General features: G+C 35.0%; 6 protein-coding genes and 1 pseudogene across 7 annotated transcripts in view; 2 read left to right on the top strand and 5 right to left on the bottom strand.

Moving 5' to 3' along the window:
- The window catches only part of LOC143542010 (pleiotropic drug resistance protein 2-like), a 6,667-nt gene extending 581 nt beyond the window's left edge, over positions 1–6,086 (bottom strand). Inside the window, exons 1-14 of the mRNA XM_077034685.1 lie at positions 5,478–6,086; positions 5,307–5,395; positions 4,843–5,218; positions 3,758–4,749; positions 3,446–3,606; positions 3,192–3,295; positions 2,872–3,037; positions 2,613–2,785; positions 2,176–2,508; positions 1,815–2,105; positions 1,636–1,719; positions 1,420–1,553; positions 990–1,217; positions 408–834 (exon numbers count right to left, since the gene is read on the bottom strand). Coding sequence (XP_076890800.1) covers positions 408–834; positions 990–1,217; positions 1,420–1,553; positions 1,636–1,719; positions 1,815–2,105; positions 2,176–2,508; positions 2,613–2,785; positions 2,872–3,037; positions 3,192–3,295; positions 3,446–3,606; positions 3,758–4,749; positions 4,843–5,218; positions 5,307–5,395; positions 5,478–6,029 — 4,110 coding nt within the window. The 5' untranslated portion in view covers positions 6,030–6,086. The remainder of the gene's footprint in view (positions 1–407; positions 835–989; positions 1,218–1,419; positions 1,554–1,635; positions 1,720–1,814; positions 2,106–2,175; positions 2,509–2,612; positions 2,786–2,871; positions 3,038–3,191; positions 3,296–3,445; positions 3,607–3,757; positions 4,750–4,842; positions 5,219–5,306; positions 5,396–5,477) is intronic.
- Positions 6,087–7,233: 1,147 nt separating this feature from the next.
- LOC143542009 (uncharacterized) lies at positions 7,234–10,475 on the bottom strand. The gene is made up of 3 exons (XM_077034684.1): positions 8,705–10,475; positions 7,766–7,883; positions 7,234–7,589 (listed from the first exon to the last, which is right to left on the bottom strand). The coding sequence occupies exons 1-3, from the start codon at positions 10,184–10,186 to the stop codon at positions 7,345–7,347; spliced, it is 1,845 nt and encodes a 614-aa protein (XP_076890799.1). The 5' UTR covers positions 10,187–10,475; the 3' UTR covers positions 7,234–7,344.
- Positions 10,476–32,981: 22,506 nt separating this feature from the next.
- LOC143542008 (uncharacterized) lies at positions 32,982–38,049 on the top strand. Its single transcript, XM_077034683.1, has 4 exons — positions 32,982–33,272; positions 34,084–34,747; positions 36,709–37,066; positions 37,859–38,049. The coding sequence occupies exons 1-4, from the start codon at positions 33,014–33,016 to the stop codon at positions 37,907–37,909; spliced, it is 1,332 nt and encodes a 443-aa protein (XP_076890798.1). The 5' UTR covers positions 32,982–33,013; the 3' UTR covers positions 37,910–38,049.
- A 2,383-nt stretch (positions 38,050–40,432) lies between these two features.
- LOC143542034 (uncharacterized) lies at positions 40,433–41,649 on the top strand (annotated as a pseudogene).
- Positions 41,650–43,506: 1,857 nt separating this feature from the next.
- On the bottom strand, positions 43,507–45,059 carry LOC143542006 (uncharacterized). Its single transcript, XM_077034679.1, has one exon. It carries the CDS (start codon positions 45,005–45,007, stop codon positions 43,592–43,594), a length of 1,416 nt encoding a protein of 471 aa, XP_076890794.1. The 5' UTR covers positions 45,008–45,059; the 3' UTR covers positions 43,507–43,591.
- Positions 45,060–48,000: 2,941 nt separating this feature from the next.
- LOC143542005 (uncharacterized) lies at positions 48,001–50,182 on the bottom strand. Its single transcript, XM_077034678.1, has one exon. It carries the CDS (start codon positions 49,849–49,851, stop codon positions 48,124–48,126), a length of 1,728 nt encoding a protein of 575 aa, XP_076890793.1. The 5' UTR covers positions 49,852–50,182; the 3' UTR covers positions 48,001–48,123.
- A 2,334-nt stretch (positions 50,183–52,516) lies between these two features.
- On the bottom strand, positions 52,517–59,576 carry LOC143542007 (choline/ethanolaminephosphotransferase 1-like). Of its 2 annotated transcripts, XM_077034682.1 has the most exons (19): positions 59,513–59,576; positions 58,803–58,961; positions 58,166–58,175; positions 58,030–58,080; positions 57,855–57,932; positions 57,680–57,755; positions 57,571–57,593; positions 56,903–57,003; positions 56,725–56,819; positions 56,549–56,617; positions 55,277–55,346; positions 54,498–54,561; positions 54,369–54,409; positions 54,054–54,138; positions 53,587–53,649; positions 53,364–53,422; positions 53,196–53,248; positions 52,902–52,974; positions 52,517–52,818 (listed from the first exon to the last, which is right to left on the bottom strand). In XM_077034682.1, exons 2-19 carry the CDS (start codon positions 58,937–58,939, stop codon positions 52,797–52,799), a joined length of 1,170 nt encoding a protein of 389 aa, XP_076890797.1. In that variant the 5' UTR covers positions 58,940–58,961; positions 59,513–59,576; the 3' UTR covers positions 52,517–52,796. The 2 variants fall into 2 exon arrangements, with proteins under 2 accessions (XP_076890797.1, XP_076890796.1); XM_077034681.1 differs by lacking the exons at positions 58,803–58,961; positions 59,513–59,576 and having other exon boundaries at positions 58,166–58,196.
- Positions 59,577–72,089: the final 12,513 nt, after the last annotated feature.

Raw genomic sequence — 72,089 nt, 5'->3', positions numbered from 1 at the left:
TTAAAAAACGACACTAAGGCGACATTTTTAGGCAAAAAAGCGACCTAAGGCGAAGTTGAGGCACTCGTCTTTTGTACAAAAGTGGTTTTTAAGCTTTCAAATGTTGTACAATATGCTTTTTAGGTTGTATGTATAGGTAATTTATATATTAAGTCATATTCAATGGTTAAATATAGCTAGCTACATTATGGGTCGGGATGCTAAAAACCCATGATATATACATATATAAAAATTATATATAAGTATGTTCGCCTCGTGTACAAAAAGCTCTAGCTTTTACGCCTGACACTTTACGCTTCTGTTTTAAACCCCGTCGCTTTTCTTCGCCTCTCGCTTTTCAAAACCAGGAACAAACTAGTTATATTATTTCTTAAACTTATAAAATAAAATGAAATAAATTTACTTACTCCTCTTGGGATGAGAAAACCAGAGAACAAGTTCCAAAAACTGAGGAAAAACGACATGACAATCGCAGCGATTTGGTAACTTGGTGTAAGAGCAACAAGCATCATTCCATACAAGGTGAAGTAAACAAAGCACATGAAGACATAATAGTAGAACCATAAAAACTTGCCCATCTGCCACTCGAATCCGATCATATAATAAAGCAGAAGACTGTAAAGAAATGTTTGAATCCCGACATATATGGTTTCCACCAAAGCTTGAGCAAACGCATATGGTAATGCTGAATACATTCCTGCTGCTTTTTCACGATAGAAAACCGTTCGTTCAATTGCTACGACGGATTGAACTGCGGATGTGTTTGTTCCACCGAGGAACAAAACAGCAGCGTACATGGCTCCCATCAGATTAGATAGATCTTGTTGCTTTGACCTGTGTGAAAAGCAATAGTTTTATTATTTCTTATGCATTTCAAAATTCATGTCTTTTGTCAAATATTTGTCTAAATCTTCAATAATTGTAACAGGTTAAGAAGGTAGACCGAAGTTAATTTGGCTTACCAAATATTAATAAAAGTAGAGACTTACATTTTGGTTCCTTTGTTCCAGAAGATGATCCCGAAAATAAGACCAATGACTGTCGTCATAAAGAACCGGACAGCATTGTACTGAGGGTTTCTCCAATACGACTTATGTTGTTTCCAGAAACATGCCTTGAACTGCTCGAAAGACGGTTGTGAATACTGTGTTGCAAAGTGAAGATCTTGAGAATCTGGTGGCGGTGTGCTCAGTTCTTTGATAAGCTCCTCATTTTTCCTGATAATCATTCATCAAAATACAAAGACAATGTTAGATGAGCTTATTATCTATTATAGTTACTATTGTTTTAGTTTGTTGATAATTATATCTCTTGTCTTAATAATATACAGAAAATACTACTACCAATACAGTTTTTCAGTTTTAATCAAATTATTCCAACAGGATAAAAAAAGTACAAATCTTGAAAGTGTTTTGGTACCGATAGAGATCAGAATTTGCGTAAATTTCAGCAAAATCAACTCCTAATTGAGCTTCAACTGCGGTAGAACTGACTTCCAGCATCCATGTTGCTGGATTGTATCCTTCTTTGATCTTGGAAACTCCCTTAATGGACTGTAAACAAGTAAAAACAAGTAAGATTGATAGTTTGATATCGAATTCAAGTCAAAAAGATCAAGAAAAGATATATCCTGACTTCAAAATATTCAACAAGAAGGTGGGAATATCGCCCGAGAGGTCCAGCGTATATGGCTTGCCCTCCTCGTTTCATCAAGAATAGCTGCAAAAAGTTAGATTTTCTAAAGTTTTAAGCATGCCCGAGTGATTAAGAATGTTAAAATGCTAATTCACCAAAAAAAATGGTACGAATCGTACTTCATCAAAAGCTTCAAAAATGTCTATACTCGGTTGATGAATGGTGCACACGACAGTTCGACTTGTGTCCACTGTGTTCCTAACAGCTCTCATCACTATAGCCGCGGCTCTAGCGTCTAGACCAGAGGTTGGTTCGTCCATGAATATGATTGACGGGTTAGCCACGAGCTCGACGGCTATGGTGACCCTCTTTCTTTGCTCGGTTGATAAACCGTCAACTCCAGGAAGTCCCACAAGAGCGTTTCTGATCGGACCCAACTCCACGAGTTCCATCACTTCCTCCACAAACATCTAAGTTTTCAACCCGAAAAACATTAGTAATTCAGTTATTAGGTAGTATAAATAACAACTTTGTACACACCTTTCTTGTAGCTTTATCGACGTCTGAAGCTAAACGAAGCCAAGCTGAATACAAGAGAGCTTCATAAACGGTAACATGAGGAGAATGAATGTCGTTTTGTTCACAATAGCCGCTAACACGAGCAAAACTCTCTTGGTTCTTCGGGTAACCAGATATGCTAATACTTCCCTCTATATATCCCCCGGTTTTTCTTCCAGCCAACACATCCATCAACGTTGTTTTTCCAGCACCACTTACCCCGACTAACGCTGTCAAAACCCCTGGCCGGAACGCACCACTCACATCTCGTAAAAGCTGCAGTCGATCCTCCCCCACGCCTTGGCTTTTCATTTCCTAACAAATTTTTAAAACCATGTTAGCGGAGCTTATTATCTTTCAAATTGATTATTGTAACTAGGACTTCAAAATGAAAACCAAACGTATCATACGCTACTTACAGCAGGCATATCGACATAATAGTTAACATGATCAAACACCAAAGATAATGGCTTAAACGGCAACACCATTCCCTTTTTGTTTAACGTGTTAGGCTCGGGCTCGCTTGCCATTTTCTCCAACTTCTTGTTCTTTTCGTTGTTATCGTCTACAACTGATTTAGAATCCACCATGGCTGCATTTCAAGTTTTGAAATAAGATTATCATATGCATATAGATTCAAGAATGAAGATTTGATTGGTGTTACAAAACTCTACTTACGGGTCAAATATGTAAGCGCTAGCATAAAGCAAAGGTTGAAGACTAGAGAGAATCCGAAGAGTGCAAGAACACAAATCCAGTACCAATGGCCTTCCGTAAACATTCCTCTAGCCTTTAGAAGTTCTTTCCCAACCGTGGATTCGTGATACATTTTGTCAAAACTTGGCTGCACAACATCGTTGAACAAATAAATATTCGAACGAGGGTAACTAGGAGCGGTTGGACTGAAAAACTAATAACAAGCTAAAGCGTGGTCGGCTTTAGTTATTAGATTTTAACTTGTTTAAGGTATTGTAACAAATTGATCTATTTAAACTTACCGCACTCCATCTTTTATCAAGAAACTCAACAAGCACGATTGCGTTTTGTCCATATGACATGGGAGAAAGGTAATATGCCCATTTCATCCATGGTTGAAGGTCATCTAACACAAAAAAATGTGCACTTGTAAGTACAAAACCAATTTACTACTAGAAATACTACTATGCAAATGCATTATGCGGTTCTTACAGTTTTCAACATATTATTGGTTCTGAAATAAGCGTTCCTCTATATAAATATACAAACTACTAACCTTTGGCAATAATGAAACCACCGAGAACAAAAACCAACAACAATGTGAACGTGCCGAGCGTGTTGGCAACGACTTGTGTTCTTCCTAGTGCCGCAATGAAACGGAATAGACCTAATGCCATTTGATGTATACCCAAGTATGCCAAAAATTGCCGGAAGAAACTGAAATGTTTATAATAAGTTAATAACACCACTAACATGCAAAATATAGATTCTTGATGTTGACAAGAAAAGGTCAAAGCAGAATAATTGTAGGTTGACTCTAAAGGTCAACTGACCTAAAAAAGTCAAACTAGAAAGAAGAATAGCATACCAACTAGCAGAAGGAGCAAACCCAACAGTGCAATAAGTCAACACAATCCAAATTCCAGACTCCAAAAGTGAAAGTGGTAGTCTCAAAAGCCAAATTGGAAGAGCAAAAGCCCAAGCAGGATAGAACAATGAATCCCTTTGTTTATAGAAAACCGGTAACCGAAAAATGGTCAAGGCAAGCTCAGCCATCCCATTAAACATAACATTAATCAGACTGAAAAACAGCGCGCCATAGTACTTTCCTCCGTCATCTAGATCACCATACTTCATTGTGGTCCGAAAGAACACGGTGAAAGTAAACAAAGCCATGATTGTAATTTGTGTAGTTTTGAATATGTACACAAAAGCATTTCTCTTCATTAGTAGCCATTCTCTAGATAAACATGCCTTAAAGAGTTCTTTGTTACTTATCCCATATTTATTGGTCACCAAAGCAGCAGGATGAGCTTTAGATTTCTCATAAGGAACATGAAGAATGCCCGCAATCTTTCGGCCTGTATGGTAGTTTTGAAAATGATGAACAAAATCGTCTACCGACACGTATCGGTAAGCTATGCTTTTGTTGAACCAATATTGTTCTTGATCTTTCTTAGATGTGACTTCTTGAAGGAAGTCCGCGACACCTTTTCTTTCAGGGCATTTGAACCCCACGTGTTCAAAGAACCCGAGAACTTCTGTTCTCGGGCCCTGGAAGACCACCTGGCCTTCAGAAAGGAGGACTATGTCATCAAAGAGTTCAAAAGTCTCTGGTGCCGGTTGAAGAAGTGATATTATCATTGTAATATCCGTTATGTGCACCATTTGTCTCATGTACTTGATTATTTGAAACGTTGTTGAGCTGTCTAGACCAGTTGAGATCTCGTCCATGAGGAAAACCTTTGCGGGTCCCACGAGCATTTCTCCCGTTGTTACACGCTTTTTCTGGCCCCCAGATATACCCCTTCTCATATCATCCCCCACCACTGTGTCCGAACATATGTCTAGCCCGAGTAGCTATGGTACCATAATGATAACACTCGTTAGTACTCGGTATTATTATTTAGTTGAAATAATGGTATATAAAAACAAACAAACAAACAAACGTACCCTGAGGACATACTCAGTGATTAAACTAGATTTTTGTCCTGAAACCGCGATAGCTTTCATGAATGCATCAAGTTCGGGATCTGGTTTGATGCCTTCAGCCTTTTCCCGTCTTGACAATTCCGCTAACATCTCATAGCGTGTTCCAACCCCTGAGCAACGTGCCGAGAAGTCCAAAGTCTCTCTCACGGTCAACTCACCGTGGTGTAGATCATGTTGACTAATATAAGCACAAGTTCTTTGAGGGACGAACTCGTTCATTTCGTGGCCACAATACATTACCTTACCCGTGACCCTTAGATCATTTTCGAGCTTTCCCGCTAGTGCTTTCAACAATGTGGTCTTCCCCGAGCCCGGAGGTCCCAAAAGTAGAGTCATCCTAGAAGAACACGCGTGTTTTCAATTTTTAAAAAGCAAGTTAACCCGATCCGAAGCTAGAATTATTATAATTTACAAGATTTTATTACCTAGAAGGCGACACGATCCCGGATACTTGATGAAGGATGTTGATAACCCATTTCTTCGATGGGAAAAGCCTCAAGAAGCCAAGAACGTTCTAAAAACACAATAAAAATGGGTTGGTTTGACCTGAAACACTGTTTGCGCTTTTTTATATATATATAACTAGAAAACCTTACCTCAATTGAATTGATAGTAGAGTTGAACAAGGTTGGAAGTGCTCTACTTCCAACAAACACATCACCTTCAATAGACAAATTCTCATATCGTATTTCGATCCTTGGAATATCGATTCCGACCCTATCAATACGTTCTCGAAGCCGTTCAAGAAGGCGCTCGTTATCATCATCGATCGCTTTTTGCATATTCTTCATTAAATTTTGTCTCTCTTCGGGTCCAAGGTTTGAAATATCAATCTCTTCGCGAACAACTTTCCCGTCATCCAAAATGTTGGTTAAGAATCCTTTTCTTAACCTGTCATATGTGGGTAGCCGTTCGATGGCTGCCCACATGAGTTCATCTTCGTCGTCTTCTCTCCCACTTTTTTGGAAAACGTCTCCACCCGGGGTTGTGAACACTTCCCGGATACTAGAGGTTCCCCAACCCCGGGTGCTCCCAGAGGCCAGACTGCCTCCACGACTCATGTTTCGACTCATGTTCCGGCTCATGTTTCTACTCATGTTCCGGCTCATGGACCGCATCAAGTCGTCACCAGTCAATGCTGAAGCCATTAGAACCTCAGATGTAAATCAACAAAAAGAAAAATTATATGAACATGAATTGAAGAATCTTGAATATTGGGTTTGTATGGAAATGTTATGTTGTAATATCTGGGTTTTTTTATAGTGGGTGAATGATGAGTACAAATAAATAAAGATGACAAGAATCAGCATTAAGGTTATTTGAGTCACCAGGTTCCAGTTTTTGTCATAGTTTGAGGTTGTTGTCCTCAAGGGTGTACGTGTAGAAACATTTGTGTTTATTTTATTGTAAACAATATTTGAAAAACATTTATAGAAAGTGATCCAGGCTAAGTCAAACAAGATTCGAAGCTAAATAGCTCTTCTCAGAATCATGAGACTGGATTGACCAAAATTGATTAATCAGTGGTTTGGTTTAACGGTATTCATAATCGACCGGAGTTCTTGACACGATCGGAAACACTAGATGAACATGAAATGAAATGATCAAATTTTATGTTGTCTTTTATGTCATATATTCAGGTTTAACATTTTATGAATCGTTTAACCTGTTTACAACTTTATCATCTCAACTACAATGCGTCAACCCGTTTGACTCGTTTAGATAAACATGTTTCATGGATCATCTTCGGGTTGTATATAGGTCATGCTCGAATTCTTAAATTTAAAAAACGACGACATTATATAACACTATTAACAGAAAATTTGCCCTTTTAAAGTTCTGTATAATTAGACTCTAGGGCGCTAATTTAAGCGATAAGTTTGAGCCAAGCTGCTAATTATGATTTCAGAAAACAATAAACCAAACTGGACGAGTTTGAATAGGTTGACCAAACATCACCTGCCTAACTAAATAGATAAACATTTTATACCTGTCACAATGCCAACCCAAAACGTGTGAAACTGTGTCATATTCATAATATGTCAAAAATCATCACTCCTAGTTAAAACCAGCCATACCAAGATATGGTTCTATTGACACCTGGATTCATAGTTCTATAAGATATGTTACAAAAAGAATAAGAACAATCTAAATTAGAGCCCAAAAAGCCAAAAAAAAGGGAACAAGCAGAGTTTTTCGAGTTTCGATACCTCATAAGTTGAAAAACCACTTGGTTTTAAGAAATAAAACCAAAATCTCAAAGTATACAACATTTGATTTTTGTAAGGTACTACTATTGGTGCAAAATGTACATGCAATCAGTTCTGTACAGCAATTACACTACTACAAGCCTTTTCATGCACAACCTGCAAAAGCTTTCAAAACCTAAAACTCATATAAAACGACCACCTTTTTAACCGCAAAAAAAACAAAACATCAAGTAAAACCCGCATTATCCACAGGTTAAAAAAGATCAATATTATTATTATTATCATCATCGACCGACATTGCTCGAGCTTCTGCAATTTTAAGTGCAATAGAGGCCTTGTAAGCTAATAAATCTGCAACCTCCGTTAACACCTGAGCTCTTTCCCGCTTCATAATTGCCGCCTGTGCCGCCCTGTTTGCGGCCTCTTCGGTTTCTTGTACTTTCACAGAGACGTTTTCAGCTTCATCGGCCACCGTTTTTGTTTTGTCATATAAGGCGGCTGTAAAGATGAATTGAGAACAATATCTAGTTTTAGCAATTTCACATACTACAGTCTACATAAGTGTTTGATTGTTTACAAATAAAACATGAGGTTAAAAAGGTAATCTTTGCTCATATTTAAAAATTAATCAATACAGAGAAATAGTTGTAAAACAAAGCAAAAAAAATACATACCTTTCAAGAAGGTTATTTTCTTTCCTCTTCCAGATTGGGCCGCACGTTGTCTAAACGATCTCTTCTTGCGCAAAACCGCTTTGAAATTTGGTCGCTCGGGTTTTTTCTGTTTGTAAAGCTGCAACAAAGATTGATGATCAACATTTGTCAGAAATGCGCACTTAACACTTCCAACATTAAAACTTTTTTATAAATTTGTTTACTAGAAAAACACACGGCAACACGCATGCTCCTTCATGCTGACATGGCACCAGGTACACAATATAGCACCAGTGCAGAAAAAAAAAACAAATCAAACAAACAAATTCGACCATTTGCTCATTTTAAGATCGAGTTATAAATACATTATCTTAAAGGGTTATATCATATAACTCCTGATATTACCCAAATCGACATTTTAAGATCGAGTCGATTTGGGTTGCTCGATCTTAAAACGAGTCAAGCAGAAAACAAGCAGGTAGCTTAAAATGAAATGTGTAAACTGGGTCAAACAAGTCAAAAGTCAGCCACAGTGTACAACTAAAACATATAACCAACTAAAATAAAATATTTTAATTAGTAAGGTTTAAAAATCATTAAAATAATATAATTCATGTAATCTTATTCAACACGCTATTATTTATAAATATTAAAAGTGCTATAGGTCAACCCAGCATGACTCATTTCCAACTGCCTTAAGTGTATATTAATATATATTAATACATGCAACCTCTTAAAACAATTTTATAAAAAAAATGTCAGATTAATACAAAGGTACTATAATTTATGTGATCAATTTTGACACAAAAAATATTTTTTTAAAGATAGAAATATTGGACCAAAGGTGCAACGCGGGTCTGATTTTTTATATGATAAACATATACAGAAAACTAAAACTAAAATAAGTAGATTTGGTAAAGGGTAGATGTAAAAACAGGTAATAATATTAACAAAGTTTACCTCAAAAGCCCGAACAAGAGCAGAACGCTTCTTCTTTCTTTTATCCATCCAATAACCATAAACAGCTTCCAAAACATCCTTTGATGCCAGATTCAAACACAAATCAACCGCCTTCGTTACATCAGAATAATCACCAGGACTACAAAACATCCCTCTTTCAAAAGCATCGATTATCTTCTCGAAAGTATCTTCATCAACCCGTGAATCACGTCCATCATTAAACGCATTCAACCACTCATCATCATCCGAATCCATATCATAAACCAGATCACTCTTTTCCAATATTCTAAAAACTTCATCACCTCGTGAACTGATATACAAATCGGGCATCTGAAACGGTACACACGTTTCTTCTGCATAACCTGATACTTCATTCACTTGAGGCACGGGTATGATACTACTCGTTCCTGAATCTTGCACGCGTATGGATCGTTCATAACATTCTTTATATAATTCTTTAAAAACAGCCCAATCTTGCCTATTCGGAAACTCAAGTCTCCAGCTTTCATCCCCGCTAGGCCAAATTATGGCATGAGTGACCCGATTAATATAACACGGTTTCATCACGTTTTGAGTTTCAACGCGAAATTTTTCAACCCCATTTCGTTTAACAACAAAAACCCATTGATTAGAACCCGACATTTGCACGGTAATAACTGCTTCTTTCTCTCTATAACACCTGTCCGGTTCGATTACTAATACACTTGCGTTGCAGCTTGCAGAATCTAAATCTTGTGTTAATTCTTTGAGCTCTTTAAAACTAACTTTTTGCGTTGACCGTGAACTCTCGGGGTTTGACTTTATCGGAAAGAACGGGACACCGTCCTGCACAAGACGTGAAGGGTTACTTTGTTTTGTTGACCTTAACGAGCTCCGCGTCTGTCTTGGTGGCAAATTCGGTACATTTAAACGAGTTGGTTTAGCAACCGAGGCTGCGACAGCAACCCCTGTAGTCTTCTTTTTCCTAGACTTCGATGACAAGCGAAGCTTGGTGGTGTTAACCTTTGGTGGTTCAGCCGCAACAGACGACTGCAAGTCTTCAGTATCAGTTTTCTTCCCAGGTTGTTTTCTAGAAAACTTTTTCCCAAACTTCTTATCTAAATTACCGCGATCGGTCGATTCAGTCCGCTTCCGTTTTCTAGAATAAACCACCCCCCACCGATTACTTCCAGTCCCAATCGCAACATCTGAATTGATTTCATTTTCCTTCGATTGCCCTAATTTAATCATACCATCATCAATACTTTTATTTTCTTCATTCGAATTACGCCACCCGTTTTCTTTAAAACCAACATCTCCACCGCCACCGCCACCACCGCCATGATCAAGCAAATCAATCCAACCATCTTCGGCATCCGCGGGAGCTAACGTCGGCCGTCTCATATGTTTATTAACATCTTGAGTCGGAAACAACCGTCTCCCTGATCTCAAAACCCTAGCCCCGAAAACTCTAGTCGTCCTCCTCATCTCCACCGACGGCATCGACTCCGGCACCGTAATTACACCCTCCGACGATCTTTCTCCCCTAATTCTCTTCACAATTTCAAGATTTTCAACACCAACGAAATCAATTCAAACCCTAACCCTAATTCTAAAACACCCACCAACAAAAACCCAAAATTATACCCAAAAATCAAAGACCCATGAACAAGAAACGATTATGGAGACATATTAGATCTGGGTTTGACGAGAAACGAAGCAATCGTTGAAAAAGTAATAATCTTGTATATGTTTTACATACATATACAATTATACATACATGGGTGTGTGTGTTTTGGCGCGTACCTGATGACGGCGTAAGGAAGGAGTGTAGAATTAGAAAGAAGTGGTGGTGGAGTGATGGCGGCCGTTATGGCAGAGAAGGGTAAGTGAAGATGAAGAGGCTGAAGCGATGCTGGCCGTTGGATCTACAACCCTAGTGTAACTGTTATGTGCAGACTGATTATTATTGTTATTATTATTATTTTTATGAATTTTAAATTAAATTAAAATAAATAATAAAAAGTGTTGAGAGAGTAAAAGGTGGGGATGAATTGAAAGTTCTAGTTACGTTCGTGTAGTACGCTCTAGTTTCTTTGTTGACACCAAAGTTTTGATGTGCTTTGATTTGAGTACCTTATAAAGTATTATTATTATTAGGGGTGTGTAAAAAATTGAAAAAATTAATCAGGAACCGAAACAAAAACCGACGCTTTGGTTGTGTATTTTTGTAAAAACTGAACCGAATTTATATATATATATATATTTATTTTTTATTTTACGTAATTTACAATAATTTAATAAATATGTAGGTCATATATTGTTGGCCAAGTGTTTAATAGCTTAAATAATCAACAAAATTATTCATACCCGTACTCGTTATTTTCGCTCTAACTTTTTTCGACCTTATATTTTCAAGTTCAAATTGCAAAACCCGAAAAAACTGAAACCAAAACAAAAACCAAAAAACCGAAATAATCGAAGCGTTTCAAAAACCCAAAACCGAACTTTCGGTTTAATTTTAGTCCAACCCCGCACCCCACCACGCACACACTTAATTACTATATTAGTTATTTATATGATTTTGCAAAACGTTTATAGAATTTTTTATTATTAACATGAATATTTTTAAGAATCATATTTTATAATCATTTGAAGGTTGAAGAGGTAACAACGAAATGTTTCAAAATTAAAATGGTCACACAAATCTTGTTCATGAAACATGATGGTGTCTTATACTCTCTGGTTCACTCTACATTGTGTAAAAAGTATTGGTTTTAGTTTGGATTTGACGTCTCGTAATTGAGCAACCAAGTATCATTGTATTAAAAGGTCGATCTGCCTTGACAAGCAAGGAATGTTGATTATGAGACATGAAACCAGAACCAAGTATGTTTGAATAGACGGGTTTTGCATGTTTAATTAAATGGGTTGTGTTTAGGTTGACATGTTTAACTCGTTTATATTAAAGGGTGTTGTGAGTTTTGTGATAAAAACCAATGAGAGGTTAAAATGGCAACAGCTAGAAACTTTAAGGGGTTTAGATGCAAATTTTTGTGCTAGTTCATGAGTCAAAGCGTACATGGCACGTCGAAACCAAGGTCCTAAAAGATATTTCACTTATTAAAGCAATCACAAGTTTCTGCACCAAGAACATGCCACCAAACCTAACCTCCTTTATGCTTTCCATTTTAACTCTATTCAATTAATTATGTAGTTCCACTTTTATATTAGAAGTCATTAAGTCATGAGTGATTGAGTGTCTAAGTACTAAATATGCACGAATCGTTTGTAGATTGTTTTTTTTTATTTTTTGAACGATGATTAAAAACAATTAGTTCTAATTTATTTAGCTCGTAAAATTTAGCGCATAATGTATAGTTGGTTTAATCTATGACATATTTTTTCTTTTGAAAACATATTTCGTGCTTAAAGTTCACACTTTTAGCGTTTGTGTTGACATGTTAATTTGTTTATTAAGTCTATCGAATGAGTAATCAACTTAGCATGGCATAAACAAATTTAACATGTTAAACTCAATTACACACGTGCATGATCAACAATAAATTTACTTTGTTACTTCTAACATAACCAATTACTTAGATTTATCATCAGCCGTTTATGGTTCCCAATCAATGCAGGCCAAATAATAAATAAAGAAACTCAAACCTATGTTAATTATTAATCATCAAACCAAACTCTAAAACCAGCATGTGCTTAGTTAAGAAAACACAATCTGACCAAATGAAATGTCTGGACTCTCGAAATTTAAAAAGTACGATAGCCTAAATATAAGAAATTCTCATTTCTTAAAAAAATATGAAACACCACCACCATCACATTGTTCACTATGGAGGGGCTTTAAAGCCTCTTCACGTCATCGCCACGTCGGAAACGAGCTTCAAAGCCCTTCTCTATAACGTCATGATGCGGTTTAGAGCCCTTTTACCGTCCCAATATATACACACACACACACACACACATGTATATATACATGTATATGTATGTGTGTATGGGAGGGAGAGAGAGAGAGTGGAAAGCATGATGGCCCCACCAATATATATATTAGCACTGGTCGTCACCAGGGATGGAACTACAAGAGGGTCAAGGGGGTCCGTTGACCCTCCAGTCATGCTCCAGCCATGTATGTTTTGTTTTTTTGCCCAATAGGTTTTTTCTTATCTTAACCCCTTAAATTGTTAGTTAAAGAATAGTAATAGCAAATAGAAGTGAAGTTAAAGAAGAAAATATATAAAAGTTTAAACAAAAATTTTCTACGAGATATAAAGATGTACAAGGTGATGGGTGAAGAAGAAGAAGATGTGCACGAGAAACGAGGAGGATTATTTTATAATTAAACCAAAAATAAATAAAAGGCTATGGTCTAATAAGAGCATCATCAATAGAAAAATTCTTAAAATGTGTTTTTAAATGCCAACAAGGCATATGGTCCACCAAAACACACTCCTTCTCCTATATTCTCTTTCCTCTCTCCCACATGTCCTCTCACAAACAAATTCTTAGAGATTTTTGTTGGGTCAAGAATTTAACCAAAATGAGGAGATTTGACCAAAAACGAAGAATATGGAAGATTGGAATCTTCTCAACCTCCTCAGAAACTGCTAAGTATTGAATCCGAGCACACCTTGGACCTTCGAGTAAGCTTTTACTTAGCCGAGTACGAGATTTTGCCTCTCGGACAAGGTTTACTTCAAATAGACTTCTTAAGTGGATATCCGAGCAAGGTATGCTTTTTATTGATTTTCCGAGTAAGGATCATTGATTTGGCATATCCGAGCAAGGTTCACTTTGTCAAGCAGGATTATTCTTCAAGACCAAGTATTTTACTCTTCCGAGTAAGGTATGGTCAACCAAGTCCAAGAAGCCAAGTAATTGGAAGACCGGGCAAGGTATTCTTTAATAATTATGGTCCGAGTATACTTGATGAGTTAATGGAATATCTCTAAGTTATATCGAGTAAGGTTCTGCTCAAGTAAGGTATGTATTCTCGAGTACGCCTTATCAATAAGTTATTCAATGACAATGAGCTGAACAGGACCATAGAAGAACAAGGTTGCTCGTAAGGATTTGTCGGGCAAAGTTTGATAAGTCCAAGAAGATTGAAGTCTACTCGGTGAATATTTTACTTGATAAAATATTCTTTAAGTAAAGTCTACCCGGAAACTGATTCCGAGTACACTTCTATGTTTACCAAGTATGAAGGAAGGTCGAGTACACTGCGTACTCGGAGACTGAAGTTTAATGAAAAGCCTACCCTGAAGACTTGTTTTACACTTAGTTTTATTTTTTAATATGTAATTTGAATATGTACTATCGGATAGGGTTTCTAGAAGGAATGGCAGCTGTCTTAGGTTGGCAGGCCTATAAATAGAATAATTAGGGCACACCGCCGAGACACACAGAGAGACACAGAGAGACAGAGAGACAGAATACACACGACACATTAATTGAGAATATTTTGTGTGTGTAACGGCTGTCCGAGGATTCCATATAAACCCTAAATCGATTACTCCTTTTGTATGACTAACATTATATAAATGGAAATCTTTTGAGTGAATCCTGTGTGTGTCTTCGATCTTTGAATATTCATTGCAACCGTATGTTTGTTATTGATTCCGCCTTTAACAAACGGTCATCTTTCTAAATATAGTAACCCGTCATTAACTCTCTTGTCAACACGATTAATTTTGTGTGAGTTATGACATGATTGATTAAAGATCCGAGCCGAATCGACCATAAAAGTGGGACTTGACAAGTGGTATCAGAGCTGGTTACTGCTATTTTTTAGAAAGATTGTTGCTGATTGAAGATTTGAAGAAAAATAACGTAAGCAGAGCACTGTTCGATTGATTTGTGACGTCAGCTGCCCTGTTTTTCATTTTTTTTTCAAATCTACAATTTTCCGGTGTTTTCTCTTCCTTGTTTCATTTAAAGTTTTAATCTTTATATCTAAATCTTGTTCTAATCACATCAGACACATCAGATCTGAGCATTCTGGTTTCAGATCTGATTATTTTGAAAACTTTTTATAAGAAACTGATATTTGTTTTCTCAAAATGTCTGGATATGAGGAACAAGAGGTGTCTACTAACAAGATACCTAGGTTGTATGGACAGGAAAACTTTATCAAATGGAAGGTACTCTTTGAAGCAGCCGTATGCTACAATGACATTGACATGTGGAACTCCATCAAGAATGGTCCACAAACTACTATTGAAGAAGGTGCAAATGCTACTGCAACTGCTGCTATAAGAGAAAAGATGAGAAAGGTGGATGACAAAGCCTTGGCTATGATTAAGCTAGGTTTGTCTTAGGAAATTCTAACCAAGGTGGCTCATCACACAACTGCCAAACAAATGTATGATTCCATCCTGGAGATGTATGAAGGGAACACTGAATTGAAGAACATTAAGAAGCAAAGACTGAAGCAACAGTTGGAAAGGTTCAAGTATAGAGATGGAGAAAGGTTGAAGTTAATACTAGAACGTTTTCTGAGTATTGTGAATGAGTTGAGAACAACTGATTATGTAATGACTGACTTTGATTTGAATACAAAGTTGCTCAACTCAATGCCAAAAGAATGGTATACTGCTTGTAAATTCATCCTTCAAAAGCAAAATTTCAATGAATTGAAATTGGATGATGTGGTATGTTTTCTTCAAGCTGCTGAACTTGAAATGATTGAGAATGAGATGATCAAGGAAGATATACCAAGTTTTCATGTTTCAAATGCTTTGATTGCACCAATGGGAAATCTGTCCATCAATAACCAACAGCAAATTCCCATAATAGATGAACCAGCTGAACATAATGTTGTGACTCCAAAATCTTTTATTGGGGGTAGCACAAGCACTCAAGGAAATCAGCAAAGGTTCAATGTGCAATTGATTGATGATTCTGACTCTGCCTCTGTGTCTAATGGGAATGTTCCTAACCCTGGAACAGGACATGTTCAAAGCAATGAGACACAAGCTTTGTTTTCGATGTTTACTGAGTCATATAATGCCTTTGTTGCAAAGAACATGATTCACACAAGTGTGGTTCAAGATGATTTGGAACAAATTGATGCAGATGACTTAGAAGATATGGATTTGAAATGGCAAGCTGCTATGTTGGGATTGAGAAGTAGAAGGCTGTACAATAGAACTGGTAGATCTCTGGTTTCTGGTCCAAATGACAGGATTGGGTTTGACAAGTCAAAAGCAATATGCTACAATTGTCAGCAACCTGGTCATTTTGCTAGAGAATGCAATCAACAAAGAAATTTTCAGATGAATCAATTTCAGAATCAACAACCAGGAGGTCAACCTCAATATCAAAACAATCAATCTAGAGGTCACCAGCATTACCAGCAAAATCAGCCAAGATTCAACAACAACAGCAATCAGATGAACAATTTCAACAACAACAGCAGTTACAATCCAAACTTCAATAACTTTCAGTCTCAAATGAACAATCAACAACAGAACATGCAACAGAGTCAAGGATTTCAGCCTCAAATGAATCACAATCAAAACCTTCAAGGAACTCAAAATAGTCAAAACAACACTGTTCTAGCAAATCAAAATCAGATCAGAAATCAAGGAAATGTAGCAGTGACTACACAACATGAAGGAAGTTTTGATTGGAGCAGTCATGAGGAGGATATTGCTGATGACATCAGAAAGGCAAATGTGGCATTCATGGCCATAATTGAGAAAGAAAAGGGAACCTCCTCTCAGGTACACTCTGCTCATACAGTTGATTTGAATGAACTTATTAGTGAACTAAAAACAAAAGTAGGCAAGCTGGAAGGTGAGTGTTTTAGAAAGCAAAGTATCATAAATGAGTATGAGGCAAGTGAAATGATAAGTGATGAAAAGATTAAGAGCCTTAAAGATGATTGTATGATCATTTATAGATCTCAAACAAGATACATCACTGAGATTGATGGTCTAAAGAAGATATTGATTGAAGAAAAGGTGCAAAACACAAGACTAAAGGTTGAAACTGAATTTCTTAACAATTTGGTCTCAACTGGGAACATTTGTGGAATACTGAATCAAGTGAAAGAACAGGACAAATACAAGACAGTTCCACCTCCATTCAACAACAACTTTATGCCAAAGGTTGACAAAGAGAAAAGAGATGCATACTTACAACAATTCAAAGATGTCTTTCAAGACAGGGAAGAATTTGTTGATTTATACAAAAGGTAGAAGTGAATGAAGATGGAGAGTTTGTGATTAAGAAAGAAGTGAAAATGGAAAAGTCAATTGGAGTTCAAGTCTCTGAGGATGACTTTGATTCAGATGAGTTGGATCAAGATGCTCTAAGTGATTTGAGTGATTAAATCACTGAAAAGGAAAATCAAGTTGCTGAAAAAGGAAGAAAGTATAAAAAACTTGAATCTGTTGATAAGCTTCCAAAGTATCCACCAATCCCACCAAAATCAAAGAAACAAAATGATAACATTAAAAGGGAACATGTCTCTTTTGATATCTGTGAAAGGAGAAAGATAAACTACAATGCAGTCAGACCTCCAAGCAAGACTGTATGAATAGGATAAAGCAGAACAACAAGAAGAAGGTGAATGAAAAGACTAATACAGAAATCTTTATCCCAGTTTATCCAATCTTTTCTAGTCATGAAGTGTTGGATGTTGGAGAAGTGGAGACAATGGAAGAATATGAGAAAAGACAGTCAAGGGTTAGAGAAAGCAGTGATGAAGAACCTATGATTATGAAGAAGATTGTCTTTGTCAAAAGCAATGTTGAAAGACAAGACATCAAGATTGAGGAATTTGTTCCTTTTTCAATTGACTTTGATGGTTTGAAGAATCAGAAGACTTTAGGAGTCAATACACCTAAGCCAAGTGAAAGATTCAAGAAACCAAAAGAACATGAAGTCTTCAAAGGAAAGGTTTGGTGCAGAAAATGTGATGAATATGGTCACCACACAGATTCATGTCATGAAAGATTCAAACTCAAACCATTTCATGTACCAGATGGAAAAATGTATGGTCAAGACTTTGCATTGTACAAACATAAATATGAAATGTATTTGGGAAAAGGGAATGTCTGTGGAAAGAAGACAATTAATGAAGAGAATGTTGAAATCAAAGGAAAGAAACATGTGACTGAGTGTGCAAGAAGAAGTAAGTCACCACAGAAGCACAAGAAGATGACAAAGAAGAAAAATCAGTCATTGAAGATTAATCAAGACATTCAATCAGTTAAGTCTGATGAATCATATGGATCATCAAACAGTGAAAATACAAGAAGAAAAGATACTTATCAGAGAATGAAATCAACTGAGCTTACTGGTGATGAGAAGTTCTTGATGAAACATGGATATGAACCACAAGGTTTCACTTGGAAACCTAAAGCAGAAACTAAAATTGAAGCTGTGGCTGATGTAAGAGACTACTCAGAAACAAAGGACTATGTCTTGAAAGAAAATGTCACTGACTCAGTTGAGCCTCAATGTTCAGTTTCACTTTTCAAAACACCAAGAGAATATGGCTATGAAACTGATCATTCTGATAATCTGGAAATCACTCATGCAGATCCTGAATCTACAACACTCACTTTCCAGGCTGTCACTGAAATTGACACTGATAAGTTGCAAGTTGATGAAACTTGCACCTCATCACTTAACTAATCAAATTTCTCTTTGTGCAGGAACATGCCACTCCATTGAATGACATATGGTATATGGATAGTGGTTGTTCTAGGCACATGACTTGTGACAAGAGGTCACTTGTGAACTATGAAGAGAAATATGAAGGTCCTGTTGCCTTTGGGAGTGATGAAAATGGTGGAAAGATTGTGGGTAAAGGAATCTTGACAAATGGAAAGGTGTCATTTGATAATGTGTTTCCTGTTGAGGGACTTCAATACAATCTTCTGAGCATATCACAGATGTGTGATAAAGGTTACAAAGTTAGTTTTGATGATTCTCATTGCTTCATCTTAAAACCTGAATTTGTGATTCCACCTGAGATGATTATGATGATGGCACCCAGAAATGGCAACTTATATGAGTTGAATATGAAAGAAGCCATTTCAAGAGGTGGTGCATGTTTTGTTTCCAAAGCCACTGAAAATGAATCAAAATTGTGGCATAGGAAATTGTGTCATGTAAACTTAAAGAACATGAATAGACTGGTCAAGGGTGAACATGTGATTGGTTTACCTACAAGAGAATTTAAGTTTGATGATCACTGTGATTCATGTCAAAAGGGCAAGCAACACAAGTCTACTCATAAGACAAAGCTCATCAATTCAATTGATCAACCACTCGAGTTACTTCACATGGATCTTTTTGGTCCTGTGAGTGTGCCAAATATTGGAAAGAAAATATATTGTCTGGTGATCATTGATGACTATTCAAGATATACTTGGGTCTATTTCCTAAGTACCAAGGATGAGTCTGCTGAGTTAATTATGGGTTGTGTTACAATGACTGAGAACAAGCTGAATAAGAAAGTCAAAATGATGAGAAGACAATGGTACAGAGTTCAAAAATGGAGTTATGGAAGAATTCTGCACAAAGAAAGGAATATTTCAACAATTCTCAGCTCCTAGAACTCCTGAACAAAATGGTGTGGCAGAAAGAAGAAACAGAACTTTGATAGAAGCTGCCAGAACCATGTTAACTGATGCAAATATGCCTGTCACTTTTTGGGCTGAAGCAATCAATACAGCATGTTATGTTCAGAACAGGGTACTTGTAAACAAAAGGCATAACAAGACTCCATATGAAATTTTCAATAACAGAAAGCCTTACATCAAGTTTTTCAAGCCCTTTGGTTGCAAATGTTTTCTATTGAACACTAGAGATTATTTGAACAAGTTTCAAACGAAGTCACTAGATTGTTTCTTTGTTGAATATTCTACTCACTCAAAGGCATACAGAGTTTATGTGAAAGATCACATGAGTGTGTTAGAGTCATCTGATATCATTTTTAATGAAAATCAATTCAATACAGTCAGTGGTGCAACATGGCTGTTTGATCATGAGAGACTAATAAAGTCATTCAAGATTTATTCTGAAGACTTTGATGATTCATTCTACAAGACCAGTGTGATTGAAGAGAATAAGAAGAAAGAACTGGACTTGGAAGAATTGTGGAAGAAGGTTGCTAGAAAAGAAAAGGAATACACTTTTGTGAAGAGCTCCTCAAGCAATGCAATTGAACAAGATCTGGAGATAACAAGTCAAGACAGTCCTAATGTACAAAATGATCATGTTCAGAATGGGAGTGACACAGGCAACCAATCAAATAAAGATGAAGCTGCAACAACAGCAAGATTTCAAGACTTGTTTCAAAGCTTGAATCTGGGAAACAATGGTGCATCTACTTCAGGACAAAACAATGATGAAGCACCAGAGTTTCATGATGCAGAAGCTGATTTGATCATTGAAGAACCTGAGCTTAATGAATCAAATCTTGACACAAATTTGTCTACAAATATGATAATACAAACTCCTACTGTTGAAAAGAATCATCTTGCTGAAAATATCATTGGTGACTTGCATGAAAGAGTAACAAGGAGTCATTCTGAGATAGCAAACATCTGTCTTTACTCTTGCTTTCTATCCCAATTAGAACCAAAGAATATTGCTCAAGCATTAAAAGACAACAGTTGGGTAGAGGCTATGCAAGAGGAATTGGCCCAGTTTAGAGATTTACATGTATGGGATCTTGTAGACAAGCCACATGACAGATATGCAATTGGAACCAAATGGGTGTTCAGAAACAGAAGGGATGAAAGGGGTTTGGTGATTAAGAACAAAGCAAGACTTGTAGCACTGGGATGTCTTCAAGAAGAAGGGATAGACTTTGAGGAAGTATTTGCACAAGTTGCAAGACTGGAAGCCATAAGAATTTTCCTTGCATATGCTGCCTCAAAGAACATAAGAGTATTCCAGCTTGATGTTAAATCTGCATTCCTAAATGGAAAGATTGATGAAGAAGTGTATGTGGCTCAACCACCAGGTTTTGAGGATCCCATGTATCCAAACAGGGTGTATAAGTTAAACAAAGCCCTTTATGGATTGCATCAGGCTCCTAGAGCATGGTATGATGAGCTATCAAATCATTTACTTGAAAATGGTTTCACAAGGGGAGCCATTGACAAGACACTCTTCTACAAAAGAAAAGGGTCAGATTTGCTGCTTTTACAAGTCTATGTTGATGATATCATCTTTGGATCAACAAATGAAAATATGTGTTTGGAGTTTGAAGAGGTGATGAAGTCCAAGTACAGCATGAGTTCCATGGGTGAAATGAACTTCTTTTTGGGGCTACAAGTTCAACAAAAGGATGAAGGGATCTTCATTCATCAAACTAAGTATGTGCAGGACATTTTGAATAAGTTCAACTGTCATGCTTACAAGACTGCTTCAACTCCAATGGACACCAAAGAAAAGATGATAGCTGATGAAAAGGGGGAGTCAGTTGATGAGCATGAATACAGAGCCAAGATTGAATCTCTGATGTATCTGACTACAACAAGACCAGATATCATGTTTGCTGTGTGTGTGTGTGCTAGGTTCCAGTCAAATCCAAAAGTCTCCCACATGAATGCTGTTAAAAGAATATTCAGATACCTGAAGGGAAGACCAGACTTAGGGATTTGGTATCCAAAGAACCAATCCTTTGATCTGATTGCATATACAGACAGTGATTATGATGGATGCAATATGAGTAGAAAGTCAACATCAGGGGGATGCCAGTTTTTGGGAGAAAGGCTAGTGTCATGGCAATGTAAGAAACAGACTACAGTATCAATCTCCACTGCAGAAGCTAAATATGTTGCTGCATCTGCCTGATGTGCACAAGTTCTCTGGATTCAAAATCAGATGCTGGACTATGGTTTGAATTTTCTAAACACCCCTATTCTGATTGATAATACTGTTGCATATTTTACTGTTAAGAATCCTGTGCAACATTCTAAGACTAAGCACATTGAAATCAGACATCACTTCATCAGAGATTGCAGTGAAAAAGGTTTGATTGAAATGCAAAGAGTTGATACAAGTGATAATTTGGCTGACCTATTCACCAAACCACTTGATAGAACCAGATTCAACTTTCTTTTGAAAGCCCTGGGGATGATCAACTCTGATGAAATCTGATTAAGGATGTGTGCTTGGTTGGGTACCTCTATGTGCTACTTGAATATTTTATTAGAGGTTACACTTGCTGAATATGTTGCTGAATATGTTACTGAGTATGTTAAATGTTATGTGACTTAACTATTTCTAAGTGTGTATCTCTGTGATAACTGATTATTTTATTAGAGATTACACATATTGAATATGTTTCAACTAAATGTTATTTAATATGTTTTAATTATGTCACTGTTTTGATGTTAACTGATAGGTGCTTGAGTAACTATCTGTGCAATTTGCTTGAAATTGATGGTAATTCTTGACTATCATGTTAACTGATCTGATGTTATGATAAGTAGTTTGATCTGTTTAGGTGTAACTGAATGCTTATATGATGTCATGAGTAATCACATGTTTACGGTTACTTGAATATGTTCTTAATCTGATCTTCTGAAATTGTTAAGATAGGATAGACATTGAATGTTAGTACAGTCTGTTTTTCTTGATGATGTTAAGAATGATTAAGATTTAAGTATGTGATGCAACTGTTTGTGTCAAAATGAGTTTTATGTCAAAATTAAGTGATTCATTGAATTTTATAATGAATTTTGCATAAATACTATATTTTGGTCAAAACATGAGCAAGTTGATTAATGGTGAGGAGATATGATAATATTATTCAGTTCAAGCTTTTAAGAAACTTAAAAGAAGGATTTTTTTTAAAAAGGGAAAGTCTCAAGTAGTTATTTTTGCTGAAAATTATGTCATTTGCCCAGTTAGAAGGACATGCACTTGTGTATGTTTGGTCCTTAAATCTCTACAGAGTCAAAGGATAGCCATTGACCTGAAAACTGAATGCATTTGGGGCAATTATGACTTGTTTCTTATTTCTTCACTTAAAACTATGTCAATAACTCTGACTTTGACAGGACATATATTCACATGTATGTTTGGTCCTGTTGACCACTTTTGGTCAAAACAGGATAGCCATTAACCTGATAAGAAATAGATATTAGGGTGATTGAATATTAAACTGTGTTTTTGGGAAATGATAGTACATTGACTAATTAGCTGTTCATATGGAATTATTAGGCAAAAAAAAGGCCTTAGTATAGTCATTAACATATATGGTTACTTTCCCATGATGATGTAAAATCTAAGGTGATGTAAACATAATGAATATGCTAATCTTTATGTGGAGATGCATAGTTGTTTTGCATGTCTCAAGATAGATCTCTCCGAATGATATGGCAGAAAAGTGATTACCTAGTCATACACGAGCCTGTTGTTATTTGGTCAACCAAAATGAAACATCTTTAAATATGACAAAGAACATGCTTAAGAAAATTTGAGAAAATATCAAAAACAAGGGGAAGAATGAATAAATCAACCAAAAGTTGATAAGTGTTTTAAATATTTTATCAAACAAGAGGGTTACAACAAGAACTACAAAGATGTTGGCAAAATCCGTCTCATCTTGAATGAAAGGCATGTTGCTAACTGTAAGTCCAACGTTCAACCTCTATATATGTTTGAATCTAAAAAATACAAAAAAAATACAATAAGTTCTGTCATACAAAAACTATTTTTGACCAAATACAGGAGATTGGAGTCAAATTGGGGTGATCTGGGGAAAGCCAAATAAGCTTTGAGAAGAGATATGAGGCATCATAGCACAGTGTTGACCATTATTGCATTATGCTCAAATTGAACTTTAATCATATCACCAAAGAGATGAAAATCATGCTAAGTTTATACCTGCTGTTAACCTATCTAAGTTGTCATAATAATGCTGAGAGTGGAGTAATGAGATAGCTGCTTAGTCAATATGATCCCATTCCTGAGATCTTTTCAGTTTAATAAAGATATTGTTTTAAAATGAATTATAACTGAAATTTGATCTCTAAATGCACCATTTGCACTTAAACTATGTTCTGAAATGATACATAACTTAGAAATGTCTTTGACAAGTGGTTTAAGTCAAAAAGTGTTGCATTTTGCCTAAAATAGGTTGAATATGTAAGTTCGAGTAAGGTTTGATGATTTATAACCTTCTCGAGCACAAACTGTTTGAATATGTATTTTCGGGTAAGGTTTAACCTTTCCGAGTACAAAACAGTTGATTATGTGTGAATATGTAAGTTCGAGTAAGGTTTGATGATTTATAACCTTCTCGAGCACAAACTGTTTGAATATGTATTTTCGGGTAAGGTTTAACCTTTCCGAGTACAAAACAGTTGTCTATGTGTGAATATGTTGTTTCGGGTAAGGTTTGAAAAATCTCAACCTTTCCGAGTAAGCTTAGTCATTTCTGACTAACTTTATGATTTTCGAGCATACTTTGAAGTGTTTACACTTTTCGGGTAGAGTACACTATTGCACTCATTTTCCCGAGTAAGCTTGAAGTCTTGAGATGATTATGTGTTGAAATAGCTGTTTTTAACAAGAAATTCTTGTTTCGAGCAAGCTATGCAAGTTATATGCTAGTTTCGAGTAAGCTATGCATGTTATATGCTGATTGTGTTTCCAAGCAAACTTTGTGAACTTGAGTAAGTACATCGAGTAAGCTTTGTGTGAATATGTTGTTAGGAAAGGCTTGTTAATCTTTCCGGGCACGCTTAGATGTTACTGTTTAAGTTTGTCATGTTTCGGGTATGGTTTGAAATGTTGAGTTTCCTCGAGTAAGGACATACCTGATGATTGAATGTGTTTATCCTAGCGAGCTCAGGGCTAACTTAGGATTTTCGAGCAAGCTCTATGAAATTTTAGACTATAGCACACTTAAATGTATATGTGTTTAATTTCATTTCGAGCATGCTCTGTGATATTTGTGGTTATGATTTCTTTGAAATGACAAGTGTTTTCGGGCAAACTTTGTTTTCCGAGCACACTTTATATTTCGGGTACACTTGTGTTCCTTCAATATACTTGGTAATTTCAAACTTTAACTTTCCGAGTACACTGTCTGCTAGAATTTCTTTTCGAGCACACTTTGTACTATATGAAAGTTATTCGGGTATACTTTACATAAGATTGTTGTCCGAACACACTTTACATTTGAAAGAGTGCTCGAACACACTATGTATACAAGTATATTTGAATGAATGCGTTGATTGAATATGTAAGATGGTATGATGAAATTGTTTAGATTCATACTTGAATGAATGCGTTGATTGAATATGTAAGATGGTATGATGAAATTGTTTAGATTCATACTTGAATGAATGCGTTGATTGAATATGTTAGTTAATATGATAAAATTGATTATAATTCTTATTAGGGTTCATGCTAGATAAGTTTTAATTTGAAATTGAGAAATCTTTGTGAGGATCTTAATTGATTCTTAGTGAGAATGTTTATTTGATAACTATATTTGATTATTTGCCTTGTGATTAATCTCTCAAGAAATCAAGTATTTCGGGTAAGCTTTCTTCATTATGTCTTAACTTTAAATTAATTTACTTGATCGAGCATGGTTTGAAAATAGAAGAATTCGGGCAAACTTTGTATATTCCAAATTGAAAATTATTCCAAGTAAAGTTTGACTGAGTAAGGTTTGTAAGTGGAAGTTGACCGAGTAGACTTTGGATATATTAAGCCTTCGAGTAAGGTCTTATGATCTTAAATGAAATTAAATGTTTTTGATATACCAAGTGGATAATGTTACTAGGTGACAGCTAATAATTCACAGGAGGACAAAAAGCATTTAAAACCCACTTTCAAAATAAGTATAAAAGAGGGACTTAGGCAAATTTTTCAACATTATTTCCCTATCTCTCTCTCCTTCCACTGCAAATCCTTCCTCACTAAGAAACATAACCGACTTATCGAATTCAACATTAATCCAAACCCTAATTTTTGTCAGCCTTCTAATTCCGACTCGGTATGCATTAAATATTATGTTTTCCGATCACGATTAGATTGTAATGTGACTTGATTATGTATTCGAGTACTAACACTCCGTTTATGTGTTTAAGTTATAAATTTGTCGAAGAGCAGATATGGCAGACAACGAACCGAAGTATGTTTTTGAGCCAAATCACAATATGTGCGCGTTACTACATGTGACACCAGAGAATGAACCGATGGCTCGAATGATATTATGGATGGCGCGGTCAAACATCAACTTTGCACTCACTGAAAGCCCAATTATTTACAGAAATCACTCCTTAGATTTCTGGAGATCAGCAGAGCTCGTTGACGATGTGAATGGAAAACGAATAGAAGCAACCGTGGCCAGACAGGAGATTCAGATCACTGAAAGGATGATAAGAAGGTGTTTAAGACTGAATAACGATGATCACAATCACATAAACTTCAATACAAAGCACTTATTGAAGATTTTTAAAGAAACGATGGGGTATCAAGGAAATGTCCATGAAGGACAGTTTCAGAAAGGTTTATTTCCAATGCTGTACAGATTTCTGATTCACCACGTTATTCATGGATTTGCTCCGAGGAAGGGATCATGGACTCTGATGAGTCATGATCTAGCAAATGCCACTGTTGGTACAATCTTTGATCTGCCATTTAATTTTTCCAAGATGATATTTGAGGGGTTAGTGGGGAATCTGAAGAAACCAGAAAGAAAAAGATTTTTACAGTACCCAAGATTCCTGCAGATCATATTCAACAGCACATTACAAGATTTACCAACAATTGGAGTCACACATAAACTGCAAGATCCTGATGCTTACAAGAGAATAAAAAATCCAGGTGTCTCTAATAACTTTAATGCAAATGTTCCTTTTGAAATTTTACCTTGGTTGTTAAACCATGATCTGGCTATAATGCCTGTGCCTGAGCTGAGCTCAGAAGAGGAAGAAAGGGGTGATGATGACAGTGATGAAGGAGATTCTGATGATGATGTTGATGGCAATGAAGGTGGAGATGGTCTGGAGATGGAGATTATGGCACCTGAACAGGGGGAGCAAAGAGAAGAACTTGAACAACCTATCCCTACACTACCACACTCACCACCACCAACCCCACCACATCAATCACCACCTCAAACCCTTACCCTAGACCAACCTGAAACTTCCACACCTCAATTATCACCACCACAGACATCACCTACACATAGCCAAACCAATCAGATCTAGTCATTTCTAGCCCAACTCAAACACCCACCACAAACCAACCTGATTTTGAACCATTTACTACATCAAACCCTACAAGTCCACAGGTGGATATGTTTCAAAGAAATGCTGAGTTGATGTTGGAAAATGATGAGTTGAAAAGACAAGTTGAGGAGGTTAGGGGTGAGAATGTTATATTGAGTAGGAAGAATGAAGAACTAACAGATGAAAATGAAATATTATTGAGAAAGTTAGCTGAGGCTGAAATGATGATTCGAACCCTGGTGCAGGAGGTTGAGAAGACCTCAGCTGCCCCAAAACAGGGGGAGATTAATATAGATGATAATGATGTGGTTATGGCTGATGCTGTAAGTGTTGAAAATGTTGATGGTTTGAAGATGATCATGAATGAGTATGATGATAGTGATGAATCTGTAATGGATGTGAGAGAAGAAGTAACCAATGATGATGAAGAGGTTGTAATTACAGAAGAATTGACTGAGATTGTGGATGAGGAGATGAGTGTGGAGAATGTAAATGTGAATGCTGCTACTGAGGAACTAGAACACACTGAGCCAAATGATGATCAAGAAGCTAGTTCCAAGAGGGTAGAGCATGACTCTGAATTGGAAAACTTATTTAGAGAGATTGATGAGTTTGGAAGTGATGAGCAAGAAGATGAAGAAGAGGTGCTGAAAAGGAAGGAAAAGGGAAAAGATTTAGCAACTGATGATGAACCTATTGTGTATGTTGAGAAGGATGTATCCTTTGTAGATACTGCTGCTGCTGCTCTTGCTGAGAAAGAAAGACTTATTAAAGAGTCAATGGAAAGGGAAGCAATTGCCCATTCCTTGACAGAAGAAGAATTAGCACAGCAGGACCTATTGATCAAAGAAGCCAATGTAGCAAAAGAGATATTTCAAGATGTGGCAGATCAAGAGGTGATTGAAATTTTGGTAAATATGAACAAAAATCAAGAGTTTGATGACTCTTTGGGAAGGGTGGTCAGCAAGTTTCAGAAGCAACAATCTGAGACTGCTGAACCATCAACCAATCTAAACACTGACATGATTATACCTGAGGAAATTGGTGAGTCAATTGCATCTATGGCTGCCAAGAAATGGGCCGAACAGGTAAAAGAGGACTTGAGAAAGAACCCTACTAGTAACTGGCCAGAAAGAAGTTTTGAAAAGACTTATCAAAGAAGGAAGAGGTCTGCTAAGCAGGCTGAAGCTGAAAGAGCTGATAGGAGGGGTATATGGGATGAAAAGAATAAATGTTATGTGGAGACCCCAGAGGATGATGAACCAATCAGGGCAATCCCCTTACAAACACTGAAACCAGGAGAAAAATTACCAGGGGTCCCTGATGTTAATGTTTCTAATGAAAATGAAAATAATGATGAACCAGATCATCCTGCCTCTGATGAACCCAAAATAGATGCCATGATTGATTTATCAGATGATGAGGAGGATGACTCTGAGGAGTCTGATGGAAAGGGTGATGACAACCCTGATCAAGGAGGAGAGAAAGTTGGTATAAGCTCCACTGCTGAGACCCCTCAAGCTGAAAAGACTTATATTCAAAGGGGCAACATTGAAATCAATGCAGAGGAAGTTTTAAAGAAGGTTGAGAAGAGAAAGAAAAATGCTGAGCATTATAAAAATTATTTGAAAGTTAGAGGCTATCCTGAAGCTGCCTTGGAAAAATACACTGTTGACCAAATTCAAGATCTTTACAACAGTGAGAAAGAGATAGTTTCAGAAAAGTGTTTCCGGCGATGAACAGTACCGGTGAACAGTGATTTCGCGTGAACAGTGCTCGTCAGTGAACAGTAGTTTCCCCGGCAGTGAACAGTGTTTTCCGCGTGAACAGTGTTTCCGGCGATGAACAGTACGGGTGAACAGTGCTCGGACAGAACAACAAGGCAGGAGCTTGTTTCAGATCTGAAGGCTGCTGGTGACGGCTGGTCAGACTCAGGTTCGGGTCAGATCGCGGCTAGGGTTTGGATCGAGAGCCGTAGCTCTGATACCATGTAAAGAAGATGGTTGTAGTGAAAGTAATGTTTATTACTTGAAGGTGTGTCTAATACATAAGCCACTACACCTATATATACACAACTAAACCCTAGCTAACAGCCCATAAAAGGCCCATGGGCTCTATCTAACCAAATGGGCTAAAACCCTAACTAAATACAATTAACAGAATCGTAATCGGGTCAACCCACCTACTTGTATTTTAAATGGGTCATGTTTGCTTGGGTTAGTTGGGCTGTGGTTAAATGAGTTTGAATAGTAAACATGTCAACTCATATAACCCGTATATTAAATGGGTTGTTTGTGGTTCAGTTTGGCTTGGTTTGTGATTAAACGGGTCAACCAATATAACCCGTATATTAAATGCGTCGTGTTTCGTTTGGGTTGGTTTATGGTTAAAATCTGACATAACCCGTATATTAAACGTTCACCTTTTAAGACGTTCACCTTCTTTGACTCAACTTGTCTCATTTTGCCCAGTTTTAAATTTATTTTATTTCAGATGTTTTTGATCTAGATTTTGATCACAAGTGTAGGGATAGACAAAAAGGCCTCTAATATAAATAAGCGAATCGCCCCTCGGAACAGAAGTGGCAGTAGAAACCGTAGCATCAATGGCATCTGCATCATTAGTGTTTAAATCAACCGACTCAACATATTCAAGCACACTTTTAAAACTTGTGAAAAATTATTTACATTCACTTATGAACATAAAGACACAGTGACAATGTTGACACAAGATTTACCATGGACATTAACAAACTTTATCCATTTTTATGGTGGAGCTTATAACCATGATTATCATCATTAGGTTGGAGGACAACGCTAAAGTATTTGCATCTATGTTCACTTATTGCGACTACATATATGGAACATTCAAGGTATTGGTATTACTATATCTTTGTTCATTTTATTTTGTTTGTTCTACAATTTACTAATCTTGTGTTTATTCATCTCATCAGTGTTAGCGTTACCAGAAGAAAGTCTTGCGATAGCTAAATACGCGGTATAATTCTTTGTTTCATTTTAAGAGATAAATTTGTTTATTTTACATTAATAACAATTATAATCATAACAATAACTTTTTGGTTTGATGCACTTAAGAGGGCTTCAAAAGTGATAGAAAACATAATGATGGATCACATTCTTCTGCAGAAAGTTCAAGTCCCCGTAGTACCAATGTAAGATACTAAACTAATGACTACTATGAGTGTATAATCGCGGGGATCATGGGGAATTTGCAAAGCACTTATTTGTTTCATGTGGTTGCAAATTCATCGGTAAATGGTGCAAGCTTCCACCAATTTTTGCGTTTGGTGTTAGAGATCTTCTTGAGGTGCATAAGTTCTATTTTGGTTTTAAGAAAGAAAAATTTATTCACTTGGTAATTTTATCTACTTTTGGTGTTTGTAATACTCTACATTATTCTATATATATTGTTTTATGTGATTAAAAACATATCGAACAAAATGTCCATTCCTTCCTGTTACCACAAAATCATATTCCAAGACAAATATAGTTCTTGATGGAAATGAACTTGACCTCTAGCATGTCAAAGCAGTGATATCCATTCAATTGTTTTGTTGTCTAAGATGGTATAATAAAATAAATGGTTTAGCTTCAATATATGCACAAGGTATTAAATTAAAATCTTAGTTAAGAAATTCGTTCTACCTACCCATTTGGACATGAGAAATTTTAAACATGTAGTATAGTTTTACAATTATTAAATGTTTTAACTTTGGTGACTATATGGTGTAGTGAATCTGTAACTAGGTGACTACCCATTTAACTTGCCACAACTAATCCAACTAAACCAATTTAAACTAACATCCGTTGCCACACCTAATCCAACTAACCCGCTTTATAACATTATATAGTTATGCCTTATTCATAGTCAACTCCTTACATCCAATTCTAATCACAACAGCTTTGTTTCTTAGTCAACTATATAAAGCATTTGCTCAGTTACACCGGTCATGCCTTCACCACATTTCCCTAAACAATTACTGACTGAATTCTCTTTTCATCACCAACGCACCGCAAATCGACCTCATACCGAACACATCCTCATTGCCTCCCCGCTGCAACGCGCGGGTACACCTACTAGTATTATTATTAAGAGTAAGATTCACATTCCAATTTATTACCATCATAATCTCAATGAGGGTTGTATACTTGTATATGACCTAAATATTAATTTAGATTTAAAGTTATAAGTTTGGTTTTAAATATATTTTTATCTTCTTTTCTTTTGGTGGTCCTTCAATCTATAAATATTTTAAAATATTAACAAGTTTTAACTTTAATTTAAAAAATACATTTTCAAACGATCATATCATTTCTCTCTCTCTATTCTTTTTCGACAATTTCATTAAATACAACCTAGAAAAATATATATATAGTACTTTGAATTTGTTGAAAATGACATAATCCAACCTTTTGGGAAGAATACAAGCCAGGAGGCTTCATATGTTAGTTCCGGCTTATTGGTTTTGTTAGGACATTCGTAACGATGGGGTTAAAAACGTTTTTTTTCCCTGTTCTTGTAAGTGGTGGGGATTTTCCAATTTTATCTAGTAATGATATAGAAACTTGTAATCTTTAGTTAATTATTTTTGTTTTAACGTTATCCTATTTAAAATATATAAATTAAAGTAACAGAAATAACATTTAAGTTTTTGTTTAAACATTATCCATTATTTCTTTTTGGTGGTGGTGCAACGGGTTGGGGTCGGGCTTTTGGGACAAACTCGGGTGTAGGTTTGGTTTGGAATGTTGTTGCTTGGGTTGGGAATGTGTTTTGTTGGTGTTGAAACACGACCCAGTTGACGTATTCTTGTGGATTGATAGGAAAACAGGGGCAACAAACCGGTTTTGGATGAAATATTGCTCTGGTGGTTGGGGTTGTTACTTGTTCTGGCTGTTGATTTGGTTAACGAATTGGATAAATTAAATTGTTTGTTTATTTATATATTTCTTTTGAGTTCAAAATCTCGTTATGTGTTATAATAAGCCTATGACGAAACTAAACCTTGTCACCTCAACAGTTGGGGTGTGAAAAAGGCATACGTGGAGACAATTATTTCATTTATTATTAAATTAATTAAATAGTAATATAACATATCATTATCTTCACCTCATCTCACAATCACGTTTAATATTTTAGTTCTTCACAATACATCGAACTTTTTTTGTGAGATGTGAAAGCTCCTCTCCTTGCATTGTCCACAAACGAGTATAGTTATTAAATATAAAATACTAGTTTTTATCTCCCGTATTACGGGTTGTTTTATCTTATTTGTTTATAATATTTATTTATTTAATGAATTTTTTTTATTGTATGAAAGTTAATAATATACTTATAGTTTGATTATAAATTGTTTTATAAATAAATTAGATGTTATAACCCGGTTTAAAATCTGTACGGGTTAGATGAGACTCAAGACCCGTTTATTTTTTTTACTATAAAATTGGTTTTTTAATTATAAATAATATATAACTTTTTTTAAATAAATCAGATATTAATTATGGCTACATCCCTAATTTATAGGATTTTTAAATAAAATATTTGATGAGATTAGTTTTTAATTTAATTAGATGTTATAACCGTTTAAGAAATATTTGGGTTTGATAAGACCCATATCCGTGAATTTGGGTCAAATGCATAAGAAACCTCCATTTAAAAATCAAACAAATCTGGTGACTTCAAAAAAAGAGGGAGCGACCACGTCACGACACATAGGATTTTTGAGTTTTTGTTTATATATATTATTATAGATAGATATAGATAGTTTTATATAATAATAATAATAATAATAATAATAATAATAATAATAATAATAATACATGTGGAGGAAAACATATAGAAATAGAAAAATCAGTGTCATGTTGTATTAATGTAATGTAACCCTTGAACGCACTCCTCCCTCTTCCGTGAATCTGTCTTCTTCATTCAATCAAAATGCTAAAACTCTTCCCCCTGATTCCAATACCCTCATCACCGCAATAATCAATTTAAATTATAATTTATTGATGATCTGACCTTACACTCTAACCCTAATTGTTTCTTTCATCCACACCACAGAGAGACTATGGCAGGGTCAGTAGAGGATGATGATGATTCATGGGAAGTAGCCGACTTAGACGCCACCATGAACAGGCTTATGCTCTCTTCCTCTAAACGCCAATCCAACAGCTCATCACCCAATCTTATAATCACTTCTTCTAATTCCAATGACTTCATTTCACCTCCGTCTAGGTCTTCCTCCGGTGCTGCCTTGGAGGATATGCTCAATTCCGTCGACCAGTTCCTTCGTGAAGCCTTGCAAAACCCTAGGGAGCGTCTTTCAGGTCTCTTTTTAATTTTTTTATTATGACTTTGTTGCTTTTTAACCCCTACATGTTTAATATTCTAATTGCTACTAATTTAGCTTAGATATTAGTTTTCTGCCATGGGCACTGTCTTAATGAACAACTGTTACATTTTTGAAACATAGACGTCAAAGCCGAAAGGCACAAAAAGAGTGAGCCATGGGCCTAGGTGAAATAAGCTTAAAAAGCGAGGGCTCGGGATAAAAAACATACAGTTTTTGAGGATTTTAGGCTTGTTTAGGGATTGTGTAGGATGGTTCCATGCTGTTTTTTGCCTGGTATTTGTAGAATTATTATGAATTTTCAGCATTTGGCTGGAATCTCACTCAAAGGTCATCGAATCGACTAGATGGCAGCAAAGTACTTTCCCTGCGCCTCGCCTTGCCCGAGGGCGTAGGTGTGCGCCCAAAGGGCTTTTGACAACATAGTTTAGAAGAACGAAGAGTTACGCTGTGGGAAACTTTGAGTAAATAGGAACAAAACTGAAAACTCTGTGCAAAATTGATTAATTACCTTTTATTTTTCATCACATGTCTTTTTTATATTGAAAAATGCAACTATGGATTCTTATAACTACAGTATTGACTCATTGTAAGTTCCTAGACAAGTTTTTTTTAGGATCTCATTGTAGGTGTGTAAAATCCTTACCTTCGGGCAAAAAGACGCGTCTCATGTAATTTTGGGTTAAAAGTTTGGTCAACAGGGTGAAAGTTTTACTATTTTTATGGGTTTTTTTTTGTATTTTTATCATATTATAAGTAAAAACATTTATTTACTATGTCACATTCAGTGTTAAGGATGGAGCAAGATGTAGAGAAGTTTATTAAAGATCCCACACGCCAACAAATGGAGTTTCAACAACTACCTACTTCTTATCTACGGTTAGCAGCACACCGTGTGGCTCAACACTACTTTCTTCAATCTACAGTCTTACTCGATAACAACCTTGCGGAAGGTTCTAATTCCAGAATCATCATCTACAAAACTTCTGAATGCCGTCTTCCCTCTATACGTCTAGCTGACATTCCTGTAAAACTACCCAATGATGACTCAACCAACAATGTTGTCAAGGTTGCAATCAAACAAAGACCAAATAAGAAATCACAAACTGCTGGATCAAATTCAAGTTCACAAAGGAGCAATAGTTTGAAAAGTGTTGAGGAGAGAAAAGAAGAGTATAACCGTGCGCGTGCAAGGATATTTTGTTCTAGTAGTTTCAATACTGGTGGTAAGCAAGAGAGTGATTCAAGAATCCAAGATGGGTCTCGCCATGGGTCTTTAGGGGCAATAAAGGCAGAAGAAGTTTCTTCTTCATCAGTTGCTGATATGGCTCCCACAAGTAGAGTTAGAATAGAGGAGCCGATTAGTAGGTCTAGGAATAATGGTAAAGTAGCAATCTTTCGGGACCATGAAGTTGAACGAAAGGATCCTGATTATGATAGGAGCTATGACAGGTACGTTTGTTTTGTTTTGTGCGTTTACCCATCAGACTTTGAGCTGTTAAAAATGTTGGGTTGGAAACGGGTTCATTGGTTTGGGTCAAAACAGGTAAATTTGGTATGGGTTGAGTTGGTCAAAACTACCAACATTTGTTCATAAAATATTTGGTACGCCACGTTTGACCCATTGACCATTTGACTCGTTAGAGATGAAACATTACGTGAATTAACTCAATGTCACGTCTAATTGTTTCTGCTATTCTTGTTTATTGCATTTTATATATATATGTGTGTGTGTGTTTATATATTATTGTGAACTTTACTTTTATATAAAATCAAGAAAATCAGCTGTTCAATGATGGTGACTGCAATTTAACTCATGCTTCTTTTTTAAGTTAGTATATTTGACTAATTATATATTGTCATTTTTCAAACGTTGTAAATACTTGTAGATCTTTACTAAGTAGTGAGATTTGGCAACAACATTTGATACGTGAAATATTTGACTTTCATTAAGTTCAATCTTACTTTTTTTGAACTGATATATAACAAATATTTCTTCAAAATCATAGCAACTAGTGGATTCCATTCGTTAACCATTATAAAATTTTGAAGGTGACAATTTTGACTCGTTTACATTTCAATAGTTAGATTTGACGAGTAAATTCATAAAATTGCTAACCAAAAAACAAGCCATGTGGGTTGAAAATCGCTCAATGTGAATTTTTAGTTCCTATGTAAAACCTTGTAAAACATTTTATTGAAAATCCACATTAGCACTAAAATAACGTTATCTCTTTTTTTAAAAGGAAAATTGGATTTTAATAATCCAAACTATTACCAATTGGCCAATAATAATCCCAACTATCAACCTAACTAGAGGCAATCCCAACTTTCAACCTTGCTACCAATAATGATCCCACACTGACAAATATTTAACTCCGTTTATTTTTAATAACATTAATAGTCCCTCAGGTATACACATATTACCAATTTGATAAAAAAATGAATCTTTATGACGTCTATGACTCTCTGTATCTCCGACCACCAACCACCGGCGCAACCAGCCGCCAACAGCGTCCTAAACCACTGTTTTCATTCTTTCTCGCCTGAACTTCAAGTTTCTTTGACATATTTGAAGCAACAACGAAAGGATCTTTCGCCGCTAGTCAACGGTGGCGATGAGCGGTCACGGCGAGTGCCGGAGCTAGGGTTTCAACAAGCTGAAAACGGCGGTCATCAAGGACCTGCGTGCTTCAATTCTTTCAGCGTGAAGCTTGTAGAGAGATCTGGATTTTTCTAGGTTTAGGTTTTGATTTTAGATATAAACAAGTAAGCTGAGTGCACAATTGCTTTAATTCTGATCGAATACACCTCTTTGACTTTTATGTTCATAGCATTCTTACTAGCTTATGTTTAAATAGTTAATGATTCAAGATAGGTGAGAATAGGTTTTATAGAAGATCCTTGTATTTGATAACTGTTACTCAAGCTCCAAAATTTGATAACTGTTACTCGCCTGAACTCCGAGGTCAAAATGGCGGTTCATGCCGCCGGTGGCGGTGATTGCAAACGTGGTTGTGGTGGCCAGGTATATAGAGAACTTGAGAAACATATCTATTTCTCATGAAGATTCAATGGTTTTTTTTTTTTGTATCAAATAGATAAGATGTGTAAACTTGAAGGGCTATTTGTGTAATTAAAAATAAACGGAGTTATCTATTCGTTAGTGTGGGATTGTTATTGGTAACAAAATTGAAAGTTGGGATTGCCACTAGTTAAGTTAATAGTTGGGATTATTATTATCCAATAGGTAATAGTTTGGATTATTAATATCCAATTTTCCTTTTTTAAAAAAACCGTATTTGACATAGTCTTGTTATATAAAAGCTAATTGTTTTAGACAAAAGCGTTTTACCTAACCATTTTCTCACTTCTTTTAAATATGAATCTATATTAAATTGTATTTTTTTTAGATATGCACAAAGATTTGATCCAGGTTTTGGGTTTAATGGTGGCTCATACCCAATCCAACCTATGTATGCACCGGTCTTAACCTACAACACCGAATTTCCACAACTCGGTTCGGCTCACACTCACCGGGCTTCAACTATCTCTACTGAACAACACCAGCCACACCCACTGACTCCACATATACCTGGACCATGGGTTGCACCATCCTCACCCGCAAGCATAGGTTACAGACCCCCAGAGTCAATGGTCCCACCATTTAACCCCAATCACGGCTCTACACTATACATGCAGTACCCTTCTCAACATTCTGGGGTAACGTTTATTCATCCTCATGAACAGGTTCAACAACATTTGGCCCAGGTAATTTTGATTTCATATTTTTTATATTGTTTATTGTTCAGTTTTATTGATTTAAAAGAAGAAATATCTGGTTATTGCATATATGATTATAGAACTAGGCATCTGATTATTGCAAATAGAAGTTGTATTGAATTAATTACGAGTTTTTGGTGCTTGGAAAAAGTGATTATAGTTTATAATTTTTGCTACTTGATTATTTTACTAGAAGTATTATGATACTTGTATAGTAAAATTTGTTACTCACTTTTTTGTTGTAAATAACTAATTATTTTTTTACGCTGATAGTTATACTATAACTGCAATTTATGTTCGTTGATAAATCGTTCGTTTATGTTCAATTTGATCATCTGATTTTTGAATCTCTTTGGTTGTATATATGTTTACTTTTAAAATCTTAGATGTAATGACGGTGAATTCTAGATTTAAGTTGGATATTCATGTACTTTTTTAATCGATGTTCCTTTATGTTTATTTGTGTTCGGTTATGTTCGCAAGCATTTGTTTAGAATGTTAATGAGCTAACATAAATGGACATGAACAAGTAATCTGTTTGTTTAAGTGTTCATGTTCGTTGATTTGCTTGTTAAAGTTAACAAAGTTCGTGTTCGTTATCCCACCTAATCGAACCACTCTTAATCATATCATGTTTATCATTTTTATAAAAGTGTAAAATTCATGAAATTGTATATTATAACAATCTTTCGTAACAAATAGTTTGTAAGAAAGTTTATTTACAGTAGAATAATAAATATATTGTTCGTATTAATGACCGTATTATAACATGCTTTGCAGTCTCAGCAGCAGCAATCTGATTCAGGTTTTGGTCTAGCCCGCCCCCGATGAGGTGCGGATTAGTGACCCGTGCTTATGTGGCTCAACTGATGGACATCTGATATTAGTTTATTACATGTTTTGAATCCATTTCATCAACTTGACATGTGAATGTACACTTGTTTCTCAAGTGAAGGTAGTTATTTTCATCTTGTTTTGCTCTACATGTTTATTTTATGACCGCAGTTGTGTTTGTTTCTTTGTTTAGTGGTGTGAATACTCCTTATGACACGAAAACGCAACACATATCTAATCAGAATTCATGGGTTTATGTTTAGCGTGAATGGGTTAGGCCAATTTTGGGTCGAAACTGTGAACCCTTTTTAGTTAAATGGCTTGGTCTCAACTCTCAAGTCAAAACTTGATGTGGTTCAGTGGTTGGGTACTTTTATCTTTAAAATTTTTAAATTGTTGAACACGTTTACAACTCGATGATCTAAAACTTGATTATCATTCGATTTGTTTAGGTTAACTGGTTATAGTAGTTTTGTTCTAGTTATATGGTTTTGACTGTTCAAATTGTGGTTGCTACATGAACACATGTTACTTGGTAGGCGTGTACAAAATGATCTTTGTCGCTAACCGTTTCACGTTTGAAAAACTAGAACTTTTAGGAACTATGTAGGTTCAAAACGGGTCAGATTAGGAGCAGGTACCAAAATTAGTTTTGTATGCAAAAATAGGTAGTATAAGCAAAATAGAGTTAAATCTCTTTTAAGGAATACATTACAGAAAAAAGAACATTGAAATTGCGAATACATTAATTTTTAGTTGTGTAGTCGCTGTCGTTTGGTGGTTAGTCATTGTTTGATAGTGATAGCGAGAACTTGAACTCTTGTGTAGTTCTTCATCGAAAGCAGATTCATTAGTTAGTCAATGAGGTTGTCATTCCATGTGACACCTCCTCCTTTATGCGTGCTTCTCCGATATTTTCTCCTTCAAGTGAAAATATGTTGCATTTGTTCAGTCACGCCCACTTGGTTTTTTCAAACAAATGAACGTTTCTACAGACCAGGGAGTGAGCCTTGTTCTTCTTAGAGAGATAATTTTGCCATTAACAAAAATATGGGATTCCAAATATACCGTATAAGCTTGGAAGTTTAGCAGATCATTGGCCATAGCAGATTGAATAAGAAATATGGATTCTTTTCCTCTCACCAAGTCGAAATTTCATAGTTTTTAACATTTTGTTTAGTAAAAGCAGATAATAAAATTCGTTTCAATACACCCCCAAGCTTGCTACTAAGAGTGTTACCCTGAGGCCTGAGTCATGTGTACTAATTTCATTTTTTATAAAGTATCATTCAAATTATAACGTTGAATTTCTACTGCTACGACTACGACTACTGTTGGTTGATGGCATAATGCCGGTGACATTTACTCATGTTATACAACAGCATTGTAATATGATAGGTAAAGTAACGTCCAACATATTTGTTAAGTTATTGTTAAAGTTTGTTGCATAATCCATGTCTTCGTCTAAATACACAAATTGTAAGCTATTCTTTCAAGTAAAGTTTCAACTCCAGCAACATTTAGGCATGAGTTCAATGCCGCGACATAAGTAATAACGTGAGACATATCTTTAAAATATGTTATCAATTTCTCTTTAATATGTAGTATCATTACTAAAGAACTCGCAGGGTTATAACTTCTTAGTAAGTGGTTAAAGTTTTGAAAACCCCACATACATTGCCTAATCCTTCAATAAGTGTCCAACCACATATCTGTAAACACGTAACTAACTTTTGATTCACAAGATGTCATGAAACATTTGCAACGTTTCTTTTTAACACAAAGCTTTTTCAAACATCTTACAAATCGTATTCCGTCTCGTAGGTACATCTTAATTCAAACATAAGCAAACAACAATGACAATTTACAAAAATTGATATATCTACTATGCCTTTTTTACTTTTACTAAAAATGCAACGTAACATTTGTCTAAAACTTCCTTTTACATGATCAACTACTCTAAGTGACCCGTCTTGCGTAACCAAGTTAATGATGTGTGTAAAACATTGATTACGAAAATAACAGAAGCCGTCACAAAGTGGTTCTTGTAGAAACTGATTACACTATACGAACCACTTACACTATAGGGTCGGGTACTCAGGTTTGGTCATGGAACCGGTTTTTTAATACATGTCTATTACTTGGAGCATCATCCCCCATGTTGGGTTACTTAAATATATTTCTAATAATGTTAATAATTATTTGTGCTCAACGATAATATTTTTTACGTATGATTGTATGAATATGATATGGTCAAATCTCATTTCATTTCATGTATTTGACAAATTAAAAGTACAAACAAAAAGGCCTGCATATATATTAAAATATTTCATAACAAAAGCATCCACGACGGCTGATATAATTCACTGCTAGAAAAAATATTCGGCTCATATGTACACAATTGAAAATGTCAACAATATATATATTGACCATTTCATGTCTCTCATCGTGACTCCCAATAATCTACTCGACTTGAATATCACAATTAAAATACTAAGGCTACAAAGTACTATGAAAGGGGTTCTATGCATACTATTTACACATCCAAATGTCTCATTCATTCTACTACTATACATTTCTTGTTCAACTCAAGTGATAAACATGGCCAAGTTTTGGCCATGCTTACTAATTGCCTTTGCGATAGGCGTGTTAGCTACTCATGTCAAGGCTGATCATGACGAACATTATTTTTATGCATCACCTCCTCCGCCAGCATATGCTTACAAGTCACCACAACCATCGTGGGTGGATATAAAGCCTCGTTATTATTACAATTCGCCTCCACCACCACAAAAATCACCTCCACCATATTACTACAATTCACCACCACCTCCATACATTTATAGATCACCACCACTGTCTCCATCACCTCCTCCCCCATACATTTACAAGTCACCACCACCACCATCTCCATCACCGCCTCCTCCATACGTGTACAAGTCCCCACCACCTCCTTCACCCTCACCGCCACCTCCATACGTGTATAAGTCCCCACCTCCACCGTCACCGTCACCTCCTCCTCCATACGTTTACAAGTCCCCACCTCCACCGTCACCATCACCTCCTCCTCCATACGTGTACAAGTCCCCACCACCACCCTCTCCACCACCTCCTCTCCCTTAAGTTTACAAGTCTCCACCACCTCCTTCACCCTCACCGCCTCCTCCTTATGTGTATAAATCTCCTCCACCACCTTCTCCCTCGCCACCACCCTCTCCATCACCTCCTCCCCCATATGTTTACAAGTCTCCACCTCCTCCGTCTCCATCACCACCTCCTCCATACGTGTACAAGTCTCCACCACCACCTTCTCCTTCACCTCCTCCTCCATATGTGTATAAGTCACCACCACCACCTTCTCCATCACCACCCCTCCATATGTTTATAAATCCCCACCACCACCTTCTCCTTCACCTCCTCCCCCGTATATTTACAAGTCTCCACCTCCCCCGTCTCCATCACCACCTCCTCCATACGTGTACACACCTTCTCCTTCACCTCCTCCCCCATATATATACAAGTCTCCACCTCCCCCGTCTCTATCACCACCCCCTCCATATGTTTATAAATCCCCACCACCACCTTCTCCTTCACCTCCTCCCCCTTATATATACAAGTCTCCACCTCCTCCATCACCATCACCACCCCCACCATATATTTATAAATCACCACCTCCACCATCTCCGTCCCCACCTCCATACTACTACAAATAACCACCTCCACCTTACTACGTCTAAGTGAGATGCCAAGTATAGAATCAAGTTGACTGATTAACTTAATTTTATATGTTAAAATCTTTATTTATTGCTCATCAAGTAATCATGTTATTTATCAGTTGAAAGAAGCCTCAGCCTATAACTACATTCTGAGTTGTAATTACTGGTTGGCATATGCCCTAAATTTATTTCCATGTGTTATATGATTTCCTATAAAATTTCCTATCTTTTGGTACAATGCATTGATTTAATTTTGATTTCTCTCATTCTATGTACATCTCCATTTTTCAAATTCCAACTTATTTTTGTTGCTTCAATATGATTGTTCTTCAATGGAGCCAGTGATGTATTTTTATGTTTATCCTTGACACATAAAGATAACCTAATCAAAGAAACAACTATCAAAAATAGTTGGCTGAAAAATGCTTGAATGGATATATGATCTCAGAATATTTAGGGCATGTGAGTGCCAAAAATGGTTTTCTAGACCACTTGTGTGTTCAAAATGTACAAGTTTGACATAAGTTTCTTTCTAGCTCTAGAAATGATACTATGTCAAAGTTGTTTGGGTAAAGCAAAAAAGAGAAGAAAATATAAAGTAATGTAGTTTGGTATTTGATCATTTCTGGACATGCATGTTTTTAGTACAAAAGTCCGTATTTGTTGTTTTTTCTTCGAAAGATTTAAAATTGTCATGTCCTGCGAAGATATTTGTGTTTTAAATTGTGAAAAACATGATTTGTATTTTGGATAATATAATATATCTTGATGAGACTTTGTGTATTATGGCCCTTAAGTCCTTAACTATGAATTAGTAGACTTGTCAATTGTCATCAAGACATCAAGTATTTTTAATTATTCGCACCTATGACTAATTTAACCTCAAATAACCGATTAACACATGACATTTGGCAAGGTAAATTATACTCCCTCCGTCTCAATTTAAATGTCCTAGTTTGACTTTTCAAGTCTTTCTTTTGCAACTTTGACCGTAAATATTTTTGTTCGTGTCATATAATACTTGATGAAAATTATATCAATGTAAAATACATTTAAAACCAATCCATTTTACATCAAGTATTATATAACACAAACAAAAATATTGTCGGTCAAAGTTAAACAAGAAAGACCGAAAATGTCAAACTAGGACATTTAAATTGGGACGGAGTGAGTATAAAAATTAGTAAGGGAGAATATTAATCCCAATACAAAATACATACACAACTAAAGTGAAACTAGTTATCTGTAGAAAACTAATTACTTGTTACCCTCACATAACAAAATTATTTAGTATATGTAAAAATAATAATGATAAATTGACCAAGTTGTGATATTAGGTCGTTTGTGAGTCATATGATAGTAAGTATGATACGTTAATTTGATTATTTGAGTTCGTTTGACATTTACTATTTGACATTATAATTAAGGGTCGTTGTAAACACTTGACTAGTCATCAACTTTATATTAGCAGCATGATAATAGTTGAAAGGGTCGTCGTTTATCACCTAATAACAATTGAATATGTCTTAAAGTTGTAATCTTAAATATTACAATTTATTTGACTAATTCGAGATTGGTTTAACACAACCAGTGCGAAGCTTGGACGAAAACGCGGGAGAAGAGGGAGAACCCAGGCCATAACCAACCTTCGCCCCCAAGCACTACCACACTAGAATTTGTAACAAAGAATTAAAAGCAATTCAAGTTAATCAAATCGAGCCATTGAACTTTATAACATGAATTTATTTTTGAACGGACAAGAAATAGTTAATGGTCACAACAAATAGATTTATAGTATTACACCAATAGATGTTTACAACTCAAATGCATATAGTTATAGGTGAAGTTTCTTTTGCAGATAAATAACATGATTGGGAATAAATAGATATAGAGAAATAGAAAATTGAAGGTAAGACCAGTATTGAAAGAACTTGAAGTGGTTAATTGGTTAACTTGATCTCTCTTAGACGTACTTAGGTGGAGGCGGTGATTTGTAGTAGTATGACGGTGAGGACTTAGGTGGAGGAGGTGGCGATTTATAAATATATGGCGGTGGGGGTGATGGTGAAGGTGGAGGTGGAGATTTGTAAACATATGGTGGCGGTGGTGAAGGTGATGGTGGAGGTGGGGATTTATAGACATATGGAGGGGGTGGTGATGGGGAGGGTGGTGGAGGTGATTTGTAAATATAAGGTGGGGGTGGAGACGGGGAAGGTGGTGGTGGGGACTTGTAAATGTAAGGAGGAGGAGGTGATGGAGATGGTGGTGGTGGTGACTTATATATGTACGGGGGAGGTGGTGAAGGAGAAGGTGGTGGTGGAGACTTATACACGTATGGAGGAGGAGGTGAAGGTGACGGTGGAGGTGGGGACTTGTACACGTATGGAGGAGGAGGTGAAGGAGAAGGTGGTGGTGGAGACTTGTACACGTATGGAGGAGGAGGTGACGGGGAAGGTGGTGGTGGTGACTTATACACGTATGGAGGAGGAGGTGATGGTGAAGGTGGTGGTGGGGACTTGTACACGTATGGAGGAGGAGGTGATGGGGAAGGTGGTGGAGAAGACTTGTACACGTATGGAGGAGGAGGTGATGGGGAAGGCGGTGGTGGGGACTTGTACACGTACGGAGGAGGAGGTGATGGGGAAGGCGGTGGTGGAGACTTGTACACGTATGGAGGAGGAGGTGACGGGGAAGGTGGAGGTGGGGACTTATACACGTATGGAGGAGGAGGTAATGGTGATAGTGGAGGTGGGGACTTATACACGTATGGAGGAGGAGGTGATGGTGACGGTGGAGGTGGGAACTTGTATACGTACGGAGGAGGAGGTGATGGTGACGGTGGAGGTGGGGACTTGTACACGTACGGAGGAGGAGGTGAAGGATAAGGTGGTGGTGGGGACTTGTACACATATGGAGGAGGAGGTGATGGTGACGGCGGAGGCGGGGACTTGTACACGTATGGAGGAGGAGGTGAAGGAGAAGGTGGTGGTGGTGACTTGTACACGTATGGAGGAGGAGGTGATGGAGAGGGAGGTGGTGGGGACTTATAAAGGTATGGAGGAGGAGGTGATTTAGATGGCGGTGGTGGTGACTTGTAATAAGGTGGTGGAGATGATCTTAGTGGTGGAGGAGGTGAATAGTAATGGTAAGGAGACGGCGTTGATCTTGTTCGTGGCGGTGGTGGTGATTTGTAAGCATATCTTGGGGGAGGTGGAGATGCATAAACATCGTGATCAGCCGCAACATGTCTAGCTAACACGCATATTGCAAAGGCAAAGAGTAACCGTGGCCAATGCACGGCCATTTTTATCAAGTAAAGTCGGATCAAGATATGTTTTGAGTAGAGAATGAAAGATTTGGATGTGTTAATAGAAAGCATAGACCCCCTTTTATAGATGATATTCCATCAACTTACGTAGTATTTAATTGGGAATATGAAGTAGGATTGATAATTGGGACTTGGGAGTCACTAACATGTTTGATGAGAAACGATTTGGTCAATATTATTGACATTTTCAATTGCTGCCTATATTGAAATAATTTCATAATAAAGTACCACAAAACACAAAACCCAAAATTATTTTACTTGTGTAGGATCATGTTGTACCATCGGATTGAATCGTAACGTAACACCCTATTACAAACATAGTGACATACATATAACACTTGTGTTTTCACTTAAGAAAATACATATTAACTGTTAATAACTTAAAATTTCACTTAAGAAAATACATATTAACTGTTAATAACTTAAAGTTTTCACTTAAGAAAGTTCATATTAACTGTTAATAACTTAAAAGTGCAACTTATTGATAAATAGTCAATACAAACACTTTTATCTTTCAATTTCATTGATGAAAGCAATCTCACTCTAAAAAAAAGAACTCTACAAGATATAATCCACTCCTAAAAACAAGCTTCTATTCATCATCATTTTTTATATTTAATAATAATAATAATAATAATAATAATAATAATAATAAAATACAATATTCCACTACTTTATCTAGAAACTATTGCAACACTAATTTATACGTAGCAATTGAAAATGTCAATGATATTGAGCAAACCATTTCTCATCGTGACTCCCACTTATCTAGTCTACTTCTAATTTTCCACAATTAAATACTATGTAAGTTGATGAAATCTGAGCTATAAAAAGGGGTTTGAAGGCATTGTATTAACACATCAAAATCTCTCACACAGTTACTAAACATTTCTCGGTGATACGGGGATGGCTACGGGTTGGGATTGTTTCTATTCATTTTTTTGGCGACAAGAGAAGTTTATAATAATAGAAAGAGTAGAGAGATTAGATAGAATAGCTTTAATGCTTAAAGTAGTATTTATACAAGGTAAATGTGAAATATGACAACCTAGTTAGTTCAGTTTGTCCTTTTAGAAACCATAGCTATCTTTTTAAAAACTTTTGGTCAAAACCAACCCGAAACACTCTTTTAACATCCCTACTAATATGACTTATATGAATATTTGTTCGATCATTTGTTTATGCCTCAAATCGATTACGTGCACGAGTGTTTATTTTGATGTTGTTGTTAAACCTCATTAAGTATGATCATACGCTCCCCTATCTATTTTAGCTTTGTGCTAATAGAATAAGGTCTCATTGTTTATCCGTGTATTTTGGTTGTTACCAAATAGAAAATAGCCTCAGTTATTTACTTTACATTTACAATGATTGTTGCGATGTTCTATTTATACATATGAATTGTGATTTTGCCTTATTATATACATATAACAAAAACTAGTGTATTGCTTATCAACATTCGTGTTGATCAAATCTATTTTTATACATACTACAGGTTTACTTTTTGGTTGCCTATGAAAATTGAAGACTCATAACTTAGATTATACTTTTATGATATTTTAATAAATTAAATATTGTTGTAGTTGTTTGTATTTAATCTTTGAACAAGTTGTACTTGAATTATTGAATGAAATAAATGAGTTTAGTAAATATTGTCACTTTAATAGTGTCATTGTATTTTTGAGCAATCCGTCGTGCCCCGACATGTTCCACCGCCTTTGGTCGGGGTGTAACATGTCACTTTTACCCGAAAGCTAATCGGAAAAAACCCATACCCGAACTAACCCGACCTGAAGAACCCGAACCCAAGAAAAGACTTACCTGAACCATAACCGAAGTAATTCGGGTTGGTTCTCGGGTTTGATTTACAAGTTTCGGGTAAACCTTAAAAACCCGAATAAACATTTAGTTTTGAAGTTAAATATATTTTTAGGTATAATAGGCACTATAGCTACTAGAGTTATCAGAATCTGACTCTAATTAACTGTTGTGATTCTAACTGTTATGGATCAATTATTTATTATTGATTTATGTTTTTCGTTTATTACTAATAGCAATCGTAATCGAACAACAAAATCACGCCCGATTGAATATGATTATGGTTCGAGTTAGTTTTACTCTTCTTTTATATTGTTTTTATCAAGTTATATCTGTTTATTATTTGATTGTTTGCGTTATAAGCAAAGAAGAATATGTTTTAATTTTAGAATTGTAGTTTTTTATATTGTTTTTGTGTTGTTTTTTTTTTGCTTTCTAGGATACTCGAACCCCAATTAACCCAACCCAAGAAAACCGAACCCGAATGACCCGAACCCGAAAAATCCGTGAGAGATTTGGGTTGGATTTGGGTAAAAATTTAAAACTTTGAAACCCGAAGACTCGACACAAAAAACCCGAAAAACACCCCTTACAATAGACGCAAAAATATTATGTTTGACATGAACAATAAAACTCATTTGATCATATTAGTGTTAGTATAATGCTACACATCCAAAAGCGAAACTTAGTACTTGTAGAAAACTAATTACTTATTATCCTCAAATAACAATACTATTCATTATATGTTTACATAATAATGATGAATTGACCAAGTAGTGATATCAGGTCGTTTGTGGGTCATATGATAGTATGATTTTGTTTTCGTTTGATGACATTAGTTAATTACGGGTCGTCGTACGTAAACACTTGACTAATCATCAACTTTATATTAGTAGCATGAAATTAAGTCTGTTATAACCATTGATAATTAACAATTAAAAAGTCGTCTATATCACCTAATTAAAAACAAATACAATTGAATATATTTTAAAGTTGTAATTTCAAACATTCCAATATATTTTTTCGATTCGAGACTGGTTGATTCAACCCCAACTACGTTGGAATTGAATGTAACAAAGAAGTAAAAAAGAATTAAAATCAAATCGACTCGTCGTACTCAAAACATGAAACAATTTATTTTTTTGAACGGACAAGAAATAGTTAATGTCACCAATAGATCGATAATTATAAATCAAATGTTGTTATAGGATACAATTTCTTTCCGCAGATAAATAACATGATTGGGAATAAATAGAGATACAGAAGTATAAAATGGAAAGTAAGACCGATGTTGAAAGAACTTCAAGTAGTTGACCGGTTAACTTTGTTCTCTACTTGATCTCTAGCTCTTAGACGTAGTTAGGTGGAGGTGGTGATTTGTAGTAGTATCGCAGTGGGTACTTAGGTTGAGGAGGTGGCGATTTGTAAATATATGGCGGTGGTGGTGATGGTGAAGGCGGTGATGGAGATTTGTAAACATATGGTGGTCGTGGTGAAAGTGATGGCGGAGGTGGGGATTTATAGACATATTGTGGTGGAGGCGATGGGGGAGGTGGTGGGGGTGATTTATAAATATAAGGCGGGGCAGGTGATGGAGACGGTGGTGGTGGCGAGTTATAAATATATGGAGGAGGAGGCGATAGAGATGGTGGTGGTGGCGATTTGTACAAATAAGGTGGAGGTGGTGATGAAGATGGTGGTGGTGGGGACTTGTACACATATGGAGGAGGAGGAGGAGGAGGAGGAGGAGGAGGTGAAGGAGAAGGTGGTGGTGGGGACTTATACACGTATGGAGGAGGAGGTGATGGTGATGGGGGAGGTGGAGACTCGTATATATAAGGGGGAGGAGGAGGAGAGGGAGAAGGTGGTGGTGGGGACCTGTACACGTATGGAGGAGGAGGCGATTGTGACGGGGGAGGTGGGGACTTATACACGTATGGAGGTGGAGGTGATGGTGAAGGAGGTGGTGGAGATTTGTAAATATAAGGAGGAGGAGGTGAAGGAGAAAGTGGTGGTGGAGATTTGTAAACATAAGGAGGAGGCAGTGAGGGTGTAGGAGGTGGTGGGGACTTATACACGTATGGAGGAGGGGGTGATGGTGACGGAGGAGGTGGGGACTTGTACACGTATGGAGGAGGGGGTGGGGACTTGTACACGTAGGGAGGAGGGGGTGATGGTGACGGAGGAGGTGGGGACTTGTACACATAAGGCGGAGGCGGTGAAGGTGACGGAGGTGGTGGGGACTTGTACACATATGGAGGAGGAGGAGGTGATGGTGACGGAGGAGGTGGGGACTTGTACACGTAGGGAGGAAGGGGTGATGGTGACGGAGGAGGTGGGGACTTGTACACATAAGGCGGAGGCGGTGAAGGTGACGGAGGTGGTGGGGACTTGTACACGTATGGAGGAGGAGGAGGTGATGGTGACGGAGGAGGTGGGGACTTGTACACGTAGGGAGGAAGGGGTGATGGTGACGGAGGAGGTGGGGACTTGTACACGTATGGAGCAGGGGGTGATGGTGACGGAGGGGGTGGGGACTTGTACACGTATGGAGGAGGAGGTGATGGTAACGGAGGGGGTGGGGACTTGTACACATATGGAGGAGGGGGTGACGGTGATGGTGGAGGTGGGGACTTGTACACGTATGGAGGAGGGGGTGACGGTGAAGGTGGAGGTGGGGACTTGTACACGTATGGAGGAGGGGGTGACAGTGACAGTGGAGGTGGGGACTTGTACACGTATGGAGGAGGAGGTGATGGTGAAGGAGGTGGTGGGGACTTGTACACATATGAAGGTGGTGGTGACTTATAAACATATGGTGGAGGCGGTGATCTAGATGGTGGTGGGGGTGACTTGTAGTAATAAGGTGGTGGAGATGATCGTAGTGGTGGAGGAGGTGAATTGTAATGGTAAGGAGGAGGTGTTGATCTCGCTAGTGGCGGTGGTGGTGACTTGTAAGCATACATTGGGGGAGGTGGAGATGCATAAACATAATGATCATCATGATCAGCCGCAACATGTGTAGCTAACACGCATATTGCAAAGGCAAAGAGTAACCATGGCCAAAGCCTGGCCATTTTTATCAAGTCGAGTCGAACTAATAAATGTTAGGATTGAGAATGAGAGATTTGGATGTGTTGGTAGAAAGAATAGACCCCCTTTTATAGACTAGATTCCATCAATTTACATAGTATTAAATTGGAAATATGAAGTCGGATTGATAATTGGGACTTGGGAGTCACTAACATGTTTGATGGAAATGATTTGGTCAATATTATATATTGGCATTTTCAATTGCTGCCTATATTGAAATAATTTCATGATAAAGCACTCGACTATCGTATATTATTATTCTGAGCAATGCAAGAATCCGCTTACCACAAAACCCAAATTTATTATAAGTTGTGTCGGATCGTGTTGTATTATCGGATTAAATTTAAAACGTAACACCCTATTAGGCTGAGTGTAGTGGGCTTGGACGACAATTGGGCGCGAAGGGGGCTAGAACACCCCCCCCCCCCCCCCGGCGATAATTGGGCGAAAAGGGGCGGGTTGTATTTGTCGCCGGTTGGAGAAGAAAATAATAATGTTTTATATAAATGACTGTTTGACAATAGTCAAATGTTAAAAAAAATAATAATAATTAATTTAAACAATATATATATATATATAAACATACACATTCTTCTCCGTTTCATATTCATTTCATACATAATTCATACCCAAATTCTTCAAAAAATTTAGCAAAATGAATCCTACAAACAACCTGAACCAACCGACACTCGTGGAACTCGCCGCTACCATGAGAGAAATCATCAAAAAACAAAAAAAATGTGTCGAGGAACTCAACGATGCCATGAGAGAAACCAACAAACAACACGAAAAGATTGCCCAAATGTTGGAATTGCGGGAAATGAGTGAAGAATACGAATCCCTCAAAGCGGCCGGGTTACACGAAGAGGCCGCATTATTGCAACGACAACGAATTGAAAAAATGCGCGAATATTATGGATATTAGTATTTTATTTAGTTATGTTTTTTATTATTTTTAGTTATGTATTTTTTTTTAATTTTAATGCATTATTAGTTATGTTTTTTAATTTTTTGTATTTCTTTTTTAATTTTAATGCATTTTTATTTAATTATTTAAATAAATTGGTTTTTAATTGTTTAGTTTAGTTATAAAAAGAAAATAATAAAAAAAGATACTGTGGGCCCAACTTGTAGCCCCTGCACCATTACACCCCAAAAACAAATTCTCACCCTTTACTGACTGGGCGCCACGTGTCACAATTCACCCTCATTTGTAGCTCATTCACTACACATAGCCTTACCAGAATAGTGACATACATATGACCCTTGTGTTTTTCACTTTAAGAAAATCCATATCAACTTTTAGTAACTTAAGTATAACTTATTGATCAATAATAGTCGATACAATAACACCTTTTATATTTCAGTTTCATTGACGAAGGCAACTTGACTTTGAAGAGAGAAAACTTCATCATCATCGTACTCAGAATATCCCACCAATAGCAAAGCTATGGTAGGGTCTGAGGAGGGTAGGATGTAGACAGCCTTACCTCTACCCCATAGGGATAGAGAGGCTGCTTCCGGTGAGACCCCCGGCTCGATAGTAGTTTTGCATCAAGCCTTGGACATAAAGCTCATAGCACTCAATCATCGGGATACCGGTTGATTGGTGCATGTACCATCGTCTTTCAGCTATCAACGCCACCACATGATGCCTGATTAACCTTCCGCCACTTTTAACGTTATTTTCACGAGATTAGTAAAATAACGTCAAAATTAGTGCAATTTCACTTTTGTCCACCCGAGGGTTTACACATATATACATAATATGCGCGCACCTCAAACAGGGCGTATAAAGAGAGAGAAAACAAATGATATAATTCAAACAAGCTTCTATTCGTCAACATTTTTTATAACAATAACAATAAATCACTACTTTATCAAGAAACTATTGCAACACTAACTTATACGTAGTGATTGAAAATGTCGATGATTTTGAGCATTCCATTTCTCATCGTGACTCCCACTTATCTAGTCTACTTCTAATTTACCCCAATTAAATACTATGTAAGTTGATGAAATGTGAGCTATAAAAAGGGGTTTGAAGGCATTGTATTAACACATCAAAATCTATCATCCAGTTACCAAAACATTTCTCGGTGACACGAACCAACTCACCTTGATGATATGGTCTAGTTTTAAGATCACATCCGCAAGTGGGTTCTGAGGATGGCTACGGGATGGGATTGTTTCTATTCATTTTTTTTTTTTGACAAGTGAAGTTCATAATAGTAAAAAGAGGAGAGAATAGATAGAATAGCATCAAAGTTTAAAGCAGTATTTATACAAGGTAAATGTGAAAAATAACAACCAAACCAGCTCGGTTTGTCCTTTTAGAAACCACAGTTAGCTATTTAAAAAAAATGGTCAAAACCAACCTGAAACACTCTTTTAACATCCCTATTCCCTACTAATATGACTTATAACTCAAATAGCTCGTGTGCTTCTTAAACCGGTATGATCACAATCATTTTAGTTTGACATGATCTACTGGCTGAATTGTTTTTTGCAATGTTTCGTAACAATATAAAAGTAGTTTATTTTCTGAAACTATGTAAATACTTATATAGCATATAAAAGTAGTTTATTTTCTTTAAAACTTTTAACCACTCAAAATCAAACCAGACAATCAAATAAAGTAACCTTAAAAAATAAACTCACTCCATTACAAATTTGAAAACAGAACATACACTACTGTTAAGTCACAAAAATCAACCTTAAACTATATTATTTATATAAAATAAACTTTAATATTTTCCTACAAGAGATTAAATCCCATGATGCATAGAGGACATGACTGAATCTAGTTGGAAATTTGTGATCTATTCCAGCCGTTGGATTTGATTTAATTGTGATGAACTCGAAAGCGCCAGATCATCGCGACCCTAGATAACCAATACATACCTTATATATGGGACATGCACATGCCTCAAGCCTCTTTTCTTGTGATCCTGATAATGCGTTTCGGTTTTAATATTTCAGTTAATAAATAATAAATAAATGATGATATTAATTAAACACATTGCTTATGTACCTGAAGCAATAAATTCCAAGAGCCGTTGTTATTTCATGAATGACTGATGTGGCGAAGTGTAGATACAGGGCACCTGATTAATAGTCGTCTATTAGTCGAACATTCTATATACCCTTTAATAAATAATAACAAAATGCTGGAATCTTGCAAGTGCAAATAATGTCATTTTGCTCTTGTAAAGATTACAATGAGAAAGATATAAGTTCACTAATAATATATGTTCCAATTTTAATGGAACCTGCTATTTTTTATATAATAATTTTGAGAGAAAATTATGATGAATAACAATCATACCTGTGTATAAACAAAAGCCGAGAAGAACCCATTTATCATCGACTAGGGGAATTCTGCCACAAATATGATTATATGAATACCATTAGCAATTACAACAAATTAAAAATTATATACATATCATTCCCACTATTCCATAAAAGATGTGCTTTTAAGTCAGATGAAACATACCCCTCGTTTAACCATGCGGTGAGGGCATTTGCAATTGCGAGTGGGAGATAGAACAATGACTGGAGTATAAGCAAGAAAAATAAAATGTTAATCATCATAAAATTAGTTTAACAAAAACTAATTTTAAACATGTTAAACATTTAATACATGTGCGGGTTCTTTACTCGTACAGAAGAAATTCGGTTAACTAAATTCCTAATAAAGGATATTAAATCAAACTTACCATCGACATACTAGTTTTCAATCCCTTAGGCTCATCACACAAGTGGGCCAATATCATCCTTCCCTGCAAATGATGAATATTTAGCAGGAATTTAAAAATTCAATTTTTTAGTTGGTACTTTATTATGTAATAAAATGTTTTCTTTTGACTAAACACAGGATTGTTGGTGATGATAATAATTCAAAAACAAATAGCCAAATTATATATCTGGGCTTATATCCAAAAAAAAAATTATATATTGTGAATCTGGTGTGAAACTAGGTAAGTATCGAATGTGTTTATATCCAAAAAAAATTAACTGAAAATGGATCATATCATAAACCTCCATATATTTAGAAAAGGTAAAAGGTGGTGAACAAATTTTTGAAAGATAAATCCAAAAAATACTAAAGATAAAAAATAATCTACAGGTGCTGAAAGTGAAATCTCAAAGAAGGATTAGTTGATGGTCAAGATTGCAATCTTACCACAAGGAACCCAAATGCTAGTCCAATTCCCATAACAACCATATGTGGATATTTCCCAATTAAATCATATGGAGACATATAATCCCTGAACAAGAAATAATACTTTCTCAGTATAAATTGAAAAATAATACCTCCATTAAACAAAAATGGAAGTCTTTGACAAATAGTCAAACACCTAAAATGCCCCTCAAAATGACAAAGTTCAGAAAGCTTTTTTTGTGACAAACAATAATAGAAAGTGTTGCAATGAGAAATGTGAGCAAATTACAACAAAATATGGTAATATGGAAAAACAATTATAGGAAGTGGTCATACCATAACAGAACTACTGCCAACAGCACACCAAATGGGACAAGCTGGCATAAAAAGATACAAAATGTTTAGGAACTCTATAAAATCAAGATATTAGTTATATAATTGGAGAAAGGAATAAAATGAAGTTACCATAGCCAAGGCGTTTAGCATGCTTCCGTGTTTCATGCGTACAACCTTATAAACATTTTGCACACTGAAAGCAAGAAAAATAAAGAGCAAATCTAACTCAAAATTATATATAAAAATAAGAAAGAAATAAAAACAAACCGCCTATGCTAACTCTAGAATGTATAAATGATATTTTCTAATCTTGATACATGTAAAACAATCTGACTAGAAAAAAGTAAGTGTAGAAATATCAGGTTCACTAAATGTTTTTTTTCTTCTTTTGTTAACAGTTTCAACAGTTAATATATAAGTAGGGGAGGGTTCTACAAAAAACACAGTTTTTTACGAGAATAAAAAGAACACAATACATCTTCTATTTAATCAATATTTAAAAAACATAGAATAAATGGTTGAAATGAAATGCTTGTTCATCTCTAATGAAATACAAAAAACAAATATGGGAAATTTTGTTTGTTTATAGAACTTACACATCTGCAAGTAATGTGTAGAATATATTACCTACACTTCTGTGGGTCAACTTTTAAAAGTTTTAAAAATATGTGTACTAATTAGTTTAATGGTTTTTACGTATATAACACTCGCAGCACGTAAGAAGTAAGGGCTTCAAAAAAATAAAACCAGTGATTAAAAAACTAAGCGATTTAGATCTGTTCTTTTTGTTCTCACTTAAATGAGTGTATAGTAATGAACCTCAACCCCCCCCCCCACACACACACATATAAATATATATATGTGGTAATAAGAGTAGATTTGCTTTAAGAAATGTAAGGGTTACTTACTTAAATGTGAGTGTTGGTATAACTGCAAATATTATCATCAAGAACAAAACTGCTCCATATGTAGGGATTCCTGAATTCAATAACATGAACATCAAATCTAGCAAGTATTTGTGTGTGTTTGAGTGCGTGAGTGCACTATATATACATGTAAATGTATATATACATAGGGTTAGGTACATGTAATAATACATAGTTTTCTAAGAAGCCTAGAAAAAGATCTGGGCCTTTGGATCAAAGTAGTTGATGGTTTAGATCTATAGCATGCTAAAAACCATACAGTCTCCTATTTACATCATATAGTGTCCTATTTACATTGTGTGCTTTATTTAAAGCCTTCCTATACTTCCTAGGAAACTATGGTTTCTTATTTGAACCCTTTTCATATATAAATTATTATACATGTAGGGGAAGGTTCTAGGCAGAACGCAGATCTTTGTGATAACAAGAAGAGCAAAATAAATCATTCATTTTTCATTCTTAAAAAGTTTTAAAACATAATAAAATAGTTAAAATGCAATGTTTATTCATCAATTCTAATATTCTAAAAATAACAACATTCATTAATTTTATAGAACCTACACAGGTCCAAATCATATTTAGGCTATATTTTCTACACAGCCTATACATGTGCATGCAACAATTCAAAATGAAACAGAAAAAAAGAAAGAAAAAACATATGAACAAATTAGTTTAATGATCTTTTTGTACTTAGCGCCCTGCTTGCGGTGCGCGCATATAATGTATATATGTGTGAACCCTCGGGTGAGCAAAAGTAAAATTGCACTAATTTTGACGTTATTTTACTAATCTCATGAAAATAACGTTAAAAGTGGCAGAAGGTTAATCAGGCATCATGTGGTGGCGTTGATAGCCGAAAGACAAGGGCACATGCACCAATTAGCCGGTGTCCCAATGATTGAGTGCTATGTGCTTTATGTCCAAGGCTTGATGCAAAACTACTATCGAGCCGGGGGTCTCACCGAAGCAGCCTCTCTATCCCTATGAGATAGAGGTAAGGCTGTCTACATCTTACCCTCCTCAGACCCTACCATAGCATTGCTATTGGTGGGATATACTGAGTACGATGATGATGATGATGATGATGATGATGATCTTTTTGTACTTAAACATATACATATATGTACAAAGTAAAAGTTTTAAAAAATATGAACCAATGATAAAAAAGTTTAACGAATTAGATTTGTTCCTTTTGTTCTCACAATAACTTAGTGTTTTGTAATGAACCTCTCTGTATATATAACAAGAGTGTACCATCTATAAATGGAACCCAACCAAGCAGGGGAATAGACTTCCCAACATCCTGTGCCCACCACTCTGCACCTGAAATTAAAATGACAGAAAAAAACCATTTAATGACCACTCAAATAACACATAAACTTATTACAAAGAATTGAATAGAAGAATCTAGAAGCCTAAAATTTGTATACCAACTACAGCAGTAAAGAAATGTGCCATATATATTAGCATGAGACCTTCTGTAGGTCCATTTACAGCTGGAAGAATTAATGTGTTGGTAAAATAACTGCAAAAATGATAATTATAACTTAAAAATATGTAAAATATCCAGAATCAATTTGTACCATAATAAACAAAATAATTACTTACTGCTCCCATGTTGCTCCATAGAATGGAACAGCTGAAATCACCCAAAACCAAAACGTGTATCTTCCACACATAGCAGTGCTCCCAAAAGCCAATGCCTCCAACTAATTCATACATTAATTAATAAATCAAAATTATTAATTTATTATTGATATCAAATAGGCTTACAAGAGCGTTATATGCCAAAAGAATCATTATATTTACAGTATGATACATGTAGGCTTGGTACTAACAATAATAAAAGGAATAAATTACACTTTTCATCCTTTAGGTTTTCCTCAAATTCCAGTTATGTGCCTTGTGCATGAGGGTATTATTGTGATTTTTTTTTAATCTTTGATTTCTTTAATAAAAGCAAGTTAAATGAGGAAAATGGCAAAACTACCCTCATTTGCGAGACACATGACTGGAATTAACAACAAATATAACACCTGTTAGTGGAAAAGACTAAAATGTTAGAACTTTTTCAAATATAGAACGTTCTTTGTAATTACCTTAGTTATAGGCTGCAATTTCAGGTAATTAAAGGGCAAAAAGTGTAATTTACTCTAATAAAAATTAATTAACTAATATACTCTATTATCAACAAAGACTACTGAACAATGAGAATCACAGCTAAAGTGTAATTTACTCTAATAAACATAGATTTAGGGGAGTGGGAGAAGACATACCGCACACGCAAGTGCATCACATCCTGCAAAATTTAAAAAAAAGTCATAAAGTTACATAAGTCAATATAATTGCAGAGAATATTAAAAAAATGCCCAAAATATTAATTACCATGATCAAAAAGTTCTCCCAGTGGACTAGAAGAGTCTGTCCTTCTAGCTTGCTTTCCATCAACAGCATCAAAAGTCTAGCATGAACACAAAAAAAATTTAAAAAAATTTTTATGTTTTCAAAAAATGATAGCACAATAAAATTACTGAAATAGCAGTTCATAATGGTAATAGACCTGGTACAAGAAGAGGAGTAATCCATGAGCAAAGTGAACCCATCTTGGTGGTGGAGAATCCAATTGAGGTGAATATATCTATAATGTTCACAACTGAAGTTAAATAACAGAACGCAAATTTTACCCTAAATGTATCTAAGATGCCAATTTACTAAAAAAATCATAGAGCACTCACATAGCCAAGTGATGCAGATATGAGCAGGAACATGAATCCTGTAAGTGTAATCTAAAAAAAATGTAAGAGAATGCTAATAAAAGAGGGATTTAGATTATACAAAAAATGCAAGATAAGATAGTTCTAGACATTTTACCATATTGGGTCTAAAAAAGCATCCATCACATGCAACAAGGAGATAACAAAAATTAGTGATGTGTGATAAAAAGTTCTCACTGAAAAAATGTATTTCAAATTCTCTTCATAGAAATTCATAGGTATTGGATTTGATATTATTAAATTTTAGTGTTTGATATCAACAATGGTTATAATTTTGAAACAAAAATTTATAGTAATGACCTTGAGCTGAAAAAATTTTCAAGAAGTTTGGTCGTTTTACTTGAATCAGTGACCATTTTTGTAAGGCCATCCGTAATGGGCACACTATAGTGAAGATAAAGGCCCTACCTCCCCCCCCCCCCCCCCCCGAAGATGACTGTTTTCTACAATCAATAACGGTATATGTGGCTTAAAGTGGTGATGATTGAAGGGGCATTAACCAAACCATTACACATGTTTTTACCTAAGTAAATTGATGATGATGTGGCGGAAAATGCCCCTTATGGGGCATTAACCATTACAAATGGTCTAATAAACAAACTGCAAAGCCCGATTTCATCATTTTGGACACTACATAAGGCCATTATTGTAATGTACTCGTTTATTTATTTGCATATAAAAAGAAAATTAACAATAACTATATTCTACTAAAATATAAAATAAACAGTGCTTACGGCATCCAAAGAGGGAAGAAAGTAACAAATCGAGTCCAAAATGGTTGTAGGACATATTTTGCAAGGTAAGAGTGATCAACGCCACTGTATTTGTATTTATGCAGTGCATTAATGCCATGAACACCTATATATCCCATTACAACTTAGCTTTGCAGCAACCTGCATATTATTATAGCAAAGAAATACAAAGTGAAGTTTCTAATGAGAATACATTATGAGATAAGTTAAGTTTGTTTTGTTAAAGTAGGTGGCATGCGATATAGAAAGTGTATTATTAATTCCAGTAAAAGTGATAGATACAAACTATGTGCAAAAAGCAGAATGACAATTAAATAAATAATAACTTAAAAGAGAATTGAAGTAACATCAATTAATTAGGGTTTTAACACGTACAGTATAAATTAGAATACTCAAATTACTCAACATAATGATGTATGATTATGATAAAGCAATATTAATATTAATAGAAGGTGATCTGTCTATCTATCTAATAGCATAAAAAGTAAGTAACAGCAGATCGAGATGAAGTATTAATGGATCTAATAATAAAGGTGAATTAGAAATGTAAGATAAAGCTAATTGAATCTTGGAACAACTAATAATAATAATAATAATAATAATAATTTCGGATAATGAAATCGCCGAAGCGGCAGTGTAAGATGACGGAGAGTTAATAATAATAATAATAATAATCGGAGAAGCTTGCTTACCACGCCGCTTAACAACTGAAGTAGCTAGCTGTCTGTCTGTAACTCCACCGCCGGTGAGTTTGTGATTTTTGCTACAAAAAAGAAATAAATATAAAAAAGTAGTTGCTTTTTACACAAAACTTTAATGGAAAAAGAAATAATTTGAGGTGTTAAGGTGTTTTTTTAAACAAATTCAGCAATTTAATATGCTAAAATTGGGTTAAAAGACTTTTTAATCCTTTACGAAAACAAACAAATTATCGCATCGTGTTGGTTTGTAATGTTCGATGTGGTGTGTAATTGGTTATTTGTGCGAGTGCGGGTAACCATATATTAGGGATAAATGTAATGAGAAGATAGGTGATATTGTGGTGAAGGCCGTTTGAAATAGGACTTGTTTCGTATATGGATCGACATTCCTATTTTAAAAAGGTGAATAAGTTGTACAATGACTTGTGATTTTTCCACATTTAATCAAATTAATTGGTGTTATTGTGGTGTTTTATACCATTACACCGATGTGATGTAGTGTAACATTTGATAATAATATGTTTTGAATTGTGATGTTATGGAAGGTTGGTAAATATAAATATTCCTTTTGTCATCAGATTTTTCCTTTTGTTAACCATCAAATGTTATAGTAGAGTGACGAAAACAATATGTTATCTAGATTTGAAGGATAAATTTAATGAGAAGACATGTGATATCGTTGTGACGGGAATTAACGGGTTTTGTCTGCTATATGATTAGACATTTCATTGTTGCAAAAAGGTGATTACAAAGTAGAGATTTTTGTGTTCCATATTAGGTAGAAAAGTGCTTCAACTGTTGACCTTTAAGAACATATAAGCACTTATTATACCACCTATTACAATTGTAATGCCGAAGATACTAAATATTAATAATTCCATAAGTAAAAAAGAGGATCACTTGGTCTCGTAAACTTTGTAGGCCTGGATGACAACGTCTAGATTAGCTACCCACCACGCATCATCCTAGTCGTTGTCGTTAGTTGGGCAGTCGGTATGATGGTTGCGAGTGTAGGTGGTGTGCTAGTACATGCAATGTAGATTGCCTTCTTCATTAGTTGTGTTGCTGGTGGGTGTGGGTGTTGCTGAGAACCAACAATGTCATTTTTGTTAATAAACACAAAACATATAATTTGTAGTTAAATCATATCAGTAGGAAAATATTTTGTGGGTGTACCGGGGTTTGGTCCTTTCGAACGTTTTCTTGTTGAATCATTTATTGGAGCAGAACCCATGTTTGTGTTGCTTGGATAGAACCCATGTTTGTGTTACTTAATGGCCATGATACCTCTAACATCTGCAGGTATATAGATATTTTAATAACGGAATAATGTAATATATATATATATATACTAGCTTTTAGCCCGTGTGTCTCGCGGGTTACCTTAAGTGTTTTTTAATTATTGATTTAGGCCAGTTTGAATTGTTACCTTATACCATGTTTGTTAGTATACATGATGATTTGATTTAATTCTACTTATTTCATAAATCATTATTGTTGTACATCATAAATTCATAAAATAGTACTAAATCGAGAATTTATAATATTGTAAGTGATAAGAATAAATTTTATTTCAAATAAGAGAAGTCGTTTTCTTAGCCTGTTTGCCCTTTTTGTTTAGAATCAGTATCTTCAGACCATTTTTGCTCGTAACTCTTGATATTGCGGCATACAGCTTTCCGTGTGAGAAGACATCGTTCTTTAAGTACAAACCCACCCTAGTTAATGATTGTCCTTGACTTTCGTTTATTGTCATAACAAAGCAAACTGATAAGGGATATTGTCGTCTTGTAAACGTGAATGCGATGCTCTTATCAGAAGGTGTCAGGGCGATTCTTGGAATAGAGATCCTCTCACCAGTATTAGTCCCTTAAAGAATTTTCACTTCGATTACATGTGTACCCAAAGAAACAACCTGAAGCCTTGTGCCGTTGCATAAGCCCTTTTTTTGATCGATATTTCTCAAAAGCATAACGGGTACGCCGACTTTTAGTATAAGCTTGTGGTTTGGCAGCCCGGATATTTTTAGACCGTTAAGTATCTCAGTAGAGTATAAAGTTGGATCGACATTTCCATCTATGTAGTCGGACTTAGATACAGAATCTGAGCTTAAGTACTCGAATGGGTCACCATGAAATAATTCAAGCAGACAATCATTAATCTCATGAACAGCCTCATTTGTTGGTGCAAGCAACCCCCTCTGTTGAAAGTATGTAGGGTCTTGGCTTTTGTTTAGAATGTTGGGATATACAAACTGTATTAGCTTTATGATAGGGTCGTCACATTACTCAATAAGTAAATTATCCGGTATATCTATTTTTGTCGTACGGTCATTAGGTCCACCGACTTTACCTTCTCCTATGTCTAGTAGCCATTTTGAGAAATTTTTGGTGCCTTCTATGTCAACCGATTGTTGACCAACTGTTAACTTTAGGTGTTTTGTTAATCTAAGTACCCGACAATGATGCCAAATATAGGACGAACACAAAGTTGTGTTGTGGTTAGGATATATATATGGAGTTTAGTTGAAATGCTTTTATATTTATTAATATATATAATTTTAAATAGATTTCTAAAATGACATATTTGCCCTCATTGCACATGACTTGACTTAACGACAAAAACTAACCGGGTTAAAGCTAAAGGACAAACTGTGAGCATTTTGAAACGTAAAGTACAAAGCATGTCAATTTTGAAGATAAAGAGCAATGAGTGAAATTTGGTACAAACATAAAGAACAATATCTGTAATTCTGTCGGATTATATGGTCTCCAAATATTAAATATTATCCGAAATCAATTTTGGTTAAATGGTGAATGCTTTTAGACCCAATTCTATCATTTCTTTTGTTTGCCTTTTGGTTATATGGTCTGCAAATATTAACCCAAATCAGTTTTAGTTAAATGGTGAATGTTATAGCACAGATAATAAATGTTTTAGTTTAAACCCCAAAAAAAACCCATCTGGCCATCACCATATAACCCAAAAATAATTTTACTTGGCCACCCCAACTTTTGAAACCCATAACTTACATATAACAAACCTAAAAATATGTGAAGTTACATGTAAGTCCACCATGAACAAATATGTGACATTAAAATGAAAAAAACACAAAATAATAGTTGTTGCATATGTAACCCGACCATGTTTAGCACGACCGGTCCAGCACCGTGCCTATCACGTAGATGATTGTATTTGCATGTTAATCCATATTTGCAAGTACCCGTCTTTAGATGATACTGCACATGGTAAAAAGGTTGACTCGTTTAATGATCTTAATGTGTGCACTTATCTTTTTAAGGAAAACTCCAAACTCTATTAACTGTTTCAACTGAAGTTCAGATTTTGCAAGCAAGATTAACCTTTCTTACAAAGATCACAACTAAATCCACATAAGATATTACAAATATCAATAACATGAAGTAACTTACCACGCAGTGAGGCTCTCCAACTCGTTCTAGGAGCTCGCCTTTGTTTTGATTGCCCTATAGATATGCATCAAACTATGAAAAATATTATCATTACCTGCACATTATGTCATGGGTCTTATCAACCTCAACAGTCTTCAATGATCCTTCCATCCAAGCATGATAGTAGATTTTATGGTTAGAATAGGAAACTGCAAAAGATAGTTATGCAGGCTTAATCACCTAAGTTCCCATAAAAAGGGATACATACTGGCAGTCAGTATGATAGCATGATCACTTACTTGAACTAATTATTATAAAAGGAATTTAAAAAAAAATGAAGGTTAGGAATCACAGTTTACCTCATCTGCTTCATGAAATGCAAAACTCAATAAATAAAACAATTGCATATGTCTGAAATCGATAGACCTAAAAAGTGAAATCTATCAATCAAACACCTAAAAAGTAATGTAAACAGCAAAAGCAGCGATTCGTAACCTGAAATGCAAAACTCAATAAATAAAACAATTGCATATGTCTGAAATCACGCCCTATATATGTGTGAACCCTCGGGTGGGCAAAAGTAAAAGTGCACTAATTTTGACGTTATTTTACTAATCTCGTGAAAATAACGTTAAAAGTGGCGGAAAGTTAATCAGGCATCATGTGGTGGCGTTCATAGCCGAAAGACAAGGGCACATGCACCAATCAACCGGTGTCCCTGATGATTGAGTGCTATGTGCTTTATGTCCAAGGCTTGATGCAAAACTACTATCGAGCCGGGGGTCTCACCGGAAGCAGCCTCTCTATCCCTATGGGATAGAGGTAAGACTGTCTACATCTTACCCTCCTCAGACCCTACCATAGCATTGCTATTGGTGGGATATACTGAGTACGATGATGATGATGATGATGATGTCTGAAATCGATAGACCTAAAAAGTGAAATCTATCAATCAAACACCATATCAGAAAACAGACATTAACGCTTACTTAGAGACCCATCATCGCCCAACACCATCACCATCGCTACTGATCGGAGCAAAGTTATGCTCGTTCCTTTACATTCATGAACCACTCGTTTAAACTGTTAACAAACAAACATAAACAGACACAAATAAGTTCATTTTCTTAACAAACAAACGCAAACAAAAAACCCGCATTAGTTTATTTGCTCGTGTTCAACCATTTGTTCATTTAATAAAACTGGTTTTTACAGTCACAAGTCGCCATTGTTTCATTATAGACTAATATCTAATGCCAACAAAATAATTAACAAAAAATGTACCAACAATCTTGCAGCTTTTCCCAATGTTATTCTAAAAATCGTCTTCTTTACCTGATCATCCAACTTGATCCACCAATCCACGCACCCCATCTTCCTCCAATACACATTCGCTGCCACACCCGCCACCGCACAAACCGACTTTTCCTTCAACTTCACCCTCTCTTATTCTCAACATTCACATTCAACCACGCCAACCGCAAAGCCAACTCCAACTTATTCGCCACAAATGCCTCCAAACTATAATAACCTTTCCCTTTAAACCAATTCAACTCTCCCAATCCACCGATCCCAACACCACACTCTCCTCTCCTCTATAAAACTTTCCGGTCGACACCGCGTCCATCGCCGCAACAAACTCCTCCACATTCTCAACAAACTATAACTACTTGTAGCATAATCCAAACTGCAACTAACTATACTACCAACACCAAAATCCTCACCTTCTTTCGACTCGAACAACCGGACCAACTCCCAAATCCGCTTCTCGGGTGGCGAATCACGGCTAAATCTCAATAACAACCCGCGGGACTTCCGCGGTTTTATTGACTACATCATAAGCCTCGGATGTGATACCTAGTTAGTTATTATTTAACAAAATTCATTATTCCAAAATCTTCAAGCTCGAATGAAAATACACATGAGTGAACCCTATAAACTAAAAACCAATCGGTTTTTTAAAACTCAAAAACCGAAAAGCCTATAAACTAAGTGAAGATTCATTTCAACCATGTGAGTAGAAGCTACTTAAATTAATCATTCGGTGCAATTAATTAAATACCAATAGCAATCTATGAGCAGGCACACAAACAAAGATGAGTATTCGTAAAGCAGATATAAAACGAATTGAATTGACTCACAATTAAGGTGTTCCCAGAAGGGGCTTTAGAGCAAAATTTGTTGCTAGGTGCCAGATCCCGGTAGAAGAATAATAATAATAATAATAATAATAATAATAATAATAATAATAAGCCATTAGCGAACAAACGCTTGCTCTTTGCACTGCGTTGACGGACGTAGTTTTGGCCGGAATTGAGGTATAGGGTTTTGTTAATTTAACTGTATTCAGGTTTGCTAAGAATTATGACCCGCGAAATTTAAACTTTAGACGGGTCAAAACTGGGTTAAATTAATGAAAAGTCACCATTTTAAATCAAGCAAATCTGGTGGCTCTAAAAAAATGAGGAGCGACCGCATCACGACATATAGAATTTTTGGGTTTTCGTTTATATAGATTATAGATAGATACTAGTTTTTATCCCCCGTATTACGGGGGTTGTTTTATATTGTTTGTTTTTTGAATTTGTATTTTTTTTATTGTATGAAAGTTAATAATATACATATGGTTTGATGATAAATTGTTTCCCAAATAAATGAGATATTATAACCCGGTTTAAAAGCTATATGGTTTTGATGAGAACCAATACCCGTTTATTTTTTATACTATAAAATTGGTTTTTTAATTATAAATAATATTTATGAAAGTTAATAATGTATTTATGATTTGATGAGACCCAAGACCCGTTTATTTATTTTACTATCAAATTGGTTTTTTAAATTAAATAATATATATATATATATTTTAAAATAAATAAGATATTAATTTTAATTATATCCTATTTTATAGGATTTTTACATCAATAATTTGATGAGAATAATTTTTTATTTAATGAGATATTATAACCCATTTAAGGAATATCTGGGTTTGGCAAGACCCATACCCATGAATTCTGGTCAAATGCATGAGAAGCTTCCATTTAAAAATCAAGCAAATCTGGTGACTCCTAAAAAGGAGGAAGCGACCACATCGCGACACGTATGATTCTTATATCTTCGTTTATATATATTATTATAGATAGATATAGATATAGAATTATGATCATTTCAGAAGTGTTTTTAGAGAGAGAAGTGCGAGAAGTTATTATAACCAATCATAATTTTTCTTTGAATTCTATCTTTAATTTATGTAGAAGGATATAGTTGTAATCTCTACAAATTTGTGAATATGGTAACTAATAAATGTTTTGGGGGGTTTCAAATAACAATTTATTTTTATTTTGTCTTAAATATTTGTAGGAGGTTACTCAATTAAAATATAAATTATTTATATATGCAGTATATTGAAAACCAAAATTTTAAAATAAGTATAACACATGTTCAACTTATGTGAGTCATGAAAAGTAACATAAATGAATTTTTAAAATTCTTAGTTACCTTTATCTCCAAAATTATCCAATACCTTTGCATTTGATCCATCATCATAGTGTTCTAACCCTTCATATATTAGATAAAACACATATCAACACATTTATCAACAAACAAATCTACATTTTTTTCTAATTTTTCTTTTTATAACAAACAAACAACTATTTTTTAAAATTTTGAATTTAACTATTTTTATTATAATATATACATAATTCAAATTCCCATAATCGATATTTTTCTATTTATTGATTATCAACGAACAAATCTACATCTATTTAATTTTATCTTTAATTTCAAGATTTTATTTAAATTACACGTACACACTTCAAAATACTACCTACACAGTACATAAATGAACATACACACGATAAAAATTACGCGCACAAAATTCGGAATACCTTCTACACAATACATATATGAACCTACTCACGAAAAAAAATACCCATACACAATTAGAAATACCACACGCTATACATTTATGAACCTAGACAATACATACATGAACCTACATACTATAAAAATTACACAAGCAATTTAAAATGCCACGTAGACAGTACATATATGAACCTACACAGTACATAAATGAACATACACACGATAAAATTTACACATACACAATTCGAAATACCACTTACATAGTAGATATATGAACGTAAAAAGTTCAAAATAATCATTTCTTTATTACATTAAACTACCTGTAATAAATAATGGATAATGCTAATAACTTACACTTCTAAAATTTTCACAAACACATTCGTGATACCACCTACACAATACATATATAAAAGTGTTGTATAGTTATAAGTAATGTAGTCATAACTAATGTAGTGTAGACATATCAAATGCAGTATAGGAAAAACTAATGTAGTATAGGCACACCATCAAGTGTTGTATAGTTATAAGTAATGTAATGTATACATATCATACGCAGTGTAGGAAAAATTGACGTAATTTAGGCTCACTTTCAATTTTTGTGTAGTTATAAGTAACGTAGTGTAGGCAAAACTAATATAGTTTAGGCACACTTTCAAATGTAGTATAGTCATAACTAATGTAGTGTAGATATATCTAATATTGTGTAGGCAAAACTAATGTAGTGTAGTGTAGGCACACTTTTAAATATTGTGTAGTCTTAACTAATGTAGTTTAGACATATTCAATATAGTGTAGGCAAAACTAATGTAGTGTAAGCACACTTTTAAATGTTGTGTTGTCATTACTAATATAGTGTAGGTAAAACTAATGTTGTGTAGTCACTTAAGACAACTTGGTGTATATTTTTATGTATCATCTATATGTATTAAACCAATATATAAACAAATCAATTATTTTATTATGAAATATAATAAAAGAAATTACCTCTTAATATTGTCAATCAACGTACACCCAAGTGTAACTTAAATCGAAAAAGAATTGTTTTCAAATGATTTAATATTATAGAAAAAGAATTAGAGGTTGAAAGTTTCTATCTAAATAAATACTAAGAGAAAATTTGGGGAAAGATGAGAAATGATCATTAATGATACACGTTTTTTTATTAAATGTCTACATTTGGATGACAAGATTACCCTTTTCTATTAAAAGTATTGGATTTATCTTTCATATTTATTACAAGTTTGCCACATTTATTATAAACCATTGATCAAAATAGTGAATGGTCAGGATCTATTTCTCCCACTTCTCGCTATAATATCACCTCTCGCATGATCCATCCCCTATAGATATATATATATGTGTGTGTCAACCAAGTATTAAAAATGTGAAATTTCTTTATTTGTTAACAAAATTATATGGTATTTCTAAATCTTGTTTTGAAACCACGTATTATTGTTAAATGTTAAAATTTAGATTTACAACTTTTTTGATGTAGGTAATTTCTTATTTGAAACCGAATACATTAGGTTATTATGAGACCGTGTATATGGATCACCTATGGGGCCGTTTTATGCCATGTATCGCCACCTCATCACATGGGTTTTTTTTTGACAAAAATAGTGTGGTGAATGGATACATTACTAATCATTGTGTCTTTATTATTAATATTATTATTGATTAAATATAATAAAATAAACCAACCCAGCAATCAACCCCCCCCCCCCCACGCTTTGTGGGAAGCGCTCCCCCTCCAAAGCGCCCGGGAGCGGTGTTCTTGGCGCTTTGGGGGCGCCATGAGGGTGGAAAGCGCCCCATACACATGATATGAAAATGGCTTAAGGAGAACGGTTGTTGTTCAAGCTCTCTTTGGGAACTTTATTATCTTTTAAAGGTAAAATTAAGAAATAGAATAGTAACCAACTTTAAAAGTTGTTTCAATCAGGTCACTGATAAAAACTTTTGTTCCAATCAGGTCATTGAACTTTCATTTTTGTTTCAATTCTAGATATTTTACCTGGATAGCAGGTAATCTATATTTTTTTTAATTTTTCAATGTTTTTACTTTGCATAATAACTTTTAAGGGTTGCGAAAATTAGTAAAAATGCGAAATATAATTTTAAAATTTCGAAAATTTGCAAAAAAAAATTCAGAAAGTTGAGGTTCGGGTTAGAACGGGTCAAAACGAGTTTCGGGTCAGTTTTTTTTTTGGACCAACTAATCAACGCGTTTTCAACACGTTACAACTCGTTTTAACAGCAAAAGCTCGTTTAAGCGATTTTTTCAATTCGTTTAAGCAGTTAACAGCTCGTTTAAGCGATTTTTAAGTTCGTTTCAGCACCTAACAGCTTGTTTAAGCGATTTTTAAGTTCATTTCAGCACCTAACAGCTCGTTTAAACGATTTTTAAGTTCGTTTCACAACCTAACAGCTCGTTTAAACGATTTTTAAGTTCGTTTCACAACCTAACAGCTTGTTTAAGTGATTTTTCAGTTCGTTTCAGCACCTAGCAGCTCGTTTAAGCGATTTTTAAGTTCGTTTCAGCATCTAACAGCTCGTTTAAGCGATTTTTCAGTTCGTTTCAGCACCTAACAGCTCGTTTAATCAATTTTTAAGTTCGTTTCAGCATCTAACAGCTCGTTTAAGTGATTTTTCAGTTCTAAAACGAGCTGCTAGATGCTGAAACGAACTTAAAAATTGATTAAACGAGCTGTTAGGTGCTGAAACGAATTGAAAAATCGCTTAAACGAGCTGTTAGGTGCTGAAACGAACTTAAAAATCGCTTAAACGAGATGCTAGGTGCTTAAACGAACTGAAAAATCGCTTAAACGAGCTGTTAGGTACTGAAACGAACTTAAAATCGCTTAAACAATATGTTAGATGCTGAAACAAACTGAAAAATCGCTTAAACGAACTGTTAAGTGCTTAAACGAATTGAAAAAATCGCTTAAACGAGCTTTTGCTGTTAAAACGAGTTGTAACGTGTTGAAAACGCGATGATTCGTTGGTCCAAAAAAAAACTGACCCGAAACCCGTTGTGACCCGTTCCAACCTTGACCCGTTCTAACCCGAGCCTCAATTTTCCGATTTTTTTTTTTTGCAAATTTTCGGAATTTTAAAATCATATTTCGCATTTTTACTAATCTTCGCAACCTTTAAAAGTTATTATGCAAAGTAAAAACATTGAAAAATAAAAAAAAAACTTAGATTACCTGCTATCTATGTAAAATATCTAAGATTTGAACAAAAATGAAAGTTCAATGACCTAATTGGAACAAAAGTTTTTATCAGTGACCTGATTGGAACAACTTTTAAAGTTGGTTACTATTCTATAAAATAACTAGTTTGAGGCCCGTGTATTACACGAGTAATTGATGAAAATTGTTTACTTTAACCATTAAATAAAATATAGTTAACAAAATGATCATATATTTTACATAGTTACAATTTACATTAAATTACAGAAATTACATAACTAAGACTACACAAATATGTTACAAATAAGTAAAACAGTCATTGCACGTTACATTTGTGCTTGTATTGGTTGGTACATTGTTTATCACAAATCAAATCTTTAGTCCATGCCTGCTTGTAACTCTTGATAAGGTAACATATAAGTATGTTTATAACTCTTGATATGGCCACGCATAATTGTCCGTGTGATAAATAAGATTCTTCAAGTACATATCAACCCTAGATAAATGATAATCTATCCATAAAACTAACAAAAAGAAATATTCATACACTCAAAATATCATACATGTTAATCAATTAATATATATAATGTCATTTGAGATCATGTGCTCATGTTTATCCCAAAAACATGATTATCTAAAAAAACCAGATTACCTGAACTTTGATGATATAGTTATCCTTATAATTTTTAGAATTTGAAATTGATTGATCATAATAAATTTGGTGTCATTAATATTCTATGTATGACAAATCTTTACTTGATTTTATAGTTTTACAATTAACAATTGTGTAATCAAGCAACATATAAAATCGGAAATTAAAATATAACAAAATAATTTTTTTCATTTCATATTAATGGAAAATAACAAAGACATACTAACCTTAAAGTCATGTTCAGATAAAAGTGATTATTCTAAGTTAGTAAAATAATAAAAGATTTAAAGTTGCATAAAGTGAAGGTATTGATTCTTATTTATAATAGTTGAAAGTATTGAATAAAGAATGTTTAAATGTTGAATACTAATTCCCTGTTATTTGTTAATGTTATGGGAGTTGTTTGAATATTTAATTAATCGATATATATATATATATATATATATATATATATATATATATATATATATGGTTGGTATCATTTAAAAACTCTAATAAAGTTAAGAACTCTTAAGAACTCTAAACAAGCAAACATTTTTTAATTGTTTTTATATATTATCATTGTTTAAGAGTAGTCTTATCATATTTTATACAAAAAATTTTGATTACATATATTAATCACAAGTTTACATATGTGTAAAATTTATGTACTAATAAATTTACATAGGTGTAAAACAAAACATGGATATGTATAAAAACTAACTTTTCAAAATTAATTGTAATCGTAAAGATAGATATAAAAAAATGATAAAACTACACTCAAGTAACACTAACATACAAAAAAAAATTATAAAAAACGTTAGTTTTTAAGGGTTCCTTCAAGTTCTTAAATAATTTATGAGTTCTGTAACGATATCCATCATATATAGGAACTCTAAACAACCAAACGTTTTTTTAATTTTTTATGTATTAACATTATTTAATAGTAGTTTATCATATTTTATATAAAAAATTTTGATTACATATGTTAATCACAAGTTTACATATGTGTAAAATTTATAACTAACAAATTTACATAGGTGTAAAAAAAACATAGATATGTATAAAAACTAATTTTCAAAATTGTAATTGTAAATATAGATATAGAACAATGATAAAACTACACCCAATTAACATTGACATACAAAAAATTTAATAAAAAACGTTAGTTTTCAAGGGTTTATTCATGTTCTTAAATAATTTAACAGTTCTGTAATGATACTTATAGAAAAAAAAGGCAAAGATTTCGGATTTGTTGGAAGCATGGTAAATGAATTTTAACAGGATTAACTATTTTTTAAGATTAATTTGAAAATATATGTTTTGAAACATTTTTGTCTGAATTATAAAAGTAAATATTGAAAACTAAATATTGATTTTCTTATTGCTAAAACCTTTTATACTAGACAATAAAATCATATATATAAATGATATATACTTCATAGAGTAAATCAGTATACATATAGATTATA

This window comes from Bidens hawaiensis, unplaced genomic scaffold (assembly GCF_021521415.1).
Source record: "Bidens hawaiensis isolate Kalapana, Puna unplaced genomic scaffold, B.hawaiensis_p1.1 tig00012729_1, whole genome shotgun sequence".
NCBI classification, from domain to species: domain Eukaryota; kingdom Viridiplantae; phylum Streptophyta; class Magnoliopsida; order Asterales; family Asteraceae; genus Bidens; species Bidens hawaiensis.
Note: the sequence above shows the minus strand (reverse complement) of the source record. Positions and strands in the feature narration are given on the sequence as shown.

Coding starts and splice junctions, on each gene's coding strand:
- LOC143542009 (XM_077034684.1), bottom strand. CDS start 10,186: ATGCCGTCGGTGGAGATGAGGAGGACGACTAGAGTTTTCGGGGCTAGG. Junction 7,884..8,704: donor CTCTTGTTCGGGCTTTTGAG/GTAAACTTTGTT, acceptor TCTTTGTTGCAG/CTTTACAAACAGAAAAAACC. Junction 7,590..7,765: donor GAAAATAACCTTCTTGAAAG/GTATGTATTTTT, acceptor TCATCTTTACAG/CCGCCTTATATGACAAAACA.
- LOC143542008 (XM_077034683.1), top strand. CDS start 33,014: ATGGCAGGGTCAGTAGAGGATGATGATGATTCATGGGAAGTAGCCGAC. Junction 33,273..34,083: donor CCCTAGGGAGCGTCTTTCAG/GTCTCTTTTTAA, acceptor TGTCACATTCAG/TGTTAAGGATGGAGCAAGAT. Junction 37,067..37,858: donor TTCAACAACATTTGGCCCAG/GTAATTTTGATT, acceptor CATGCTTTGCAG/TCTCAGCAGCAGCAATCTGA.
- LOC143542006 (XM_077034679.1), bottom strand. CDS start 45,007: ATGCTTTCTATTAACACATCCAAATCTTTCATTCTCTACTCAAAACAT.
- LOC143542005 (XM_077034678.1), bottom strand. CDS start 49,851: ATGGCCAGGCTTTGGCCATGGTTACTCTTTGCCTTTGCAATATGCGTG.
- LOC143542007 (XM_077034682.1), bottom strand. CDS start 58,939: ATGGGATATATAGGTGTTCATGGCATTAATGCACTGCATAAATACAAA. Junction 53,423..53,586: donor TGAAAACTAGTATGTCGATG/GTAAGTTTGATT, acceptor CTTATACTCCAG/TCATTGTTCTATCTCCCACT. Junction 53,249..53,363: donor ACCGCATGGTTAAACGAGGG/GTATGTTTCATC, acceptor TATTTGTGGCAG/AATTCCCCTAGTCGATGATA.